The sequence below is a fragment of the Herpailurus yagouaroundi genome, unplaced genomic scaffold, assembly GCF_014898765.1.
Source record: "Herpailurus yagouaroundi ecotype Mexico unplaced genomic scaffold, PumYag 28, whole genome shotgun sequence".
NCBI lineage: Eukaryota > Metazoa > Chordata > Mammalia > Carnivora > Felidae > Herpailurus > Herpailurus yagouaroundi.
The window spans coordinates 15,625,983-15,698,071 of NW_024412376.1; the positions used below are offsets into that span (position 1 = coordinate 15,625,983).

The 72,089-nt window shown below is 36.8% G+C and overlaps 1 protein-coding gene and 1 pseudogene across 2 annotated transcripts in view; both read right to left on the bottom strand.

Annotated features, from left to right (window-relative positions):
* Positions 1-365, bottom strand: part of ADAM29 (ADAM metallopeptidase domain 29) — an 82,295-nt gene extending 81,930 nt beyond the window's left edge. Inside the window, exon 1 of one of the 2 annotated variants that reach the window (XM_040470094.1) lies at positions 281-365. The gene's annotated coding sequence lies outside the window, so the exon portion shown is untranslated. The remainder of the gene's footprint in view (positions 1-280) is intronic. The other variant, XM_040470086.1, reaches the window with a different exon arrangement.
* Positions 366-19,060: 18,695 nt separating this feature from the next.
* On the bottom strand, positions 19,061-56,119 carry LOC121028548 (cytoskeleton-associated protein 2-like; annotated as a pseudogene).
* Positions 56,120-72,089: the final 15,970 nt, after the last annotated feature.

Sequence of the window (72,089 nt, forward strand, 5' to 3'; positions counted from 1 at the left end):
CCTTTGGATTTTTTTACCCCAGACAATACAAGCATTATAAGGAAAAGTACAAGGTATCCAATGACTAATCTCTCTATTAGATTTTCATTGCATCGATTTTGGTGCTCTTTTGTTTCTGGTGTTAGAGGGAAGGATGCAAGTAGATGTTAGCAGGGTTCGGTCTGAATATTTGGTTCAGTCCAAATACGTTGGAAAACCAGCATAATTTATGCCCAGAAATATGATTACTCCTTAGACTTTCAACTTCCATTAAGAATACAATGTTTAAATTATCTATGACCTGATTATGAGAGTCCTCAGGAATGTTCAGGAGTAGGCCATCAGGAGAGCATCTGTTTTACAGTAAATCCCCTACACCACCCTATTTAGTTAGTGGATGTGATGTCACAAAGGAGGAAAGAATGTTTCTCAGTTAAAGGTCTGATGGTAACAGTTGGGCTGGGACATACAAAATGTTTGATGGTTATTACAGGTACCCAGCGTATGATAGTTGCTGGCTCCCAGGGAGAAGTTGAGTAAGAGTGTTAGGATAGATGCCAGGTGTCATAGGGCATATCAATCAAAAAACTTTCAAGATTTCCTTAACTATTTAGAGAAATTGGACCCTATGAGGTAAAAGTGGTCACTTGATTTCCCCTTGGAGAAACTTCATTAATTCCCGCCTCCCCCCCTTTATTTTTGTCCCTGTTATTTCTGAGCTAACAGAGTGCAATTATTTATCTAATACTCTTTCTGTTCAAAGTACATATAATTGATGAATTAAAGAGTCTGCAAGAAAGATTTTTAAGGACAGCCTTCTGCCTTTGCTAAGTAGGATTTAATAGTTTCACTGTCAATTCTAGCTTTACTCTTTTCCTACATGAAATTTCACATTTATTCTCCACTCTGTGCTGCTCAGCCGAACAGATCTCTCACATCTTTCCTAAATATATTCCACTTTTATTTTTACTCAAATCTTGTTAGTGTGGTGGTCAGGAGCTAGAGAGGTGGGGGTCATTCTCTGAAGTTCTGGTTAAGCTGCAATTCTAGTTAGGTACTATATAAACACAAGTCCCAGATGTGAGGCCTTCACAAAGGTCCATGCCCCTCCTCCAGAGCTCATGTTGGGCTGAGTATGTGTTTTGCCCTTGGGTAAGGGCCTTATTCTCTCACAACTGCATTGGGTTCCCACCTGTACCCTCAAGCAACAGGTTTTGCATATTAAGGCTTTGCTTCCATAAGGAAACAGAGAAGATGAGACTAGGTGACCATTAGTCGGTGCATGCTTTTTCACTCCCCAGACAGCACCATCAGGGAAGCTTTCTTAAGAAAAAACAAAAATATATATATCTCATCTCCAATCATCTCTGTATGTATCTGGTGGGGTGTGTGGAGGAAAAGCTTATAAAGGCGTGTGAACATATTTGTCCCATGTGGCTTACAGCTTTCATGCTCACCCGCACTCGGATGTTAACAATCAGTTAAAATCTTCTAGCTGATCCTTTTTACCAGCTTACGCTCCGTTCAATATTTTATGTCTCAAGTAAGCAAATTCCTGGATCTTGTTTCTCCCTGAGAGTGCTTCCAACATTCCTGATTTTATTTTAATTTTTTTCCCTTTGCAGCTTTCATTATCTGATGGGAACATTGTGAACTTGCAGTTTTTCAAGGTGTTTTTCTTATTGTAAAGTAAGAGGGAACACTATCCAATTCTCCACATTTCCAATATGACATCAGAACCCAGGAGCTGTTTTTGTATGCAGTTTTCCTACCATTTTGGTTGAAGTAAATCTAAAGTGTTTTTCAGTACTGTGTCTTTTTTTTTTTAAGTATACTTATTTATTTTGAGAGAGAGAGGGAAGGAGAGAGAGCATGAGTAATGGCAAAGGGGCAGACAGAGAATCCCAAGTAGGCTCCATGAGCCTGATGCAAGGCTCCATCACACGAACCATGAGATCATGACCTGAGCAGAAAACAAGAGCCAAAGGCTTAACAGACTGAGCCATCCAGGCACCCCTCCAACCCTGTGTCTTAAACAAAGCCATTTTCTCTGGAAATTCCTTGACCACCAGCTGTGTAAGAGAGTTGGGTGATGTAATAAATCATAGAGTTAATTAGAAAATAAAGCTAATGCTAAGCTCCTATTTCCATTTTTGCATAATTATTGTAATCCGTTTTTATGAACAAAATGCTTATAAGTCAAAACAATAACTCGTGTGTCTTTTATTATATGACTCACAACACTAATTTCAAAAGCAATTGCTTTGTTTAGATGGAACTAGCAATAATAATTTTATGCTTTAATTCTGTGGTTCATGTTTGGTTGTGGATAATTTGTCAACAGTGGTCCTATTATGAGAATATCTGGCCATATAATAAATCAACTTTTAAAATTAATAGCACTATAAAACTAAGAGTTTGACTAAGATCCTAACCTCAATAACATATATTCATATCAGAAAGGAAAATGCCATTCCAGGTTAAAATCATAGGCAAGGCACTGAAAGCTATTCCCACTGATCCTACCAGTGAATTTATATACATCTGTATCCATATATAAATATCTACAAACCTGTAAGTCAATCTCTGGTTTATTTGGTGGTGTTGGGTGAGGAGGTTATTCTCAGGTTAAACACATAGTAATCCAAATAGGTTTATATTTCCTTTTTCTTAAATAATTCAAAGTCTAAGAAGTAGTCCTCAAAGGAACTAAATTCTGCCATTTTACTTCTCAAACTTGACCAGCCCACAAGCTTATATAAAAAGTCAAAGGGAAACATAAATGTGTGTGTGTGTGTGTGTGTGTGTGTGTGTGTGTGTGTGTGAGATCATCTATCTCAAATTATCAAATCATGTCCAATGTTGGTTTGTGAAGCTAGGGGATATTTATGAGGCCAAATATCATTTTAGTTAATACTGTTATGATATTAAATGATATGGTTTATACAAAGTTCCTTCTTTGTTATAACATATGGCCCAGAATAACACTGAGTATAGTGAGAAGTATAGTTTATTTAAAATGTGTATCTTGGGGCACCTGGGTGGCTTAGTCAGTTAAGCGTCTGACTTCGGCTCAGGTCATGATCTCACAGTTTGTGGGTTCAAGCCCTGCATCAGGCTCTGTGCTGACAGCTCAGAGCCTGGAGCCTGCTTTGGATTCTGTGTCTCCCTCTCTCTCTGCCCCTCCCCCACTCATGCTCAGTCTCTCTCTGCCTCAGAAATAAACATAAAAAAAAATTTAAATGTGCATCTTGTGTTACCAACTTAGTTGAAACAATCCTTATTTATTTAAAAAGAATTATTTTTAACGTTTATTTTTGAGACAGGGAGAGACAGAGCATGAACAGGGGAGGGTCAGAGAGAGGGAGACACAGAATCTGAAACAGGCTCCAAGCTCTGAGCTGTCAGCACAGAGCCAACGCGGGGCTCAAACTCACAGACTGCGAGATCATGACCTGAGCCAAAGTCGGCCACTTAACTGACTGAGCCACCCAGGCACCCCAACAAATCCTCATTTAAATTCTAGATAAAATGTGCTTGTGTTAAATTATTTTTGTGTTAAAAATTCACAGTGTGTATCCTACAGGAAGACAAAACTTCAGAGGAATAGTTTTTTGGTCACAATTCAATTAATGCATCAGTGCTCAGTTATCATTATCCTAATAAATAAAAAAACACACACACACACAAAAAACAAAAGACAATTCTCTTCCTGTAACTGAAAGTCATCCTCAGTATTGAAAATATTCAAATCCTTCAAAAAATAAAAGCATAAATGTCCACAATGATCACAAGCAGAATGACGAGGCCTACAATGAGCGGTGCATCTCTTATTCAGTAGCAACTCCAACAATTCACTTCCATGACCCAATTTTACATTCTATCTATTTCCATCTCTTCCTCCCAATTGATTTGCACCTGCTAACTCTTAAGTTTATTATTTAGCAGGGTCATTTCTCACAGATCAACTCATATTTCACTTTATGGAGAAATAAGATTGTACAGTAACAATATTCAGAATTTTTTTTTTTTTTTTTTTTTACTTTCAAACCATATTTGAGCATTAGAGAGCCTCTCAACTGGGGAAGGAAAGAGATGGAGTTAAACTGAGAAGAGGTGTTGCACATAGCAGTAATAAAAGGATCTGGCCTGGCCTAAATCTCCCTGGCAGGAGAAATGCTTGGTTACTATCAGGGAACTGTAAAGTCCCGAGTACATTCATTGCTGAGGATCAATCAAAATACTGAGGCCAAGACACTGCTCTTATAGACTCTAATTGGCCAAAGATCATCCTGTTTTGTTTGTTGGGGCAGCCACATATGAATTCTTCTTCTGTTTTATCTTAAAGTATAGGTTTTCTAAGAACAACATTTTTGCGTATTGACCATGGATCCTTTAAAGTAATAACTTTCACTTCCTTCCTATATTGACAGCTCCACATGGACAGCTGCAATAATAAAGCTCACAGCTCCTGAGTAACAGAGAACAGAGCCTTCACCCCGTACATAAGTGGGAGTATGAAAAAGGGTAAGCTCCAACATGACTTGATGGCACTAACCTGACTCAGTATCTTGGCAATTATTTTACACACATATTTACATGTGCACATATGTACATATGTGATCATGTATTTTGAAATAGCAAAAATATTTTGGTCCCTGTAATAGAAGGTCTCAGCAGATATTTCATGAGCATAAGTAATTAACCAAAATTTTGCTACCATGAAAACTGTAATAGTCATCACAGGGAATATTTTTTCATCTGCAGTGATAAGAGACAAATTTGTAAAAGTTAAAGATTTTTATAATGAAGTTGAGTAATTGTAAATGTAAATGTGAAAGAGTAGCATTTATTGAAACTTTATATTTTTTACTTTCCTTACCTTTAATTTACTTATTGCAGTAGTTCAATAGTTTGCAAAGTATTGCAGAGTAATAACTTAACATCATCTAGAATGATTTTAATGTGTGAGCAAAGATAAAATGAGTTATAAAATGAGCTTACAAAATATGGAGAGAAATGTAAAACATTTAAGCTTTATTATTTTATGTCCATCACCATTAGTATTTATTTACAAAGTCTAAGTCAAATGAGTTCTATGTCACAGGTATGCTTTCTAATCTATAGGTCTTTTCAATGAAGAATCATTTCTTAAATACATTTGAATAAACTGAATTTTTATCATATGTCAAGAAAATACAGCCTTATTATTAACCTAAAACATTTATTTTAAATTAAGTTTTTGAAAGTCTTCTATAATTTCTCTAAATGAGCATCCTATTATTTCAATTACTTATTGAAATAATACTTTTTATTTCAATATTTGCTTATTAATATTGTGATAACATACCATCATATAAATATACATTATTCTCTAAAAAAAAAAAAATGCCTCTCAAATAACCAGAAATAGCTGTTAGTTCAGGAATGGTATGATTTCCTAAATAACACCATTTATTTTTTTGAAAAGCATATTCACAATATTTACTGAGTAAATACTAAAAAAGCCCAAATGGTTGTAGTTATGTGGGGCAGGACAGTGAATGAGAAAAGTAAATTACTTACAGAGAGAACAAACTTGTAGAAAATAAATGAATATAAAGACAATTTAAGTGGAAATAAATGCTAGACAAAATAATACCCTTAATTGAATATTTGATATAAAATGTCCCAGAACTGAGTACTTGTACTAGTTAAAATTGAGTGCCCAGTAAAGCCCACTATTACATTTGAGCCATTACCTGAATGCAATACTGTAATGCTGTAATGCAAAGATCTTCGTGAAGAACTTTTGGGACAAGAGGAAAAACATGTAATATGACACTGTGTTGGAAATAACATATTCTGAAAACAGAAAAAAAAGGTGATTTGACTAGAGTATAGTGAACAGGAGGACAGATACAAAGTAAGCCTCGAAATAAGCAGAAGCCAGATTTGGTAGGAACTGGTAGGCCATGGTAAGAGGCATTACTTTGATTGTAAGTAACATTGGAGGTTTTATCCTGTTTCTTTTAGGAAGGAATTTAGGAAGTGAAATTACTTCATTTATATTTTTAGAAGCTCTATCATTTTTATGATATATTTTCTCCTCACTCTGTCATTATTCATTATTCTGGAAAGACTAGATAACACTGTTGTTACGTGAGAGTGGATAGACCAGTTAAAAAGCTATTATAATGTTCTAGGTGATAATGTTACACTACGTACTATTTGTAACGATAGTGAGAAGCAATGGAATTTAGAGTCTACTGAAAGTGAAATTAACTGAGTTTGCTGATGGGTCTTAGGTTGGGGTCGAGAGAAAGAGAACCAGAAATATCTTTTAAGTTTGGGATATTAGACGGTGCCATTGTCTGAAAGGTGATCAAGAGAAGAAACAATCGGCAGGGATGGGGAAGGTAGTTAACAGCTGTGTTTCTGGACTTGCTAGCTTTTTTTTTTTTTTTTTTTTTTAAGACCCAACCTATATCTAAGAGGATATGTCAAGGAGTCTGACAAAATATGATTCCAGATCTCAGTTGGGAGATCAGGCCCCAAAACATAAGTTTGAAAGTCTTGGTCTTGAGGACTAGATGACATTGCACAAAGACTATGTGGTTAGCCGAGAAAGTGTCTCATTAGGAATCTTGGGGAATTGCAATACGAAGAAATCAAATAGAAGAGGGAAATCCAGCAAGAGATGGAGAAGAAGGGAAATCAGATAAGTCTTGTGTCACTAGAATTAAAAATGTTTCAACCACAGGAATCCACCCCCAAAACCAAGAGCACACTTTACACGCTGTATGTTAGCCAATTTGACAATAAGTTATATTAAAAAAAAAAAAAAGATGTTTCAAGGGGAGATCTGGGGACTATATCAAATTTTTCTGAGAAGCTGAGTAATATCAAGATAAGGCGGCATCCACTGTATTAGAATGACAGGAATTTAAGCCAATTACAAAGGGTTGTGAGCAGACTAGAAGTGAAAGAGGTAGAAAGGAAAAGCATTTTACTCTATATCTTTGATGAGTTTATCAATTTTCATTATACCCATTTTCAGACTTTTTTTTTTATTAAACCAGAAATAAATAACAAATGTTGGTCTATTCTTACATTAATATACTCCACAACTCCATTTCTCTATCCTTTTAATTTTTTTCAATATCAGTATATGTACTTTTGATTAACTATCAGAGTTCCACATACAATGCCAGATTGGGCTTTGGTGTTTTGTACCACATGTGATGGAATTCTTTTGATGCAGAAGCAATTGTCATGCCGTTTTTGGTTGAATGGCTCACTCTGGTCAGAATCTCTTGGACGTGATCTACAGTCACACGTCTTCTGTTGGGTCACATTGTATTGCTCGGCTCCTTCGATCAATATAGAGCACTTTAAAAATTATTTTTACCAAAATGCAGTGTTTTGCAGTTATTGAAACTCATCTGCCACTTTGTTGCCCACTCATACTCTTTTTCTGTGATCTTTCCCATTGAATTGACATTTTGCTGCAGAAGAAGCCTGAACACTCAGTGAAAACTTTTAGACAGCACTGTGTACTACCAATAAACACTTTGGAGACACTGGAGTCTCTTCTTTTGTCACTGTGTAGCAAGGAAGTAGTTGTCCTTGTAGCTAACCAGCAAAGTTCTGTTAAATCCTAAATTCCTTGACAAAGTTAGAGATACAGGAGAGTGAGTTATGGAAGTACTTTGAACATAAAAACCGCGTGATTCGTTCCAGTTTACATGGTGAAAAAAAAGTGAACTTATGGTTTGCACTATCAATGTGTTTTTTTAAACATCAATTATGACTTTATTTTATGATTCCCAAGAAACAATTTTTAACAATTCTCTTTTATCTCTAGGTGCTCTTTCGCTGCTGCCTGTTGGCTTTTTTTTTTTTTTTTATTGGTCCCTTGACTGAGGGGTCCTCCTTTTCCTTCATTATTTTTTTTTCCTTTTAGAGAGATAGCATGCAAGGAGCAGGGTACAGGGGCAGACGGAGAGAGAGAGAGAATATCTTGAGCTCTTAAGCAAACTCCATGCTCAATGCTGAGCCCAACGCCAGGCTCAATCCCATGATCCTGATCCTTGATTTTGAGCCAACATCAAGAGTCAGATGCTCAACCGACTGAGCCACCAAGGCACCCCTTCATTTCTTTATTACCTCTTGGTTACTTAGAGCCAAGGCCTAGCATGATACTCTTAATATGGTTGTGTGACATTTTTAGTTGCCTCTTAATTTTCCTAAAAAAATAGTCCCAAACATTTTATGACTTAAACAAATTACAAAATTAGATTAGTAAATAAAAAGCCATTTGTTTCCCCCAAAAGATAGTTACTTATCCACTGAATGGAAGCTAATCCATGTCTGATACACATTGAATTCATTCAGTGTTTATTGACCATGTACAATGTATCAAGAATTCTGTAACGTGGCAGACTTTAATCAAAACATCACAATGTGTTTTTATTGGTTAATGCCAATTTTGTGTGTTACAAAATGCTGTGTTAATCCATGTTGATTCTATTCAGCGCTGATATAAGCTTGCCAATTTACAACAGTTTTATTAATTAACATCTTTACTAAGAGCAGTTAGATGGGCTTTGAGGTTGTTCATAATTTCAACACACTATTAAGGAAAGTTTTTTTTTTTTTATTTTTTTCTAATTTTTTAGATATCTCAACACATTTAAAAGTAAATATTTACTTCTGGGATATAAAGTAATATCCAAAGAAACTCAGTCATTTAGCTTAAAGACTATATTCAGAACAATGTCCTAGCTAACTATTAAAGTCAATAGCCCTCATGGGGCGCCTGGGTGGCTCAGTCGGTTAAGCGGCCGACTTCCGCTCAGGTCACAATCTCGCGGTCTGTGAGTTCAAGCCCCGCGTCGGGCTCTGTGCTGACAGCTTGGAGCATGGAGCCTGTTTCAGATTCTGTGTCTCCCTCTCTCTCTGACCCTCCCCCATTCATGCTCTGTCTCTTTCTGTCTCAAAAATAAATAAACGTTAAAAAAATTTTTTTAAATAAAATAAAATAAAATCAACAGCCCTCAGTAGTTATGATATAGTTGATATATAAAGGAAGTTGCTCGCTCTGAATTCTGTTTGAAAAGAATTTATTGAAAACAGCAAACTCTCCTCAAAAGCTAAAATATACTAGCTATCTCAAACTGTCTCATGATGATGTTTGATGCTGCCCAATAACCTTCTGTAATATTTACAGAATATTGCAGAGAATAACGAAAGTTCTAACATTACTTGGTTGGAACATGACAAATACTTTGTGACAAAATTTTACCAAAAAAGCCTGGGGCATCTGGTGGCTCAGTAAATTGAGTGTCCTACTCTTGATTTCAACCCTCTAAGATAAATTTTTTAAAAAGAAAAAAAGTGTGGTTACCTAATCCAGTTTTAGCTCTAATTTTTATAATTCAGATGAAACCCAGTAAGATAAGGCTCTAAACTTTTAACTGCATCTAATTTAAGATAGAATCTGAAGACTGCTTTAGATTGTCTCCCTCTCTCTCTGTCTTTCCTCTGCTCACATTCTGTCTCTCTCTCTTTCAAAAATAAACATTAAAAAAATTAAAAAATAAAAATAATTTCCCAAATCTTTTTGGTAATCTGAAAACTTAAAGTTATAGTAAATTAAGTTAAATGATGAACATTCATTAAATATCTAGGTCATCTTTAAATAAAGAAAATATTGAAACAACTTTTGAATTCAAGTTTATCTAGTTTTGGTGTCTTATTACAAAGAAAATAGAGATATTTCATCTATCAGTAAGCATGTCTTGTGCCACATGGATAAATTTACCATGAGAAAAAATATACTTCTAGAAATTATGAAATGCATTAATAAACCTGCAAATCCATAGAATTCTAGTGTAACAGCAGTCCAAATTGCTTACTTCTTATTTTTCAATAGAAATTAAAGTTTCTAAGCATTAAGAATTCTAATCAATCCATGTAATTAAAACTACCAGGAATAGCAAGGCTAAAAGAAAGCTGTATATGAAAGTAGGTAAGGAAATTAAATTGTGTTTTTTGGATAAAGAAAAGTATTAAGGACATATTTTTGTTAAGGGAAAAAGACTAATTTGGCCTAATGAAGGATAACTATTTTGCTTTTTGTTTTTCTGCAGAGTGAGAAAGAGGAAAAATATAGGAAAAACCTGAATGATTATTTTAAGAAGTTGTAGATTTGTGGGAAAGGAATCTTGGAAAAGGAATTTCATGTATGGTCAAGCTGACTAGGATTGAAATGGGTTTATTTAAGTGTTTAAATAATGAATCAATATTGAAAGTACACTTATGTGAAATTAGAATTTGTTTTCTCTCTGTTAAAAGGACAATGTTTTCTTGGACTATTTTGATGTGATTGTGGTAAGAGGTATAAAAAGTTGTTCTTTACTTTTTGGGTAATCTGCCTGGAAAGCAAAGATTTTAGGTTTTGGCAAAATAATTTCCTATGCTTCCTGTTGTCTTTATCAGGTCTTTGATTACTCGGGAAAACTGAGTTTTCTCAGTATTAAAAGAACTAAGTTTTGTTCACACGCATGTAACTTTCCATTTGCCTTTAAAATCTTCTATTGTCACTTTGGTTACATAGATAAGTATTATTTCATAATGATCTGTGATTCAATTTAGTCAAATGTTCAAACCTTTTGATGTTTTGACAACTACCCAAAATCAATTTCTAAATGGGGTCTTTTTGACCTCAAACTAACTTTGAGATTTCCCAGATGATCCCTGGAAAATTACAAAGAATTTGTCTTTCCACCTTGTAAAAGAGAAGTGTTAAAATTAATTAGGTTTATTTAATATATTTAATTACATGAGAAACATTGCCAATAAGAAGTAGTCTTAAACCTCAAGTTATATGTATATGCACATACATTACTAATGTAGGTATTGCAGAAATTGTTTGAAGTTCATAGAGATTTATCAATACTCGTATGGTCTAATTGTTATAAATATGCTACAGAAATAATGGCATTTCCTTACCAAATAAACTATCATCAGATCTTTAATCATGGCCATTTGTCATTTGTAGATAGTTATTGTTTTTATTGTTTTTGCAAAAGTGCTTCATATTTAGAGAGATTTATGAGAAGGATTCTGACAAGTACTCTAGAATATAGATTTCTGATAACTGTAAGATCATGCCACTGAAATGGGCGAGAATCTCGAGAACAAATGGAAAACCAGAATTCAGGTGGAATAAGAATTAATAACATGGGACTTAATAAACTGGTAAGCATGATCATAGATTTTCTTACAACTTTTTCCTTGAGGGGCACTTGGATGGCTCAGTTGGTTAAGCATCTGACTCTTGATTTTGGCTCAGGTTATGATCTCACAGTCATTGAGATCAAGCCCTGTGTTGAGACTGTGCTAAGTGTGGAGACTGCTTAGGATTCCCTCTCTCCTTCTCTCTCTGCCCCTCTCCTGCTCTCTCTCTCTCTCTCTCACTCTCTCTCTAATAAGTAAATAAACGTTAAACAAAACAAAACAAAACAAAAAAACACAAAGACAACTTACCAAATTGCTGCAAGTCATAGTCGGTTTAAGAGAAAAGAGAAAAAGGTTTCCTTAAATTTGGAAAAAAACAATACATTAAGGAACGAGCAGTGTTTCAAGGAAAAAGTTGTGTTTTTTAATTTTTTTTTTTAATTTTTATTTATTTTTGAGACAGACAGACAGCATAAGTGGGGGAGGGTCAGAGAGCAAGGGAGACACAGAATCAGAAGCAGGCTCCAGGCTCTGAGGTATCCAAAGTATACTTTGGAAATAGAATTGAAACATTTACTTTTTCTCCCTATCTGATCCCTCCAGAATTTAGAAACTTATTGAGTTGTCTTATTTTCATGACAATATTATTATTTGCATAAGTTCAACAAGAATTTTCTCTACTTATAACAGGACACAATTGGAAACCAAGGCTTTAACTGGAATGTCATATTTGGGGATGTGCAAAAAATGAGATATAACCATACAGTTTTAAAAAGATACAGATGACTTTATGGACTTAATAAAACCTCTTGTAAAAAAAAAAACAGACTGGTACCTTGTTTATAGGGTTCCTGGCAGCCTTATCAGGTGAGTTACTTCTTGGTAGGCCCAGGAACCTCAGGGCATCTTGAGGACCTCAAGATGAAAGGAATTAACCCCAAATTGTAGACATTACAGGTGAAGTCTGATGGCAAGTCTTTGGCTTGGCTTCTTAGTCTGGAGAGGCTTTAAAGTCCAATCTAAAATTCCTTATGAGAAGCTCCAGCAAAGCAGATTTAAAAAGAACCTATATAGTCAATAAGTATTCTTGCTGCATTTATATAAATTATCAGACCAAGTTTAATGAGACTAGACTTTTTTTTGTAAAATTAGGTTTGTTTGTTTTTTTTGTTTTTTTTTTTGTTGTTTTTTTTGTAATTATATTTGCTAGAAATGAGGTCTGGATGCTGAATTCTTTCAGTTTCCTCAAATATCTGGCTATGAGTCTCTAAACCACACTTTTGATTTTCTCCCAGCTTTCTGATTTAGGATCTTTACGTACAAAGACTGTCTTGAACCTTCTTAGAAGGGGCCATCCCAGGCTCTTCACACTATCCAGATAGCAGCCAAATTACAGGGACTTGAACCTTGGATTCACATCTCCCGATTAACAAGGGTCCTCCAGACTCCTGGAACTTCACACCACCTAGAGACAAAAAATTAAAATTGACCCTAGGTTCTTTCCCAGAAGCAGATGGCATCTTGAGGTGAATGACTCTCCAAAGATCATGGATCAAGATCTTCATCTCCAATATTAAATCTTTACTCCTTTTGTCTTTTTACTACGTGTTTTTTCTCTCTGTTAATGCACAGGAAGACAATGCTCCTTAACTCTGGTAACTATCATTGAATCTACTTTAAAGGCTCTGACTGCACAACAAAAGTCCTAGCTTTTCTTGCTAAGGTAGCTTTAGATAATAGAATTGCCTTAGATTACTTACTGGCTGAAGGAGGAATCTGTGCTATAACAAATACCTCCCGTGGTGCCTGGAACAACACCTCCAGTAGTCTAACAAATGAAAGAAATTAACAAAGTCAGTTGGCCAAAACAGGTTGGTACCCCTTCCGGTACATTCTTTGATTTATTTGATATCAGCTGGTTTAGTTCATGGGAGCTCTGACTAAGGAGTATCCTAAAGTCTCCTAGTGTTATCCTCCTAATAGTCATTATTGTAGTCATTCTGGTGTGCTGTGTTAAGACTCAAGGGTCTTAAACGCATGTTTACAGACATCAGTAGTACCACAGATGGTCTCATTGTGCTTGGGAGAAACAGAAAAAAAGATAAAGAACAAGATGGACAGCAAGACCGTTTTCTCCCATGATGAAACAAGAATAACTCAAACTTGATGGTGACCAAGCATAGTGCTAATACCACTATGAATTTAATTATTAAATTAATTGAACAAGACCATTAGACTGAGGTATCTCAAATACTATGGTGGTCAGTACAGACAAACTGACATCTAAGACTGTAAATATCTCAAGGTTAAAAAATCAAAACGTAAGGACAACCAATCACAAACAGCTAACTGGTCTTTGAGCTATAGCCAATCAGATAATTCTTTGCATTTGCCCCTTCTCCCTATAGAGGTCATTCCCCTTGCTCTTCTTGGTGGAGCACTCCTGACCACTCCTGGTTTCATGCTCCCCAGCTAGAATTTATTTGCACTCAAGTTCTTAAAAACAAACAAACAAACAAACAAACAAACAAACAAACAAAAAACTCTTCAAATTTTTAGTATGCCCCAGTTTATCTTTTAATGCAGCTTTATGTATAATAGCCATAAACTGGAATCAACCCAGATGTCCTTCTTCAGCAAAATGGTTAAAAAAGAGCTCTGGTCCATACGTTTCAGAGAAGCCCATTCAGCAATAAAAAGTATAAATACAATCACTTGAATGACTCTTCAGGGAATTATGCTGAGTGAAAAAAAACCAATCTACAAAATATACATACTGTATGACACCATTTAAATAACATTTTTGAAATATTCAGTTGGGGAACAGTGGGAGAGGGTGGAAGAGAAGTGGGTGTGCTTATAGAAGGGCAACATGAAAGAATTTGTGAGGTTGGAGCTGTTAAGTGTCTTAACATGAGCCTACACATGTGATAAAATTGTAGTAAACTAAATGCCCCCCCTCCACACACACACACACATACGCACACACATGCACACACACAGATGGGTACAAGCAAAACTGCAGAAAATTGAAAAAAAATGGGTGGTTGTATCAGTGTTAATATCCTGGTTGTGCGATAATACCGCAGTTCAGCAAACTGTTACCATGGGAGGGGACAGTAAGAAAGATTAAAAAATAATAGAGAAATATTTGTTATTCAAAGTTTACAAGAGGGGTGCCTGTGTGGTTCAGTCAGTTAAGTGACCGACTGACTCTTGATTTTGGCTCAGGTCATGATCTCATGATTTATGATTTTGAACGCTGCTTCAAGCCTGCTTGGGATTCTCTCTCTCCATCTCTCTATGCCCCTCCCCACTCTCTTTCAAAATAAACAAATAAATATTTAAAACATAACATTTACAAAGCTAATTATTTGTTAATAAAATATAATCTCCATAATTTTTTTTGTAAATTATAGGATTCACATTTACTTTAAAAAGTTTTTTAATGTTTATTTCTTTTTGAGAGAGAAAGAGGGAGAGAGACAGAGCACGAGCAGGGGAGGGACAGAGAGAGAGGGAGACACAGAATCCAAAGCAGACTCCAGGCTCTGAGCTGTCAGCACAGAGCCCATTGCAGGGCTCAAACCCACCAATTGTGAGATCATGCCCTGAGCCAAAGTTGGACGCTTAATTGACTAGGACACCCAGATGCCCCTAGCATTCACATTTCTGAAGCTTATTAGAATTTAAATGAATATTTATTAATGTGTAAAGTTACCCTAAGGCTTTTAGCAAACATTGTTTCACTCTCAGCAAATTTTCGGCAAATGGACTTCCATGTGAATTTATATAGGAAATCACTCAAATATCAGAGGGCAAAATAGCTAGTAATAGAAAATTTTAATGCCCTTTACCTGTACTTTTATATTATCTATTTTTATTCACATATATACGTGAGAAATGTACCTTATGCAGTGATAAATAATTTTTAGTTACAAGATGACCAATAATGTTAACACCATTCAATGTCTTATTGAACTACTTACTATCTGTTAAATTTGTGGGTTTTATAGCCTAACATCTCATACCACAAAATATTTTATTCATAAGCCATGTGATCACTGTTTCACCGAGATTATTTAAAATAGCAGTATTTATAAAGATTTCTTTATTTTTAAACAAAAACTTTTGAAAGATAATAATTCCAATCAAATGATTTGACGTTAGCAAATTTCCTCACTTTGAAGAAATGTCCAAGGTAACATACTTCCAACTACAATATTTAATATTGAACAGTGTTGGTGTTCAATGACATTAATTCTGTGATGACTTTTTGTTTATTTCTCAATTTGTTTTTTTATAGACTTTCACAGGAACAAGGGAAGTGGTTGAATGTGGTTGTTTCAACTCTTCAATGAGGTTTTGTCTCAATAAATGCATTGATATCAAAGCCATGCAACTGAAGGAAAGCACTGAAAGATTACCAAGCAAAATATTTGATAATCTAACCAAAATAAAGAGCAATTTTGGATAGAAAAAATAATGTTTCAATTATGATATTCAATATTGCTTTGTAGAGTTATGTTATGTAATAATAGCAACTGCAGTGTTTTTTCCCAAATTAGTAAGAATGTGCTTGAATTAAAATTATAGAATATAAACAATATATCAGATAAAAACAGAAAATTGCATTTTATAAAAATAACACTAATCAAATAAGTGGATAAAATATAAAAATATTAAAAATGTTTTGTTTTTTGAAAACGACATAATTTCAGAATAAGACCCACAAAATTCACACCCGCAAATAGCAAACCAACCAATGAATGAGTTATAATTTTAAAAAGTAATTTCTCTTGAGTTCTTGAATTCTAAAGAATAGATGAAACTGTTAAGAAACAAAAATTAAAAACACATCAGATTCCTTTAGCCTTTCATCACTATGTGTTAGGCTTGAAGTGAGATGTATATTCTGTGTTCTAATAGGAAAAAAAAAGTCATCAGAAATCCACAGAATAAAACACACTATATTTAGCAAGGTTCCAAATACACAGTGAGTGTTCATTAAATGCTACATAATAATTACCACGACAATGATCATGCTATTGAATAATAACTCTGCCTGATACAAGCTTATAGGATACATTTAAATGCTAATTTAAAAGCATTTAAATTTGAAAGTAGAAACTTCCTGTTTTGGAATGAAATATTGCCTTAGCAGTTGCTCATTAGTGGAAATTTAATGAAGAGAATAGGTTTAGGCTATGATTAAATCTTTGTTTTGTACTAAGCAGAATTTACTGTTACTACCAAAACACTGTTACATAATAGAAACACTTTTTAGAAATTATCTTAACTTCCAAATCCCTGTAAGCTTGCAAAGCTCTCAATGTTTGTCTTCATGGTTTATCAAGAATGTAAGATAACTTTCAAATATAGACATACATAAAGATATTAACAACATTTGTATTCTTGGTTTAAAGATTAAGCAACTATGTAAGCATCCTCATTTTTTGGATTTGTTTTTCCCTGCTATTTTATACCACTTAGATCTAGTGATTAAAAATTGTTCTGCTAATGTGACTGAGGTCACTGTCTCTATCCATGTGTATATGAGGCACTTATGAGAAAGGGTAAAATAATAGTAAACCTGAGTAGCACCATGAAGTTTGATAACATTTTTTCCTTTCTTTATAGCATCTTGATGAAAATTTACTATTGTTATATAATAATTATGACAGTTCACAAATTTATTTGGCTAATTTCATGCTGAGTTATTTCAAATTCTATGACCTTTCCCAAAATGTCATATCATACCCTTTCTGGGAAGTTGATGTGGTGACTGTGCAGTATACTAAATGTAAAAGGAGCACATTTATGTATTTTCATTTAATACATCCTTGTATGTGTAAAATAGCAACAATTCAACTGAGTAAATTTGAAGATCAAGTTGGCTTTATTGAATGATTAATGACTCAGGCAGCATTCCATCCAAGATGTAGAAATGAGGTCCGAAGAGCTACAGAAAAGGAAAAGTTTAAAGTCTGGAAAAGGAAATCATAAATGCAAAAGAGAAAAAAAAATTCAGGTTTAGGCAACCTACCTAGGGGGACAGAAGGAGACTATGTGGCAGATTACCTCATTAGTGCTAACCAGAAAATTCCAGACTGACCAGTTAAGACTACTTCCTGGAGAAGATTGTAACTGTGATTAGGTTAGGTATTAGGTCATCATGGGCTTAGCACAGGTGACTCCACTTGGGGCATGTTATTTCTGTTTTTAAAATTTCCCCCTTTTGATCAAACTCACAGCTTAATTGAAAGATGTAATCAAAATTCGAGGCATTAACACCACTCTCAGTTACCATTTTGCAGTTCTCATAGTTCTGTTGTTCCTTTATGTGGTATCTATAGGTTATGCTGTTTTTACTTAACCCCCGTGATATTCACAGGTCATGGCTTCAAGTTCACAATCTTTAAGTTGGTCATTCTCTTTGCTTTTCTAATGTTGTAGTCCTAAGGAAATAATTTACGTGGTGGTTAGGGGCTGCAAACATGAATTCGAAGCTTTTGAGAGAATACAATGCCCCAGGGCATTATTATGATTATAATAAGCAGGATAATTCCCAGTGTTTAGTGAACACTTTGGAGCCATGGTCTCCAAAACCCAAACCAACCAAAATCAGATAAGTCAAAGAAAGACCCCTGTTGAAGGAATAGTATTAAATATATATAATTTAAATATATATTATAAATATTTATATATTTAAATATTATATTTATTATATATTAATTATTATTATAATATAATAATATAATAACATAATAAATATTAATATATATACTAATATTTATAATATATATATTTAAGAGAGAGAGAGCACAAGCATGGGCAAGGGCCAAAGAGAAGGGGGGCAGGCTGGGGGGGGGTGGGCGGGTAGAGAGAATCCCAAGCAGGTTCTGCACTGACTGAAATCAAGAGTCAGATGCTTAACCAACTGAAGGAATCAACTTTTTAAGCCAAATGGCTTGCTTAGTGATGTTTTGTAATTGAGTTTGACATTCCCTATGTTAATCCAGGGACAGCAGGTGGTGTTGACCACAGCACAGACTCCTCCTTACTCAGCTAAAACATAATCAAGAGTAACTTTGGCCAGAGTCTAAGGATCTTTGTTGGGCAGCTATCGTCTTAGCAATATAATCTGCAATCTCTTCAAGTATTAAGGAGAAGTTTCTGAACATATTCTCATTTACATTTACTTGTAAGGAGGAAGTATGACTCTGCCAAAGGAAACAAATCTTGAGTCGTCCCCCGTGGTAGGTCCTTTCTAACTCAATGATGTAAATCCAGGGGAGTTTGACCAATGGTATGTCTTAGTTCACTTGTGAAAAATTAGGGGCACAGTTAGATAACCTAAGAGCCACGGTCTGGCTGTGCACCAGCTATTCAAGCACTCATAGGTCCAAGGAAAAGGATAACCACTAAAAACAAAGACAAACCCTGCTGGGACATGAGCCATTCCTGTTAAGGAGGTACTGTTAATAGATCCATTCACAAGGATTGCTGAATTTACTCATTCTAGCCAGAGGTCAGTCAGGTTTTTAGCACATAAGGGAAGAAAATCTCTAGCCTGAAAGAAAGAGTCATTCCAAATACCTTGTGAAGATGGGTGTTGCTGGTGAGATATCTTAGTGAATAGGGGCAGATCTGATCTAAATAATCATGGGAACATGGGGGTGCAAATGTACTAAGATTTACATAAGTAATTGTGTCTAATTTAGGATGTACAGTTATAATCAGAGAAAGTAAAAACAGGGTACTGGATATTCTGGTTGTATAAGTTAAACTCAGTAAGAAACTTCTCAGAGGGGTCAATTGTAGTTTGAAGAGACATTGGAAATAGAAGAAATATTGATCACCGGGAGGACCAGAGGATCTCTTGAATCATGGATAGATCAGAATTTTCGATGACAAATCCAACTACTGGAAGGTAGTCCACTTGAGCAATTGCCTGGGAAATAAGGATGAGGGCATTATCTTCCCAGACCAACGCTAAAGGGAAGAAGAGAAGAAAGAGTTTCACATTTAGTTAAAATATGAATCCGATGTCTTGGGTGGAAGCAGTGTACCTTGATGTCAACTACTTCTCTTTTTCATCAGTTTGGTTCCAAGGTCTCTAGCTTTTGTAGACAGCTGGATGTCAGATGAAGACTCTTTAGCTGTAAGATGTGTGCCCAGGATTCAATGCCATCTAGTTTTACAGCAGTGTCACTTGTCAGGAGCACTTGGCAAGGTTCCTTCTACAGGGGCTCAAGGACTGTTTCCAGAACACCCAATTACTAGGCTCCATCTGTGACCAACAAGAGTCTTTGAATTGGGATCCAGGAAACCTTTTAAAAATAAATCTTTTTTCATGTTTATTTATTTTTGAGAGAGAGAGAGATAAAGTGGGGGAGAAACAGAGAGAGAGGGAGACACAGAATCTAAAGCATTCTCCAGGCTCTGAGTTGCCAACACAGCCCAACGTGGGCTTGAACTCACAGACCGCAAGATCATGACCTGAGCTGAAGTCAGGCACTTACCCAACTGAGCCACCCAGACGTCCCCAGGAAGCTCCTTTAAACTGTTAATGATAGGCTTTAGCAGAGGACGTTAAAGACTCACAGTAGCTGGTCATACAAGCATGAGACACCAAAGATAAGCAGAAAATTGTATACCAATAAACATTGTTCTACCAGCGACTATCTCATGTGGAAGGAGTTTATGTTTTCCAAAGGGGACACTGAAAATAGTCATAAAAACCAGAGGCAGTACCTTAGGCCAAAGGAGTCTAGTAATTCCAGCAAATTTAGAGATTTTTTTAAGTTTATTTATTTATTTTGAGAGAGAGTGAGAAAGAGAGAGAGACAGACAGAAAGAGAATCCCAAGCGGGGTCTGTGCTGTCAGCATGGAGCCCTACACAGGGCTTGAACTCATGAACTGTGAGATCATGATCTGAGCTGAAACCACGAGTCAGATGCTTAAACTACTGAGCCACCCAGCTGCCCCAGCAAGTTTGCAAACTTTAAGTTTGAGGATCCTATTAGTTCTTCTGACCTTGCCTGATGATTGAGGGTGATGGGGGCAGTGTTAATTCCAAGAAGTTTCTAAAGCTTTTGCTAAGGCTCATATGATTTTCCCAGTGAAGTGCATACCTTAATCATTGGAGATTATGAAAGGTATATGTCAAGTGAGACACACATTTTCTAACAGTTTCTTTGCCACTGTGAGGGCATCAGCCTTATGGCAAAGGAAAACATGCACAGTAAGAATATGTTATAACCTATCCTAAGTGGCAGTTAAATTAAGTCTAACTGCAAGTGCTCAACCACCCTTGAGGGAGGTCTGAGGTCTCCACGGACAAAAATAGATTTTTTAGGATTGTGGACCTGACTGGTAAGGTTGATAGTAGACTGTCTTAGCAATTTTATAGAAATGTCCCCACCATTGTCTGTTCCTAATTTGAGTCATCTTGAATGCACCACAGTGTGTAGAAGAATGCAAAAACCAAAAGATAGGTTTTGCCAGAGAGCTAGGAAGAACAAAGTGGCCATCTTGGGTTCTCCATAACCCCAACTGTTTATCTAATTTACAGTCATTCTTTGTCCATCTTAATTTATCTAATTCGAGAGCAGACTGTCACCATGTTGCAAGGATATCAGGATGGCAGAAGTCTGACAGTAAGAAGTCATTTTTGGCAGAAGAAGAGTGGACTTTATCCACATGTGCCACAACCTTTATGGATTCTATTGTTGCTGCCTTTGAAGAAAAGTCAGCTAGGGCATTCCCCTGATACTCAGATTTGGCCCTTTTAGTGTGAACCCCAGTTTTGATGACAGCAACTTCAGAAGGTAAGACATTGGCAGTAAGACAATCATTTATTTGTCCATTTTTACTGGGGTCCCAGAGGACATAATAAAACCCCTCTGTTTCCAAAAATCCCCAAATCATGGATGACCTCAAAGGCATACCAGGTATCAATATAGATAGAAACAGTTTATCCTTTTGATTACTGGTGTGCTCTGGTAAGGGCCTGAAGCTCTGCTTGCTAGGCTGATGTAGCTTGTGGAAAGTTCCTTTTTTAAGTAGTTCATATTGGGTAGTAATAGCATAACTAGCTTACAAATTATCTTTCCCATGTCTCAGTATGACTGACCAAAAATCAGGATCAAATTCAGATTAATTAAAGGAGTACCTTGTAAATCAAGACATGGAATCACAAAATTGGATGTTAGCACCTCACAATTATTGGGCCTGCTTATGTCAGGTAGAGGTAGTAACATAGCAGAATTAAGAATTTTGTAATAGTGAAAGGCAGATTAGGTGGTAAAAGGATCTCATAGGAGGTTAGTCAGCTTGCAGAGAAATGTTGAGTCAATTCAGAGTTATGAGTTTGAACAGTTTGTGGTTTCTAAATGCCATTTCCTAAGATTAAATCTGCTGAGGCTTCTGCTAACTTTGTGGCTACAGCCTTAAGACAACTGGGATAGGCAGGAGAAACTGAATCAAGTTATATGCTGTTATAGGCAACAAGCCTATATTTATTACCATGTTCGTGTGAGTCTTCCAAGGGCTTGGTTATCTCTTTCACACATAAATAAGGTGAAAGGTTTTGAATAGTAAGGTAGCCCTTGAGCCAGCAGTTCTTACAAAGACTGAAGGCATGTTCATGTTCCCAAGGAAAGAGTTCAGGGACTGAAATTTTAGTAAGTTCTTAGAGTGGAGAAGCCAATGAACAAAAAGATAGGAACCCATGGTCTGCAAAAACTAGCCAAGAATGGAAGAGCTGTCACTTAGTTGTGGGTCTAGGAAAACTTTAGATTAGCTTAATCCTTTTTGGATAGCTGGATTCACTCAGTGCTTAGATCATGACCTAAGTAATGAACAGTATCTGGAGATAATTATAATTTTTCCTTAAAGACCTTATGTCCCTCTTCAACTAACTATTGCAGCAAATGATTGCAATCTTTTATGAATGTCTCTTTGGTAACAGCACAGCAAGAGGTTGTCTACATATTGCAGAAGGGTCTATTTCCCAGGGAATTGGAGGGTGCTTAAATCTAGGTGGAGTACTTGGAAGAAATAGAGTCCTCTGTGAACCCTTGAGGTTTGACTATCCAGGTATATCATTAATTGTTCTGGGTAAAAACAGATATTGCCTGTGGAGGCCTAAGTGATGCTAAAAAGGCTGAACAAAGAACCACAACAATTAAGCATTGTGAGTCCAGTGGAACTTGAGACAAAGGGGTGTTTAGGTTTGGTACAATTGGGAAATGGAGAATCACTATGTTGTTAGTAACTCTCAAGTCCTGGAGAAGTTACTTTCCCTTCACTTTAGGTTTCTCAACTGGCAAGATGGGTCTATTACAGGAGCTGGTACAGGGAATGATTAGCCCCTAGGCAATTAGGTCTTGTGTTATTAGAGTGAGACCTTGTGTAGACTCAGGCTTTAATGGATATTGAGGCAATTTAGAAAGAGATTTAATCATATTTATCTAAAACTTTATGGACTCTGCAGTTTTTTATTCTCCCAATGTCAGTATTAGAAGCAGCCCACAGATTTTGGCCCTAACAATGACTCTAAATTCTTCACCTCCAATAATTCTAAATGTGGAAGATGGGACTGGGGAACAGATTGAACCATCAGACCTAAACAAATGAGGATTGCAGGCTGATTCTAAACAAACGGAGAACCGCAGAAAGCAGTTTGCAATGTGGAATCTGGGGACAGAACCAAGGGCTGGGCTATTAGATCAAATGGGGAATTGTGGTCCAAACTACCAGAAGTTCCCAATGTGGAGCCAGTGATTCCAAACAAATGGAGAACTGATTAGAAAGCCAAATGGATAAGGAGCTCGATGCAAATAGAGCAGAGCTCAGAACTAAGAAGAACTTAGTTACAGTCCTCAGAAATGGTGAGAGAGACAGGACTGAAAAGGGAGTTTGTGTGGGTACCATGCTTGTGTTTCTCATTGCCCCTTAATGTTGCCAGATGTTCACTTCACATCCCAACGCTGCCACCAAATCCATTAAATAACAAAAATTCAGCCAAGTAAGTTTGAAAATCTGATTGGTTTGAGTGCATGATTCACAAATTGGTTAGGATTCCATCTAGCAAATAGAAAAGATCTCCAAAGAGCTACAAAAAGGGAAAGGTTTTTAAAACCTGAAGAAGGAAGTCATGAACAAACAAAAGGATTATTTCAGACTTAGGTAACCCACCTACGGCAGACAGAAGGGGACTAGCGGCAGATTACCTCATTGGTGCTGACTAGAAGAGTCCACAGCAACCAGTGAAGATTACATTCCTGAGGGTAATGTAACTACATTTAGGTAGGGTAGTAAGCCTCAGTGGGCTTAGCACAAGTGATTGAATTTCTTTTTTTCTTTTCCTTTCCTTTTTTTTTAATATGGATGTTATTATGCACCCAGCACTATTTTACATGCATTGAAAGTGTTATCTCATTTGCCGTATAATAACCTTATGACGTAGATGCTACAATCTATATTTTATAGATGAGCAATCAGAGGTTAATTAACTTTCCAAGATCAGACACTAATCGGAGCTTAAACTAGAATTAGAAACCAGAGAGATTGGCTCTAGAGACCATACTCTCAGTTTGCTGAGCTGCCTCTTAGAGCATAATGTGGAAGCCACACACAGCCTGCAAACCCCACTCCCACCATTCATGACATGTTTACCTTATGTAGGTTTAAGTCATCTCCAAAATAATCATAATAATAATCATAATAATAATAATAAAACAAAACAAAACAAAACAAAAAATGAACTGAGACAGAGACAGGAATAATCATGAGGATTACTTTAAATTGCCTAATTATTCAAACTCTTTATCAAACACGTGTTCCAGTATATACTGTTAATTAAACACTTTCATCTCTTGTTAGTCTCCAATTTTTCCTTGTTTCCTTGTTTCCTTGTTTCTGTGAGAAACACAGTCACAGATGTTAACAAAGGCATTTATTTTCTTTGAGCTTTATAAACCTATCTATGCCTTCATAAAATATGTGTTTTCTACTGTGAATGTCTTCTCCTTCAATCACTTCCAGTTCAATTCTGCACTGGCTGTCATGGCATATATAAAATCTCATAGGAATTTTTTTTACCGATACAAAGCAAAACAAATATGTATATTGTAAACATTCTTGCTGATATCTGTATTTCTGTCTAGTTGTATTTTGGAGAAGAAAAAGCACCGATGCATTCTATCATTCTCAATAAAGTGAAAAAAATCAGCATAGAGCAAATGTGTAAGATAATGAATTAGAAGTTATAAGGGATACCCCAGGGGCACCAGAGTGGCTCAGTTGGTTAAGTATTAAACTCTTGATTTCAGCTCAGGTCAAGACCTAATGGTTCATAAAATCAAGACCCAAATCGGGCTCTGAATTGACAGCATGGAGCCTGCTTGAGATTCTCCCGCTCTCTCTTTCTCTCTCTCTCTCTCTCTCTCTCTCTCTCTGTGTGTGTGTGTGTGTCTGATTCTCCTTCACTTGTGCTCACTCAAATTAAATAAGTCAATTTTTTAAGAAAAGATTATTTTTGAAGCTATAAGGGATATTCCATATAATTAACATTTAATACTTCTGAGTTTCTAGGATACCTCAGGTATTTTACATGATTTCTGATTGATTGACCTTACCTGGAAACTCAAAATCCTTGTTTTATTTTGTTTTATTTTGCTATGTTTTGCATCAGCATTGCAATTTCCAAAGGTCATTTTATTTTATGTAGCATACTGACTGACTTTCACGGACAGATAAGTGAGGTTTTCTGTCATTTGATTTATTCCTATAAATATATGTAAAAAATAGCCACTGATATGGTCTAAAAGTAATGGATTATGTTTAAGGCCATCTGGTTCTCCCACTGACTAGTTGTGTTACCTTGGTAAGTCACTCTAAACAGTTATTATTCCTATAATCACCAGACAGGAGATTTAGGGGGTAAAGTCAATGAACAAAGTGTATGCATTCAATGTTCCTTTCAGACTAGTTATTGGCCATAGAATTTTTAAAAATAAAAGATAATCTAAAAGTAAAGGTTTATGGAAAAGCAAACAAAATAAAACAAAAAAGATACATAAGTAGACTGTAGAATGGAAAATTATATATATAAATTGATATAAGTAGAATATTGTATACCTACTTATAAAATTAGAACAAATAAAATAATACCAAGTTTTCTCTTTGTTTAAAACATTTTTATTGTTTATTTATTTTTGAGAAAGAGAGAGTGAGAGATATAGAATGCGAGCAGGGGAGGGGCAGACAGAGAAAGAGACACAGAATCTGAAACAGGATCCAGGCTCTGAGCTGTCAGCACAGATCCCAGCATCGGGCTCGAACTCATAAACCATGAGATCATGACCTGAGCTGAAGTCCGACGCTTAACCGACTGAGCCACCCAGGCAGCCCCCAAGTTTTCTTTAAACTATGTCTATAACAAATGAGAAAGCAAAATATTTTTTCTTGAAACAAGTAGACAATTTTATCTGACTCATAGCTGGGTATAGCAGAAACACACATACACACACACTCAATTGCACTCATAATGCAGGAAAATGTTGGTAATTAAAATATAAAATAGATCTTTAAACACTATTATTTCTGATATATATGAATAAAATAAAGTATATGAAAATAGAAATCAAGTATTTCATATGCTCATAAAGACCACTAAGAAATGTCACAATCAATGTGTCACAATTGATTATGATCATTATATCAAGTTGCTATAACAAAATACCTTAGATTGGGTAGTTCATAAACAGAAATGTATTTCTCACAATGGAGGCTAGAAGTCCAGGATTAAGGAGCCAACATATTCACATTCTGGTGAGGACCTTCTTGGTTCATAGTCAACACCTTCTCACTGTGTCATCATATGGAGTGGTCTAGGAATCCTGCTGGAGCCGTTTTAATAAGGCACTAGTTCCCTTCATGAGTGTTCTATCCTCATGACTTAAGCACCTCCCAAAGACCTTCCCTGTTAATTATCTTTGGGGTTAGGATTTCAAAAAATGAATTTGAGAAGGGGATACAAACATTTAGACTATAGCAATTGTATTAATTAAAAAGATTATTAAAAAATAATTAAAATCACACACACACACACACACACACACACACACACACACATTCTTAATAACTTACAGAGTGCCAGACTAATTTTGTTTAATTTTAGTGGAAACTTTTTATAACACTTTGCTTAGTTCATTAGCAGGAAAATTAACACTGGCTAAATGTGTAAAATGTGCATTAGTTTGCTAATTCTGCATAACAGAGTATGACAAACTTCATTTCTTAACACAATTTTATGTTTTTCCAATGGTTCTGTGTTACACAGATTATCTGAGTCCTTTGTTCAGGGTTTCATCAGACTGAAGTCAAGGTGTTTGTCAGGAATCAGTTCTCGTCCAGATTTAGGGGTCTTTGTCCAATGTAATCCAGGTGTTGCAGAATTTAGTTCCCTTTGGTTGTAGGACTGAGATCCCTTTTCCTTGCTTGCTGTAGGTCAGGCATTGCTCTTAATTCACAGAGTTGGCATGAACCTTCCAATACTTTCAGTCTCTTTGGAAGAGTCTCAGTCCCTTCTTAAGTGTTCCCTGAATATATCACACCCACCCAGATAATCTCCCTTTTGATTAATTCAAAGTCAACCAATAAGATTCCCTACCCAAGGGGAGAGAATAATACAAAGATGCATACACTGAAGGACAGAAATCTTGAGGCCCGATTTGGATTCTTCCCTACTACAATGTATATTGTTAATAATACGTTCTATATCACTAATGTCTGCATAGAAAAATATTTCTCTTGACAAAGCAGATATACCTCCTTTTTGGAAACTTCATTAATGGAGGTTGAAAGAAATCAGAAACGCCACTGAATTTCCAGTCAAATGGTAGAAGTTTTTACCAAACTTAAAGACTTAAAAAAATACAAGTTTTCTATCCTCCTTTATATCCTTATTGAATTCACTAATAGTAACCTGCAAGAAAATTCAGATAGCTCATGGCAGATGACACCGAAATTGCACGTAGTTAAGTGACAAACCCATTCTCATAGCTGCTGTGCCAGATTTGGCATATCTTCTAGAATAGAACCACACAGATTCTGCACTTGGTATGTTGATGTGGTATGCACAGTGAAGTACCCACAAAGATGTATGCCCTGAACCCCAGACCTTGGGAATAAGCAAGGTTTCAAGCAAAGGAGAATTAAGGTTGCAGATCGAATTAAGGTTGCTTAACAGCAGATCTTAAAATGGGGAGATTATCCTGGATTATTCAAGTGGGCCCAAAGAGTCCTTAAAACTAGACGAGTAAAGGAGCACCTGGGTGGCTCAGTCAGTTGGGCATCCGACTTTGGATCAGGTCATGATCTCATGGTTTGTGGGTTTGAGCCCCACATCAGGTTCTGTGCTGATAACTCAGAGCCTGGAGCCTGCTTCAGATTCTGTGTCTCCCTCTCTCTCTCTGCCCCTCCCTCATTTGCACTCTGTGTCTCTCTCTCTCTCAAAAATGAATAAATGTCAAAAAAAAAAAAAGTAGAAGAGTAAAGAGGAAGAGAAGTAGAGAGATGGTAGTGTGAGAAGACTTAGTTTAACATTACTGGCTCTAAAAATAGAGGGAGGAGGCCATGTGCCCCCCAAAAGTGGGCAGAATCTAGAGACTGGAAAAGGCAACCAAAGTAAAGGAAACTTCTCAAGTGCCTCCAGAAAGGAATGCCTTCACCTGCCATTAATCTTAAGCCCAGTGAGATCTGTGTTGGACTGATCATCTACAGAAAGGTGAGATGATAAATTTGGGTTATCTTAAGCCACTAAATTTATGGTAATTAGTTATAGCAGCAACAGAAAATTAATACAATAACTGTTAATTTAGTAAACACATTTCATTCCCAGTCAGGAGAGAAAATCAAAAGCATTCACTGAAATGAAGAGTAAATAGTACATGACCTTGCCCAAGAACTGTCTTCACTTTGCTCTACTGTGTCAATTTATAGTCTGAAGGGGTCTTGATTGTCTGGGCATTCTACAGAACATCTGTCTGATTCTTTGTTGAGGACTTAGTAAGCAGAAGTATCAAGTACTCCACATGCCTTGTTAAGTTAAGGCCTTGCTAAAACAAAGGGCCTGCCACATTCGTGAAATGTTAAAGATCCAATGACCTGTATGTGTCAGGGTATTGGAACTTTCTACCACTAAGAAAGAGTCACAGTACTTGTCTGATTCATTTATCAGGTGACTTACAAGGCTGCCAGTTTCAAGTGGGGCCCAGAGCAGAAAAAGGCTCAGGAGCAGGTGTAGGCTGCAGTACAAACAGCTCTACCACTTGGGTCATATAATCTAGCAGATCCAATAATGTTGTAGAGCAGGAGTCAGCAAACTGTTTCTGAAAATGGCCAGAGGGTAAATATTTTAGGCTTTGAGAGCCATAGGGTCTCTTTTGCAAGTACTAAACTCTGCTGATGTAGTGCAACTGTTCACCCCTGCTATTATAGTATAACCATTCAGCTGCATACTTGTAGTGCAAATGTAGCCATAGATGATACATAAGCATATGAGTATGGCTGTGTTCCAATAAAACTTTAATTACAAAAACAGGCCCTGACTCAGATTTGGCCCACATGCTATAATATTCTGAACCTCGTTACAGGAAAACACACACACACACACACACACACACACACACACACACACACACATTGTTTAGAGTCCTTGTAATGCTCCAATAATAGAGTCACAGCACAGAGCACTGTGAGGCCTTCTCATCTTCAGTAGGGAACTGTATACCACTTTCAGTACAACTTCTGGATTTGGGGCCATAATAGATAGAGACTGAGTACCTGATTATGAAGCATCAAATGGCCATGTGATTAAAAGCATCCAGCATGCATTCATTATTGTTAGATCTATTAAGTCATAAGTTCATGCCACATAGCAACAAACTACCATAAGTTGTGAAAGGTAGCATGATATGCCACCCCAAAGATGTCTTTTTGGCACAAGGATTATTTTTAAGGAAACACAGAGACAGGAGAAACTCTGAAAAGAAGAGTAGGAGTTGTCCTTTTGTAAGGGAAAATTACATTTATAAAAGAAATCTCTATGTTTAAAAATGTCTCCCTTTCTGTACCAGAAAGAGAAGGATGAGTGTAAATCATCTAAAACTCTATCCATGGAGAAAGCACTGACCTAACTGCTAACAAACCTTACTCTTCTTTATTGTGCTTTTCCCAATAACTTCCCATAACTGTTCCAAAACACACACACTTTTGTTTCTTTTGTTTAGTTGAAAATGGTATTTAAGGTGGTGGCTTGGGCCATCTCAGGGAGTTACTCAGTTTCCCTGGATATCTTTTATGTATACATGAGGTATGCATGTTAATAAATTTCTGTGGGTTTTTTTTTCCCTCTTGTTAACTAATCTTTTATTACAAGACGTCTCAGCCATGAACTCAGAAGGGTAGAAGGAAAATTATTTTTCTTCCCCCATACTAGATATGAACTTTGAGCTCTAGAGGACCAAAGAGGAAGTACAGGGGAAAAGAAGGTTAAAAAAAGAAGAATGGAATTGATTACTGTTGACTCCTTCCTTCCTTCCTTCCTTCCTTCCTTCCTTCCTTGTTTCACTTATACTTTTTTATACCCACTCTTCAGTATTTATTGGCTAATGTCAAATGACAAAAATAAGGCAATTGTGTGATGAATTTGATGTCTCTTATTCAAGAAAAAACAATCCATGGATTGGGGGAATACTGATCTTTCAAAGCAGGGGAGCACTCTTCCCAAAAATGTTTGGGCAAGAGTGAGTTTTGTAGTGTTGGAAGCTGCAATGCAGAAAAAGCATGATTGTGTAGGAGGTTGGGGATTTCCTTATAAGGCCAGCAGGTCAATCAGGGAATAAGGAAAGAGTATTTGGCTTAAGTTGTTTGTCTGAGCTTGCATATCTGACCTTATTTAGAACAAGGAAAGCATTACAGGTATTTGGAAGTTGGGGATTGGCTGGCTGTATATACTGCATATCTGGTCAAGTGGAGCATTCACAAGGGCATAAAACTTACCAAGGCTTCAATTTGAAGATATGGCATACTGGGCAGGAGTGGCCCCATCTTGAGCATAGACATTTTATTTCAACACTAGGTTCTGAGAATATATGGAATGTCGTATTGATGTAGGCTGGCTGGGTCCAAGGACCCAGAGGGGGTCCTGCAGGACCAGTCTAAAGGGTTCTCAGCTCTGTGCAGGGTAGAATTCAATTGCAAAACAAGAGAAAGTGAGAACAGAATTTATAGAGTAGTGTAAGTGATAGAGTATAAAAGCTGGAGTGTCTGGGGGACTCAGAAAGGAAATGAGAGAGAAGGGTATCTTTGCTTGAGGTCTAGGGTTTTTATTGAGGATTGTGGTCCAGTGTACATGTCTTCTCAGGCATCCAGAAACTGGTCAAAATTAGGGCAAGGGCTCAGGTGTCCCCCATAAGTCATTTATGCCCTGGAGCCATGGATCTTGGCATCAAGGGTCTGGAGTCGATGGTCTTGGAAAGCATACATGATGACCTCATCCAGTCACTCTTTAGATTGCGGTGGAAGACTCCAAAGGAATCACTAACTCCTTGACCTTTTATAAGGAGAACATACATTAGCAGTACTATAAGGGGTGTGTAAGGCAGGGGTGTAGGTCCTAACAAGAATAGAAGCAGGAAGAAGAGCAAAAGAGCAGTTCTTCATGGGGTCTCTTCAGTTTCCATATCTCACTATAGTGAGTGCGACAAACATTAAGTGACAAAACAGTCAAATATATTCTAAATCGTCAAAAGTGCTGTGAAAGAAAGTAAGAGTACAGAATTACAATGGTAGAACCACTTTATAATCAGGTTTCTCTGTGGAAGTACATTTAAGGAAATGTTTTGAAAAATTAGAGGAAATCAGCAATGGAAAGATTGAAATGAAGTGTGCTCACAGAAAAAAAAGGTAAACAAAAGAGTTCTTAAAGTTCAGAAGAGTTTGGTATGTTCAAGGAATTGAAGCAAGGCTGAAATGGTTAGTATGAGGGGATAGGTGAGGAATTTGAGTAAGAGAGGTGCATTCTCAACTGGGGCAATAGCACCCCCAAGGGGACAAAAATTGGTGGGTAGAGGGTGGGTGAATCCTACTCTTTATGTATAAAGCACAGATATATGTATAGTACACAAGCAGATACAGAGTATATCTAAGATGTCAAAATTTAACAGGAGGAGTGATTAGGAAAAAAGAATATCTAAAAAGGCCTTCTAGGAGTTGAAAATGAACATAAATTTGAGAATCACCAATTTAGGGTAACACTGTAAGAAATCTTCAGTTTTGGTGGCTTAACACCATAGAAATCTATTTCTCACCTATGTATCCATGTGGATCTTGTTTTCCTCCACTCAGACTGCTTCTAAATTTTGGCTCAAGCAGTCCCCAGGGTCTCAGAGACCTCTTCTCAAAATCCAGGATCTTGCTGTCAGATACACTGTTGTGGTCTTATGTCCTATAAACTAGAAGATGATAATATATGCCTGACCATTTTACAGTTAAAGACAGGAACAAGACATTCATATTAAAAACACCTAAAGATTCAGAGAAGAGAAGAATGGTAAAAACACACCAAAGATATAATCCTGTGAAGGAGCGTCATCAAATCCTGCTCTGGCCGTGGTAGAAGTTACTTGATTAGACCCTGATTCTGGTCCCTGAAACTAACAACTCAGAACATTATTCTTTATAAACCTGGGCTGCAGTCTGCATAGTTTTTCCTACTTCATTCCTGCTTAGACACAGGTAAGGGGGTATTAGTGTCATACACTCCATGATGGCTGTAAAGTTTTGGTTGGCAATCTGCTTCCTGCTTAGGCAAGTTTAAGGAATGACATTTTTACAAATGTCAAAAGTTTTTTATGCCAGGGATTTGGTTTCTTTGCCAATAAAATTATCTACAACCTGGGTAGGTTTTCCTTCTAGCCAGTTGTAGGTACCAGGAACCATACCAAAGTCTTGTCTTAGAAATACTATTGAAATTTGTCGTAACTCTTGATGTTTCTCCCCCACACCTTTTACTATCACTTAATTGTGGCTATTTTGAGGCAATCTAAAATAATAGAATTAAAAGGGAAAGTAAAACCTTTGCTTCAGGCTTGAGTCACTTGTATTAACAGAAAAATCTTACTACGCCTTTCTTGCCTTAAATCTCTTTTTAGTCCTTTATCTTATTATAAAGGAATAACAATAATAATAATAATGCCAACTATACTAATGCTTTTAATTTTTGGAGTCAATTTTCCCAAGAGCTACAGGTCTAGTGATATCTTGGTCCAGTTTCTATATTATGGCAAGCAGTGATTTTACTAAGTATTTGTCACAATATAACAGTTATCCAACAATTCTATCCTGAAATATTGTTTCTTAGTCTGTTGCTCAACCATTGATAAATTGCCACATATGTCTATGATTAATTGCAGTAGCACCCCTCATCTAGTACTATTTCTATGCTAAATTGAGTAATCATAAATATGTGTGAAATAATAAATCAACAAAGATGAGGGGCGCCTGGGTGTCTCAGTCCATTAAGCATCCAACTTCAGCTCAGGTCATGATCTCACAGTTTGTGATTTCAAGCCCCATGTCAGGATGTATGCAGCCTGGAGCCTGCTTCAGATTCTGTGTCTCCTTCTCTCTCTGCCCTTTGCTTGCTCACACTCTGTCTTTTTCTCTGTCTCCCAAAAATAAATAAACATTAAAAACAAGCAAACAAGCAAAAAAAAAAAAAAAAACAAAACAAAAACCAAGATGAATTCCTAGACAATACATAAACTAGACCTATGGGAACAGCATTTTTTAGGGGAAACTCAATGATACCCAGGCAAGTCCTTCATTGCTCATCAGAGTTAGGAATAATGCTCAGGGATCTAGCAGGGACAAGATACCAAACTTGAAGAGAAATTTGGGGGCTATGGGATTTTTAGGCCTTGCAATTACAGGTGTAGAACTTGGCAGATGAGTCAACAGAATCCCCCCACCCCCCACCCCCGCTTTCTGCTGCCTAAGGCGCTCATCTATAGCTGGTTTTACCAAACATTTTCAGAAGTCCTCATGTGTATGTTGTCTGGCCACTCACGTTTGTTGATCTGTCATTCTTGATCAAATTAATGCACACTTCCCATCACTATAACAAATAAACCCCAACATTTCAGTGAGTTAGCATATTAAAAAATATATTTCTCTCTTATCTAACAGAACAACCAATTTTTCCTATTATGCAGAGGGCTGTCTTCCATGAAGTAATTCAGAGAAATAGTTCCTTTCGGTGTATGGTTCTGGTCGATAGAGGTAATAAAGGAGGGGGCACAGAGCATGCATATAATTTTCTCCTTTGTGTTGGCCCCAAAGTGGCACATATCACTTTGTCAAGAACTGTGAAAGGTCATAATTTACCTTACTTGGAAATTGACAAGTTTCACTGCCTCAAAATCATGCAGAAGACATGAGACTCCTCACTCAGAAACAAAGGACAGTTTATTACTTACCCCAACAGCAGTAGCCAGAGTATCAACATATATTCTGTCCTCATTTCCATATGGTGACACCAAGAGGGCCAGATGTTACCTGCACACATAGTGGGTTATATTCCATAGGAGAGGAGCCCTACGTTTAGGGAATGTGAATCTTTATTAATGGGTAAGAAGCATGCTTGTTGTTTGCTCTGAGGGAGACATTATTCTTATTATACTAAGCAGTAAGTATACATAGGTCTGCCCCAGAGGGAGATATTATCTCTATGAACAGATTCCTGAAGATAGTTAGGACAACATTCAGTGTCTCTGCTTGTAAGACATGGAGACATAAAGGATCCATAGACAATTTTCTCCCCAAACTATCCATCCATCCTTTTGATACCATTTTGGTTTTTGATAGAGTTCCCTATTCGATTATGCTACTCCATTAGTTACTCTGAAAAATATGACAAAAGTCCTTCACTTTTCTTGTATGGCATTTAATTAAGGCTATAATCAATAGGACTCCAAGAAGCCAGATGTGGTCGACCTACAATATTAATCTCAAACATGCCCCTCGATGTCCTAACAGAACAAGTCTTATAAACCAGTAAGGTCTAACCTTACAAACCACATGGCTTTTTCAAGTCTCTTCATTAAAATTGCCCATGGCATTAATCCAGCAGGTTATGTTACCATACAGACTACTCTTGCTCTTAAGGATAAAATCTAAGGCAATCCTAGCCTGTGGGTTGATGCTGACTTGAAAGCTTCCAAGGCCCAGATGACACTGTTGTAGGATTTTTTACCTCAATATCTGGGGATTGTTGCTGGAAGCCGAGCTATCTCAGCCTGAGTGGCAAAGCCCGGGCTAGCGACAGATTGGTGACTGCAAGGTGGACCACCGACAGTGAAGCTTCTTGTACTCCCGCTTTTAGGTAATTTGGCCTTAAAACTACCTGGGGTATTGTCTGTTGGGGAATTGCCCTTGACAGGCTCTCTGGGAAAAGAACCATTAGGAAGAAAATAAGGTTCCGCAAGAAATCGTGCGGCCTTACGTTTAGCCCTTGCCATTCCCCATGGAGACTCCTCTACTTGCAGGAAGGATAGCCTCATGCGTTTGCCAGCAAAGGCGGCCAATGAAGGAGAGACATAAGGATCTGAAAGCCCCACTCCGGTAACTAAGGAGTGTATCTATGGACACAGGTCACTCTGATCCCTAGGCCCACTTGGCCCCCCGGAGGCATTCCAGATGATGATTGAACCTAGTCGGTTAAAGTACAGAATGGTTCATTGGTTCCTAGGTGCATTGTCTGTCTGAGAATGTATAAGGCGTGGGTTTCTTCTGAGAATGTATAAGGCCTCTTGGCCCCCTTCCTGGCACCTCGGACCCAGGTGAACACTTTTGTTCTTCAAAACCATGAATGGTTCAAGGAAGCAACTAAGAGGTCATGTCCCTGTAACTGTTCCACTTGGGGTGTTGAGAGATAAATGACCTTTCGTGAAAACAGCAAAGCAAATACTTTATAAATTATAGATAAACATAGATACATAATAAAAACAATAAAAGAAATTAATCAATAAGCAAAGGGCAGGAGGGAACGTTATGAGAAAACAATCATGTTATTCCTTATTGGGTGATTATACAAAGGAACAATTTTAGAATTGGGTAATGTTAGAAAAACATAGATGATGTATGTTACAAGGAAATCACTAGCATATATAATGCCACGTTTACTGCAATAAATCGGCCAGTTCAATACACTGCTGTTGTCTGTGTCCATTTTTATTTTAGTTTTTTATTTTAGCTTTTTATTTTAGTTTTTTATCTTTATTTTTGTTTTAGTTTTGTTTTATTTTCACTTTTTTGCTGACGCCGTTCATCCTTTGGGAACCCCTAGACCTGCTGGAGCTGGACTCCGGCAGGTTGTTTTCTCACCACTTAGAAAAAATGAAGAGGTGGACACAAAATGAGCAGCAGGCAAAAGTTTATTAGAGTATAAGATTAGAAAGTAAGAATTGTAGGAAAGCTGTCTTTACAGAGGGGACATTCGAAAGGAATGCCCACTGACAGTAGACAAGAGTCCTTGTTTCATAAGATTCTGGTTGCCCCCTTGTTCTTCCCCCTTGTTCCTTCTCAGGTTCTACCCTTATTGGCTGGATAACTCTAGGTGCTGGATTGTCCATTCCCAATTGGCTCGTTTCCATTGTATGAAGGGTAGTCTATGGCCATGCGTTCCTTGTGGGTTATAGGTTTTATGGTTTAGCTAGGTATTTTGATTGTCAAATTCCTGAGAGGAACCTGAGGGCAGTAGGTGGTGTCTGTTACATTCTTAAGAGGGACTTTATGCTTGAGGAGGTTTGCTGTAGTCAGACATTCCCAACATTGTTCCAAAATATGTGTCTTTCCCCACCCAGGGACCTCAGGTCCTAATCTTTCCTTCTGCCATTTTATCCTATCTTTTCTTATTATAGCACCATGCCAGAGAAGTAGGCACATATTTTGTATTACCTTTTCTAAATGGATGATTCCCTTTGTGGGAAATTGACCTAATTCATGAAGCAGTTACACTTCCAGGAAGTTCCCCCAAGTAAACAAGGTTAGCTACATTTGAGACAAATCTCAGTAGTTATTTTACAACTACCTGATCTAATGGCAATGTTCCCCAAAACACTTTGAATTTTTCTAATAATTACCATGAAAGTATAAGTAAACATATATCTGGGTTAAAGGCACATTAATAACTAATTTTCATACAAGATGTATAGTCATAGGGCACAAATTATAGCCCTAGAATGAGAGAGTTGTTGGCAACTGTTGGGACCCGTCTCCCAGGTGTGTCTACATCTTTCTGGGGGCCTGACTTGCAGGCCTTTCAACATGGCTTCCTAGCTTCCTAGTAAGCCTTAGGGTTTACTATTCATCTTGAATAATTTAGTCTAGTCATTGATTTTGGAAGGACTATCTGAGAGCAATCAGTTAAACCTGTCCATGTCAATAGCCATATGCAGCCATCTATCTTATGGAATGAGTGAATTATAGATGTGGCAATGGGGGTTGAAAAAACATTTGCAGGTGATCACAGTTGCTTTTCATGGAAGATAGAGGAGTTAGAGCCATGCTCTGATGTTCCAGTAGAGTTATCAATGAGATTGATGATCAAATTGTGTTTGAGCCATTTAGTGATAAATTGTACACCCTACAATCAATAAAATTAAAGTTGCTGGAAACTGTCTGTGAGAGAATATATTAGTTGGAGTTCTCCAAAGAGACAGACCCAAAACAGAAATGGGTATATAAGAAGAAATTTATTATGAGAAATTGACTTCTGTGATTATGGAGGCTGAGCTGTCCCTTGATGTACCAAATGCAAGCAGGGAAGACAAGGAAACCTGGGATGTAGCTCCAGCCCAAGCCCAAAAGCCTAAGAACCAGGGAAAGCAATGGTGTAAGTTCCAGTCCTATATGGTGCTGATGAGAATCAAGAGCACTGATGTTTAAAGGCAGGAGACAGTAGATGTTTCAGTTTAAGCAGAGTGAGTAAACTTGCCCTTTATCTACCTTTTGTTCTCCTGGCCCTCAGTGGATTGGATGATGCACACTTCCAGTGGTGAGGGCAATCTTCTTTACTCAGTCTACTGATTCAAATGATAATTTCTTCCCGAGACACCCTGACAAACACACCCAAAAGAATGTTTTACCAACTATCTGAGCATCCTTTTCCCATCCTTTTATGTATCAGGTTGACACATAAAATTAACGAGCACAAAGCATATAATGGGTTTTTTTTTCTTCCTCCCCATAAGGAGGACTCCTTGGGTAGTCAGAAAGACAAAAATATATACATATTGTCCTTCTGCTCCCTACATCTGGGGGTCTAAGGTGTTTCTTCCCAAAGTATGGAGGCTTTTCTCTCTCCACCATCCCTGTATTATGTGTCTATTCTGTGTATCAAATTATTACACACTTAGCAGCTAAAACAACTATCATTTATTATTTCACAATTTCTGTAGGTCAGGAGTCTGGTCATGGCTTAATATGAGTTATTGAAATCCTCAAGTCATTGGCAGAATTTATTTATTTAGGCTGCCGTACTAAACTTTAGTTTCTTACTGAGACTACCTCAGCAACTAGAGGCCATCCCCAGTTCTTGAAACCAATGTTCCTTGCCACATGGTAGCTTGCTTCCTCAGGTCCAGTAGTACACAAATATCATAATGTACTCACAGCAGTGGTACACTGTTACCTTGGGTATATAAGGCTGTAAAGTAATCATGGGAGTAACATCACCTTCACTGTCATAGGTCATGCCCATAATCAGTGGAAACAGATTACACAAGGGAATGTACACATGGAGGAAAGAATTACAGAGAGCCACCCTATGGTCTGTACCCCATAGTCTGTACTCTCGTCTTCCAGTAATTCATGTCCCTACTACATACAATATATATTCATTGCCTCCCAAGGTTCTCAAGGGTGTCATTCATTCATCAAGCCCAACATCCAAAATCTCATCATCTAAATAAGGTTCTGATGCAGATGGGGTTCCTGGTTGTAATGTGTTAAATGGAGTTCTAGGGTACATTTCTTCTTCATGTGTGCACCTGCAAAACTAAAGACAAGCCATCAACACCTAGAGCACCAATAGAAAATAGTGAGACTAACATAGAAATATTGATAACTATAAGCTAAAATAATTTTTCTTCTTCCCGTCTTAGTCCTTTGCTGAGACCCCATGTAATAGATTAACAAGAAGGGGGGAAAAAGTTTTATTATATGTATACCTCATGCATACATGAGAGGTACCCAGGAAAATTGACTAACTCCCTGAAATGTCCAACCAACCACCTTGAATATCATCTTCAACTAAAGACAAAAGAAAAATGTTGAGGGAAGGGGAGGCAATTCAAAGGAAAGTGATTAGAGAAAATGTTTGGTAAATAAAAGTTGCTGAGAGTTGTTATCTGGGTTCAGGTTCCCTTTTTTAAATGTAAATTGCCCACGTAAATATAGCTACTCTTTATAAAAGGGTAACTTCTACTCTGCTTTCAGAGTTTCTCCTGTGTCTGCAGTTTATCAAAATAATCAACTCAAACTAAAGCATATGTCAAAGAGCATTATTTGGGGGGTGGAATACACTTCAGCAGTCTTAGGCAGAAAGGAGGGCTATTGGGGGGGTGCAAAGGGGTTACTGGTACAGCGGATCTGAAATGCAGGTGGACAAATGTTTGGCATTTATTGATTAGTTTTCAGGATGTGAGCATAACCCTCCATGTCATTCAGGTCCACTCTTTGGATTCCTCCTTTTTTATGGAAGGTAGCACACTTCTGAGGCTGAATAATTTTATCAGTCTGCTTCCTGCCAGTAGAATTTTGGAGATCTGACAACTGTCTTTTATTTTACACTTTCAGTTCAATGAGGAGTGTTTTTGTTTTTTGGTTTTTTTTTTGTTTTTTTAGAAATAAACTTCTCAAAAACTTTGTAGGTTTCCCTTTGATTTCAATGCAGGTTAACTCCATTTGACAAAATTCACCTCTACAGATTTTTCCAAGTTAATCCTTTATCTGTCTTGGCTTCCTGCTGTGATAGATAAGGGTCAATGCCCTTAAGCCTCCTGAAGGCCCTGTGGTTTGATTAAGATGATCAATGAGGCACACCCTTAATCTCTTCAAAAGGACCTTTGTGTGAACCAGTGCTCTAACTTTGTGGGGTTTTTTTTTTTTTTTTTTTTTTCCTGAAGCTTTAGCAAAAGTTTATACAGCCTGCATCCTTGGCTTTTCTCCCTAAGCGAAGATTTCAGAAGTGATGTCTGAACTTTTGCATCTTTTGCCCTCTTAATATGGTGAGAATTTTCAAATTCATCAAGTTCTGATTCCTTTTTGTTTAACAATTTTATCCTCAATTTCTCTCTCTCTCTCCTGCATAAGCGGAGATGTCACTTTCATTTCTTTGCTTGGAAATCTGTTTAGCTAAACAAACAAGTTCCTCACTTACAGTTCTGTTTTCTTCTGACATCAGAACACAGTTCTGCTAAGCTTTCTGCCACCATATACATCAAGAGGTGGGAATCCTGGAAAGCTACCCTACGTCTGCTACAACCCCCAAGCTCTTTCCAGTTAGCTATAACCACATTTTATTTTCTGTCAATCATATCCTACTACACACAACACTTTTATCTAGAAAATTCATATTTAAGAAGTACAAGGAAATTTTTATAAAACTTAGTGAAACCCATTACATCACCAAAAAGGTCACACATGGGCCATTGTAGGGGAACTCAGCAAACAGTAGACTGCTACTAAAAGAGTACACCAATCAGGCCAGACCTGAGTTATTGATAGGGGAAAGAGAGAAGTATCATACCTAGAAATGGTCAAGGCATATTCCTAAACTTTCAAAATAAGTCTACCAACCTCCATCATTTTCATCCTGATCATTGCCCAAGAAACACCCCAGAGGACATAATGCCTTTCTGGAGATAGCTGCATTCATTGAGAAATTTGCCTTTCTAAGGTATGTGGATGAGGAAAAGGTACAGGATGTTGAGTTAGAAAATATTGAGTCAATTTTTGAAAAGGTTATTCCAGTGTTCAGTAACACCAGATTCTTTGGATAGCAGTTCACTAAAAACCTTATCTATGAGCCCATTGTTGATTCTAGTTGGTATTATCAGAAAACAGGCCCTTATCATGAATATTTATATGGGTGAACAAAGGAGTTTGAACAGCAACTACAGTTTGTTTCTATAGTTCACAATCCCAAAGAAGGATGTCTTTAATCTGCCAGTTTGCAATGTTTAAAATGTTATACCAAATAGACTATTTGCAACAGTTTAAGATTTAGAAAAAAATATGTTGTAAAAAATTTACTAAAGAGTGTATTGGCCAGAGATGTGAGAAGAGCCTTTATTTCTACCACTGAGTGGAATGACCACCAGTGTTTTTGTTTCTGCATAGTTAGGGCTGAGGTTGAATTGTCTAGTAACCCAGCGGATACCATTAGTGATCCAGGATTAGGCATTTAGGGAAATCTCTGCGAATTGTGGGTCCCATTGAGCTAGCAATTTCCTTTAGGCTGCAGAATGGGATATTATGTTTTCCCCAAAGGAACAGCTGCCACTTTTTAAATGTAAAACAGATTCCAATGAAAAAAGACTGGCTATATTGTAGAACATGCCATTTCTATTTAACAAGTAAGGCTTGTTACGTCCTTCCTACCTTTTTGATCAAGTTGTAGTTGAACCACCCTAAAATGAAAATATCAGATGGGAGATTCACAATGACTCCATAAATCAGGTATGTAGTTGAACATTTGCAAGTGGGGGAGGGACAGAGAGGGAGAAAGAATCCTAAGCAGGCTCTACACAGCACAGAGAACCAGAGTCCAATGCAGGGCTTGATCCCATGACTGTGAGATCATGACCTGAGCTGAAATCAAGAGCTGGACACTTAACCAACTGAGCCACTCACATGCCCCGGTATTCAGTTTTGATAAAAGGCCAGTAGCAAACTAATAGCTGCTTGTCAAAGGGTCTGTGCCTGATAGTCATGTCAGGGATGTGATGAATCCAAAACCACATGTAGGGATTCTAGGACTGTCATAACAAAGTACCACAAACTAGGTGGCTTAGAACAACAGAAACTTATTGCCTCACAGCTCTAGAGGCTAGAAGTCTGAAGTCAAGATGTAGGCAGCGCTCTAGTACCCCTGAAGTCTCTAAAGAAAGTTCCTTCCATGCCTCTCCCTTCCTTCTGGTGGTTGTCAGGAGGACTTGGCATTCCTCGGTTTTCTGCTAGGTCACTCCAGTCTCAGCCTCCACCATTATAGGGCCTTCTTCCCTGTGTGTCTTGGGTCTTCATGTGGTCTCCTCTCTATGCATCTGTGCCCAAATGTACTTCTTCGAAGGACACCAGCCATTGGACTAAGACCACCTTAATTCTCTATGATCTCTTCTTAACTTGATTATACCTATGAAGACCCTATTTCCAAACAAGGTAACATTCGCAAGTACTGGTAGTTAGAACTTCAACATATCTTTCCGGAGGATATGATTCAATCCACAACAGGTTCCAATTATCAAAATTGTTAGGTACTATAATTCAAAAAGTTTGGTTGGATTGCTGCTGGAAGCCGAGCTATCCCAGCCTGAGTGGCAGGGCCTGGGCTGTGGACGGATTGGTGACTGCAAGGCAGACCACCGACAGTGAAGCTTCTTGTACTCCCGCTTTTAGGTAATTTGGCCTTAAAACTACCTGGGATATTGTCTGTTGGGGAATTGCCTTTGACAGGCCCCCTGGGAAAAGAACCATTAGGGAAGAAAATAAGGTTCCGCAAGAAATTGTGCGGCCTTACGTTTAGCCCTTGCCATTCCCCATGGAGACTCCTCTACTTGCAGGAAGGATAGCCTCATGCATTTGCCAGCAAAGGCGGCCAATGAAGGAGAGACATAAGGATCCAAAAGCCCCACTCTGGTAACTAAGGAGTGTATCTATGGACACAGGTCACTCTGATCCCTAGGCCCACTTGGCCCCCCGGAGGCATTCCAGATGATGATTGAACCTAGTCGGTTAAAGTACAGAATGGTCCATTGGTTCCTAGGTGCATTGTCTGTCTGAGAATGTATAAGGCGTGGGTTTCTTCTGAGAATGTATAAGGCCTCTTGGCCCCCTTCCTGGCACCTCGGACCCAGGAGAACACTTTTGTTCTTCAAAACCATGAATGGTTCAAGGAAGCAACTAAGAGGTCATGTCCCTGTAACTGTTCCATTTGAGGTGTTGAGAGATAAATGACCTTTCGTGAAAACAGCAAAGCAAATACTTTATAAATTATAGATAAACATAGATACATAATAAAAACAATAAAAGAAATTAATCAATAAGCAAAGGGCAGGAGGGAACGTTATGAGAAAACAATCATGTTATTCCTTATTGGGTGATTATACAAAGGAACAATTTTAGAATTGGGTAATGTTAGAAAAACATAGATGACGTATGTTACAAGGAAATCACTAGCATATATAATGCCACGTTTACTGCAATAAATCGGCCAGTTCAATACACTGCTGTTGTCTGTGTCCATTTTTATTTTAGTTTTAGTTTTTTATTTTAGTTTGTTATTTTGTAGTTTTTTATTTTAGTTTTGTTTTATCTTCACCGACGCCATTGTTCCTTCGGGAACCCCTGGTTGCTGGAGCTGGTCTCCGGCAGATTGCAGTACCCCAAAAGTAGAAGCCTGACTCCTATATCCTGACTCCTGGGAGCAGCCTGCTGCCACTACTGGGATGAGAAGTGAAGCATATAATAAATATATCACTTCCTGCTATATGTTAGATGTAGGAGCAACCAAACTAGTACATTGAATTGGTCCAAAGGGCCTACATTAGCCCTTTGGTCACATTAGCATCTCTCACCTACTATAAACCTTAGCCAAACTGCATTAGCTGTATTTGGGCACCTCTCTCACCATGGAAGTGAGTAGGTTATCTCTTTGGGTGCCTGATCCAATACAGTGATAAAGTTTTGAAACCCTCCCTATTCCAAAGCTCAAAGTGTATGTGGCCTTTGGTCCTTCTTGGGATCAGAAAGATCTTGGCTTTACCACTAGTCACCTTTATCCTTAAAGCAGATGAAACTGGAATAGAAAAAAGTCCTGTGAGTGAAGAGGGAAAGAGTGGCTCCTCATTAGTGACCAAGACACATTTGTTGTCAATTTCTGTTGTCAGTCACTCATGGCTCAACCAAATAAATTTTAATGGCTTTCAGTACACGTAAAGCTCCAAATTGCAGAGTAAGGTAGTGATTGCCAACATTATTTCAGCTTAGAAACTCTTTGGCTCGGTAGCCACAATTACATTCCCTATCAGATGCGGCTGTGGAGATGTCCACTCCATCTTCCTGATAATATGTCTTCCTCTGCTTGCCCAGATAAGATTGAGAATGATCAAGGCACCATTTATACAGGCTGTTTCAAACATATTTCTCACTCCCCAGGCTCTAAACTTTCATTAACAAGCCGGGCAACTGCTACCATTATTCCCGCCAGCCTCCACCCCCGGCCCTCCCCTTCAACACTTGGGTGACAACACTCACTAGGTAGTCTTCTCATATCACTGATATTAGAACGCAGGGCCTTTGCCCTCCCTCTTCCAAAAATCCATGTCTCTGTCAGCATCCCATCTTCATAGCCAAAACCATCAAGAACTGTGAAGAGTTTGAGATTTTACCCTAGCTTGCCAGCTAACCTGTGAAGGGGACCAGAATATGCAACCCTAAAATATGCCACTTTCACATAAGGCTTATTTTGAGCTGAAGGCAATTGAAGAACAGACACAGGAAAAGCTCTAAAAACAGAGCATATTTTTTTTTGTAAAGGAAATTTACATTTATAAAGTAAATTTAAATTTGTAAATGAGTCTTCTCCTGTACCAGAAAGAGGAGAACAAGTCTTATCATGGGGACACTTAATTATCTGAGATGACTAGATTCCTATTAGCCCAGACTCTGCACAACAAACCTTACTGAACAACCCTTGTTTACCATATGTTCCTAGTCACCTTTCATAATTTACTCCCTTCCCAAGAGACTTCAACCCTCTTTTCCTTTTTCCTAGCTTCTTCCCCACACTTTGTCACCCTTTGGGATGGTGTATAAGTCACCAAATCAGGCTGCCTCCTTGAGTTATATTTCTTTGTGAACTCCAGTGTGCACATAAATTATTAAATCTGTTTTTTTCTCTTATTAATCTGTCTTTTATCATTTTGATCCAAGAGCCCCAGCCATTGAACATAGGCAGGTAGCTAAAGAGGTAAGTGTTTTGTTTTGCTTTGCTTTCTTTTTCTTTTCTTTTCTTTTCTTTTCTTTTTTCTTTTCTTTTTGTTTCTTTTCTTTTCTTTTCTTTTCTTTTCTTTTCTTTTCTTTTCCCTCTGCTACACCTACTTGCCACAACTTCATGAATGCTTTCAGGAAACACAAGACTCTGAAGTCAGAGACAAAAGACAATTTATTAGTAACACCAATAGGAGCAGCCAGAGTATCAGTGTGTTTATTTTTGCCAGTTCCCAAGCCTCAGACCCTAAAAGGCAATACAAATAAAACCAGACACCTGAACACACAGTAGGTTACTTTACATTAGAGAATCTCTGAGCTTATGGAACTGGAATTTTTGGTAATATGCAGTGATTATACCTATCTTCTGCTTCAGAGAAAATATTTTTTTATTTACATGTTTTTAATGTATATTTTTGAGAGAGAGAGAGAAAGAGAGAGCACGAGCAGGGGAGGGGCAGAGAGAGAGGGAGACACAGAATCCAAAGCAGGCTCCAGGCTCTGAGCTGTCAGCACAGAACCTGACACAGGGCTCAAACTCACTAACCGTGAGATCGTGACCTGAGCCGAAGTCAGATGCTTAACCAACTGAGCCACCCAGGCGCCCCTATTATTATTTCAGTACTAAAGAGTAAGTATGTGGAACCTATGGCCCTATGCTCCACAGGTGGACATAGGCTGTAAGCCTATGTAAGCTTCCAAGGCTGTAAGCAAGCCTGCCATTTTCTCCAGAAGGGGAAACTATTTCTGTTTTCCAGGGTTGTTTACCGTGCAACCATCCTTGAAAATATAGCCCTAAACAAAATGTAGTCAATGCCTCTACCCACAAGACTCACAGAGTTGCAAGAGAAACATGAGTGACTGTCTCCTAGTACATTTTTACTCACATTTTATTGACAAGAACTGGTTCCCAGGCCTCATGTTTGAGAGTAGACCTGGGAATAATAGTGTCTGGCTGAGGGGTGCCTGGGTGGCGCAGTCGGTTAAGCGTCCGACTTCAGCCAGGTCACGATCTCGCGGTCCGTGAGTTCGAGCCCCGCGTCGGGCTCTGGGCTGATGGCTCAGAGCCTGGAGCCTGTTTCTGATTCTGTGTCTCCCTCTCTCTCTGCCCCTCCCCCGTTCATGCTCTGTCTCTCTCTGTCACAAAAATAAATAAAAAACGTTGAAAAAAAAATTAAAAAAAAAAATAGTGTCTGGCTGAATAGTTTCCTCCTAGTTGTAACCTATGGATTAAAACCATGAATTCTCTTTAACAGGCAGCCTTTGCTCCTTAAATCTCAGTCAAATTATGGAGTGTAAAATTTTATATAAAAGAAAATAAAAATCAATAAAATACAGTAAGCAGATTTGGGCTTTTAAGTCATTTTTCCAATGTGAAGAAATTTTCTCAAGGAACTTGGCAGGTGAAATGGTACATTCAACTCCTAACCAATTAGCTTTCAGATTTTAAGTTTGAAAACTTGTTTGCAAAATCATGACAATCAATATTCCTACCTTTATATTCCCTTTTTTTTATTAATATTTCATGATATGTCATAAATAGATAATATTGAGATACTATTATTTATCTTAAAACCATATGATGATAAACATAAATAACTTACTACATATTGTTGCAATTCCAGTGTTTATTATTTAAAATAGATTAAAATTGATACATGAAGTCATGTGAACTACCAATCATACTCTAGAACATTAGCTTTTGCTATTTTTTTCTATTTTTGGTGATGGACTCAAATTAATCCTGAGAGCCACTTAAAACCAATTAAGTATGTCTGAATGGTTAGCAGGGCTAGCAAAACACCTACCTGAAATTAAAACTCATTAGCACCAGTTACAGACTGACCAATAAGTTATAGGCTGTCATCAACATTGAATATAATTGTAAAACAAAAAGGGAAATTAAACCTTATATGACCCTAAAATACACTCAGAGGTAAGGGAATATACCATGTCCAAAGCAACAAGAAATGAGGCCATCTTTCTCACCCCACCATTCAGAGGTGGGTAAGATTTAATTAACATTCCATACACAGAAGTCAGTGTGACGTAGGTAAGAATATTGCCTTTGGAGTCAGATAGGCATGGGGCTGAGTCAGATCTGCTCTCTACTGTCTGACCATAAACAAGTTACATAGCCTCTCTCTTAAAAAAAGCAAAATTTAACTGAGTAAATTTCAAAGATCTTATTTACTTTATTCAATGATACATACACGAATCATGCAGCATGCAGTCTAGCTGAGAAAGAAGCTCCAAGGATCTGTACAAAATGAAAACCTTTTATAGGCAGAAGGGAGCAGGAGCAAGGAAGTTAGACTAGGCAAAAAAAGTGGGCTGCTTATTGCAAGGTTACTTTTCCTTGGAGGATGGCAGGTGTCTACCAGGCAGATTATCTAACTAGCGCTGATCAGGCAACTCTTGATTGACTGATTTAAGATTCCATTACAACCAAAAGTGCAATTAAGTAGCAGTTTGTGATGTGGAACAGAGCCTAAGCAACTCCATTTTGGGATCTGTTGTCTTGCTTTTAACTTCTCTAAGTTGCAGTTGCCTCTTCTATATTATGGAAATAACATAGGTGACTCCCTTGTGGGTTCTTGACAGAATTACAAACAGTATGTGAAATTTTAACTCAGTGCCTGGAACATAGTACACACATAGTTAATGATTGCCCTTATTTTTATAGCTTATCCAGTATATGTTAAGATTATGATGCTTCCCACCATGATGTAAATGTCCTAATTTTATAATAGCTAATTTTATACGTTAGACATATTTCATATGTATTTGAAATAAGCCTTAAAAAGTATAGATTTCTTAGTTTTTAAAAACATCTTGGAGAAAAAATTTAGTCAGTCATACAGGGCAGTGTGGATTAGACTCCCAGAATTCAAAGGCAACTCTAATCTAGGCATCCCACATGAAGATTCATGCAAGCAAACGAACAAAAAACACTGGGAGAACATGAGAACATAGTATTCATACTATGTAAGTTAGCTTAGACTGCTGTAACAAAATACCGTAGACTAGGTAACCTAAACAACAGACACTTATTTCTCACAATTCTAAAGGCTGGGAGGTCCAAGATCAAGGTTCTGTCATATTCAGTTCCTGTTGAGCGCCCTTTTCCTGGCTTGTAAGATGGCCACCTTCTTGCCGTACCTTTACATGTCCGAAACAGAGCTCTGGTCTCTCTCTTCTTATAAGGGCACTAATCCTGCATGGGAGCCCGTACTCTTGTCTTCATCTAAACCTAACTGCCTCCTAAAAACCCCACCTCCAAAACCACCACACTGTGGGTTAGGACTTCAGCATATGAATTTTGGTTGAGGCATAGGGGATATAAACATCCAGTCCAAACATACACTCTTGTAACTTATGGTTTCTATTTTACTAATTGTCATGGATATTTTTTCTTACTGATAAATGTTCTCTGAAAACATGAAAAAAAATTCTGGAAAAAAGACTTGGTCAGGGAGTAGGGTAAATACCTGGAAGTATATAGTCAAGTTTGTTGTAGAGGGAGGCATGGGTTGGAGCTCCATTGTAAGTGGTTTGAGGCAATTTTTTCTTAATTTTTTTAATTTTTATTTATTTTTGAGACAGAGAGAGACAGAGCATGAACAGGGGAGGTTCAGAGAGAGAGGGAGACACAGAATCCGAAACAGGCTCCAGGCTCTGAGCGGTCAGCACAGAGCCCTATGCGAGGCTCGAACTCACGGACTGCGAGGTCATGACCTGAGCCGAAGTCGGTCGCTCAACTGACTGAGCCACCCAGGTGCCCTGGTTTGAGGCAATTTAAATGATTTGAAGTTTATGATCAAGTTGCTTTCACAAGAAACAGCACTGGGAGCTAAGATCAAGGGGTTCAGGTAAAAAGTTTATCAAATAGGCAGAAAACCTACTGAGTAGCTTAGGTACAGCACATTTTTAGGCTAAATTTATCTCAAACACAGGTTATGGGAAGGGTAGACTTTTACCAGCAATGGTCCATTAAGGGATAAGAGACCCTGGCTAGCTGCCATGAAGTGTCCTGACTAGTTTGGGGTTTGGATATGTTGAAATCTCCACTTGAGGCAAATCGTCTCCAGTAGATGGTACTCTTAACTGTGAAAATGTGGTTTTCCCAACATCCAACTCCAGGAGCAAGGCACAAAGATTATGTTTTCCAGTTTGTGTTTCATATTTCTCTTCAGATCCATCACTTTCTTTTGATTGAAAAAAAACAAAACAAAAAAACCGTAATACTTCTTTCAGTTTGTTAAGGAAGCAGCTGTTACTGTAAATGACAATACATCACAATCCTCAGACTACAACAGCTCTGAAATATTATATGATCATTTATTTACATTTATACTGTGACTATACCTATTGTCCTAAAAGATGTACTAATACACATAAATAGTCATTTACTTATTTCTTTTCATATTTATATTGCTTTGTCCTCACATTCATAATATTATGCTACTATATTTTCTCTAGAATTTGATATCATTCATATATTAATATCATACTAAAGGCTTTGAGGAAAAAAGTTTAAAGATTTATATTCATATAAATATATAAATATATATATTTATATAATGTGAGTATACCTGAGAGGAAAGAAAATAAATATTTAAGTATTTATTGCATATATGATTTATGAGATCTTTTTGAATAAGAAATATTACTTTATAGGTCCTGGTTTATAGATTTGTAAATTTCTTATTTTCTGGATCTAGAAAAACCTATTGTTGAAGACAGTTTTACAAGAGTAAGAAACACATAATATCATAAATTCAATAATAACGGCAATATGTACCTGTATTGTTACCCAGAGCAACACTGGGAGAGAGAAAATGGCTGAAAAATAAAGGGCCTCGTCTTTGGCTTGGACCCTCAAATCTCATCTTTAATTTGAGAAATGCCCTATAACTCCTTCTAAATTGAATTCCTCTTGGATAGGTGTCAAGGTTTAACAATAACTTTTATTTTTAATGTTCATTTATAAAGATAAAATATAATCTGATTTGAAATTGGTTTAAGGGTTTGCCAGCCTCTAAGTGTTCTAAGAAGATACACAATTTTAACACAACCTAGATGCAGGGTAGAGAACTTGGATGAAACATATGGTTCAATATGATGGGATCCTAAGCCTTAAAGGTAATGCATGAACTTCAAAGAATGTTGAAGTCATTATCTATAGCGAGAAATGGTAGATCATACTAACTACATTAAAGTCATTTGAGATGGAATATATTCTGTATGCTACAAACTATAGTCATACACATGAAAACTCCTTGTATCATTACTCACCACAGGTATTTAAGCAAAGTAAGGAAAAACCCAAAAGGCAAGAGTAATGGCCAATATGAACCTACTCTGCATTTATTTTTGAGTCTGTGACCAAGCTGAAACTCCTTTCTCACAAGTATGGAAAACTGGTATATAGAACATGAGTAACCACCAACAGTCCATTGTTTAGAACAAAAGACAACAAGAGCAATGCCAAGGCTGAGTTTGTATTATTATACTGCTTTATGCTGCAGAAAAGTTAAGACAGTCAAGTGTTTGTATATTCTTTTCACTGGGGGAAAATTATGTAGCATGATTGGGATATGAACATTTGGAAAGGTGGGTGACTAAGATTTTCCACAAGTTTTTCCTACATTGACTACTGGAGAACTTGGCTTTGAACTCAAAGTGCAGAGTAAACAATTAACTACTCTAAATATTTATATTCTTTTTTTCCAAATTTATATGAGGAGAGAGAGAGAAAAGAAAACAAGTACTTGCTTCAGATTACTGTGTTTTCTTGTATACAGACAGTCCTTAGATCTAGGTGGTGATTTTTTTTTTTTTTTTTTTTGTCTCCTAATTTCTTTCCTAAAGGAGCAAATAAGATTAGTTACTTGCAAAAGGAAACCTTTGTTTCTTAGGCTTCTTTAGTCTAACAATAAGAGAAGATACAAAGTCCACAAAGTAAAATTTCTCTGGCACTGCTTGTTCCTATTTATTCTTCAGGAAATCCGTTCTCCCTCAATTTCTTCTTAGATAATTTTCAGAGGTTCCTGGAAGTGTCAATGCTCCAAGAAGTTAGTTGTCTCCATGACTACTACATGGTTTTTTAGCATTTTCCCTTTCTTCTTTTGCTCCCTGAATATCCCAGTTATTGCTACCCCTAAAATGTCAACTATGCTATCAGTACCCACTAGAGACACAACTCCATCTGCTATTGCCAGATTCAAACATCCGCCCTGGGGGCTGACCTTGGTGCTCAGGTCTACACCAATTATTACTGACTGCTGATGTTGAGGACCCCACTGACTAGGCCAGGGATGCTGCCAAGTTTGCCATCCTGTCTCCATCAATCAGTACAAATGTCGTCTCTGACTTGTGTTCTCAAATTTTTAAGATCTCACATTATAGAAAAACAACTATTTCCCTTTTCTTTGTCTCTCCGGCTGTCTGTCTCTCTCTCATCATCTCTCACTCTCTGTATTTTTCACTGTCTTTTGTTTTTGAACAAAATTTAATCCTTTTGTTCTAGACAATACTTAAATATTAGGAAAGCTAAAATTTTAAAACTCAAAATACGTTGGCTAAGTTTTCTATACGTTACCTTTACAGAATGGTTCTGATTTTATTTTTCCAAGAGCCATTGCCCCGGAGGAAGGAAAAGCAGCCTAGAATAGTCTCTGGGGTTTGTACTGTCTTCTCAGGCCAGGGGTCAAGTAGCAGAGCAAAGAATAGAAGTGAAGAAGCAAGTGTCCCTTCCCCTCCCCTCTTGCTTGCTCCCCGGCCTTTTTTTGAAACATTTCTGAATAACACATGAAAAATTAGATTTGAATATAAAAAGCTAGATGACTACCCCAATTCAGAACTGTGTTTCATTAGAGGAACCCGGGCACAGACAGGACATGAATTGCCCCTTATCTACAAAGACACTGTGACAGAAGTCAAAGTTGCACATAAAAGTCATTTGCAATCATTTGCAGTCTCTGAGCAAAGGCATAGCTAAGCATCAACTCTGTAAATTGAGGGGATTTGACCAGATGGTCTGTCACATGGCATCTAGTTGAGAAGGCTAGCTTTTTAAGAAATGTATGTATTTATGTAATTGTTTTTAATGTTTGTTTATTTTTCAGAGAGAGAGAGAGAGAGAGTGTGTGAGCTGGGAAGGAGCAAAGAGAGAGAGGGAGACACAGAATCTGAAACAGGCTCCAGGCTCACAGAGCCTGATGCAGGGCTTGGGACTGGTGAGATCATGACCTAGGCGGAAGTCCGACATTTAACTGACTGAGCCCCCCAGGTGTCCCAGGGAGGCTAGCTTTTAAGCTCAACTCCTTCAGGCTGGGAGGACTCACCTTTTCTGCTAAGGCAGATGCCGGAAGGAAGGTCTATCATACTGTGGCACAAACCTTCTGCTATAAAAAAGAACTATGTTGAGAGTAAAGTAGATCAATAGAGTGAAAAGTTTTACCATACTTGTGGGGTAAATTAATATTCAACAGTTTAGCATTTATGTATGCTATAAAACTGTGGCAAATTATAATCTTAAACAAATAAACCAAACACAGTCCTATGGGGATATTAAATTTGACTAAGCCCAGTGAATTACTAAATCCTGAGAGCCTATAATCTGCTTGTCCATTAGACAGTTTCTTCCCGGTCACCTGGACAAAGATATTTCTTGTTTCCTGGAGGCTCTGAAACACCTTTTTAAAACAGGCATTAAGACATTAAGACTCAAGGATTTTTCAACCATAATGTTACGAAGCCTCATTTTTACAGAATATAAACCACTGTTTCTTCCACTTCTAATAGCTTACTACTAAATTGTCTTCCTGCAGCATTTCCGGATTGCGGGACACAGGGTGCTTAATCGTGCTCTCTCCTTGCTGAACGCCTTACAACAGTGAGGAGCTTCAAGCCTTGCACTTCTGGCATTCCACTTATTTTAGGGATCCAGGTGATCTGTAATTTGATACCAAGATGAGGATCTTCTTCTGTCTTGGTTATTTGGGGTGTTGCTGTAAACTCTTCTCTCTCTTTTAGAGAAAGACAAGAGTTTTCAGATTCCATCTTACGCCTGGCTCTTCTATTGATGTTCTATCTGTTTCAGCAAACAGAGAGTCAGAGGTAAGTCCTGTGATTCTGTTTGGGTCTTACAAATTATGAAGAACAACTTCTTGGCAACTCTTATATCTGTGTTGCCCCGTTTCGAATGGCCTTTTCTTACAGCTCAATAACATCAAAGGTGCTTTTACTTGGCGACAACTTTGCTTTGCAGATTCAGAATTTAGGAAAATTTTCAGCCTTAGGAAAACTAGGCAATATGATAAATAAATATTTCATTAGAACGTACACCCCTTCAATGAGCTGCAGACACTGTTGGAGTGTAGTTAAATTTTTTTTGGACAGTGCAAGTGGTGCATTCTTTTCTTCATGTTTTTCCATACTCTTCCAGAATGAAATATTCATTTCCTCTATTTTTCTTTTTGTTTCAATTTCCATAGGAGGCCATTTATAGATATTCCCCTTAGATTTCTGCCATTCATCCAGGTGTTTCCTTTGATCCTCTGCTGTGATCTTCTTCTTAATATTTGGATTAATCTGGGTCCCATTTGGGACTCTTCTTCCATTTATGGTTTTGTTACCAGCTTGAGTTTTGGGAGCTGTCTTATTTAGAAAATGGTTCTGGGGAAGAATCTTTTTCAACTTGGAGTCCAAAGTCTGTGCTTTTTGTTGATAGCCACTGCTGCATTTATTCCCACTGGTTCCATTTGCTGTTATGTTAGGGGTGCTTGGAATGACTGAATTGAAACTGCCAACTGTCAAATTAGAACTTTGGCTTATGGCTTTTGACTTTGGCAGTGCACGTGATGTCTGAGGTTTAAAACAAGGTTGAGTGGATTTCTGATTTTGCTTGATGTTTAGATGTCTGCAGGTATAGCCTCCCAGAAACACACTGGGGCATGTCCAGGGTTTGGTTTGTTTTACTTTCTTCACAGTAATAGTGTGTGACTATAACTTAGCTTCATTTGGTTTTTCATATTTATCTCTATTAATCTTTATATCCTTTATGTCTTCGACCACTGGTTTCTTTGATGCTCGAGTCCTACTAAGGGTCTGAACATAGTGAGAGGAAACTGTCTTTGGGAGTTTTTCCCCTGGTCTTGCAAGATTTGTTCCTCTAGAGACTTGCTGTGACTGTACGGGTGGGATCCTAATTTGTGTTTCTCCAACAAATTGTTTACTAGCTCTGTCTTTCAAAACAGCACTATTCCCTGAACTTTTGCCCAAGGCTTGTTTAGGAGCCAAACTGCTCTTGGTTTGACTATGAGCTAGTCTTTGGCTTAGCTACTTATTGTCCATAATTTAGAATTTGGTTTCCTCTCAGAGTATGGCAAGGTTTGGGGCAAGTTCTTTTTGTTAATCTCTTTTAGAAAGCTATCCAAGGTTTCATTTTCAACATGGTTATTGCCCACAGGTCTGCACGTTTAGCGTTTCCTCCATCTGCTACCTGCTGCTTTGCAGTTTTCTTTTCTTGTATATTAAGTGATCCCATGGTTTTTCTAGAGAGTTCTCCAGTAGGGGATGATCCAGCTTCATGCTGTTGTTGACTATTGCTAGAAGGCTAACAGTTTGAGGTAGAAGAAACACAGCCTGAAGTCAGCCTTTTGCCCAGAAGTTTTGGTGGCTCCAACTTTGGCTTCTGCGATCTGGTGATATTATCAGGTTTAGGCTGGAGTTTAATGCTGATGGGTTTTGTAGCTTTGATAGGCAAAGCAAGATGTTTGCTAACATCCTTTTGGATATAATAGATTTAGAAGGTGGAGGATTCAGACAGTTACCCTTTGCGTTTAGATAAGTAAGGCTTGGTGGTTGGCGCTTCAGTTTTCCCTTGGCTGCCAGGTACCCTGGAGCTTTCTCTGCCTGTGGACAGCCCTGGTAGCAATATGACATCTCGGTGACAGTTTTTCTTCCTGTATTTTTCACTGTTTTTTATTTGTGTCTTAAGACATAGAGAAGTCAAAGGGGTATTTACCTCTTGGACCTTGTCTTAGGAAAGGAAAGATAGAACATAAGTAAGTATGTCCATAAATAATCATTACCTATGAAGTAAAAGAAAAATGGGTGATGTGACAGAAAATAACAGGTATGTGGCTGCTTTAAATATGTCAGGGAAACCTTTTGGGGATTATTTAACCTGAAAAGAAAAGCTAACCATGCAGAGCATTTAATATTCCATTTAGAGGCCAGAGCAAATTTATTTTCTTTAGGCAAGAGAGAGCTAAGTATATTAGGGAACTGAAACGAAGCTAATTTATCATTTAATTTATATGACTTGACTCTACTTTTATTTACTTTTTTCTTCGTATCCACTTATACGTGTACATAGACCCTACTGTTTTCTTAAATGTCTTAAATATGCCTGTATTAAAATGAATACAGTTTAGGCTCAAGTGAGATCCTCTCTGTAGATGAAAATATGCAGTAGTTTAAAAGGCCAAGAAACCCCCAAAGCTGTGAAAAACCCCAAAAATCTAAGGTCATGTTAGGCCTTTCAAATGAAACTATAAGAAGCTCGACGTTTCTGGTCCAGCAGGGAAGAAGCTTAGAAGTTGCCACTTCATTTCAACAAGAAGCAATAAGCTGGACAAGCTGAAAAATTAATAGCTTTTCTTAGATCTGTAAGGCAGAAGGGATGTCACAGGGCAAACCAATGCCCCCCAACTTGGAGAAACCAATAGGCAAATATGAAGAATCACAGCTTACTAGAGCAGAAACCCATGAGCAGAAATCATCACAGGGAAGGGAATCCTGAACTATAAATGATGAACTGCCGAAGGCTCTGTGTTAGTAAGTCTGAGAGATAAGAACTTCAGGGGACCTAGAATCAGAAAAGGGGCCCCATGCTTTTCTGAGTTTTCTCTCCTGGAGCTCTACCAGGTTATCACAGTGAATATTAGAAAAATCCTTTTCTGCTTAGAGTAGGGGAGGGGAAAAGAACCATTTTTTTTTTTTTTTTTAAAGGTGTAGTGTGGCCTGGAGCAGGCAGGGGAATTTATTTTTTTTTTCAACGTTTATTTATTTTTGGGACAGAGAGAGACAGAGCATGAATGGGGGAGGGGCAGAGAGAGAGGGAGACACAGAATCGGAAACAGGCTCCAGGCTCTGAGCCATCAGCCCAGAGCCTGACGCGGGCTCGAACTCATGGACCTGGCTGAAGTCGGACACTTAACTGACTGCGCCACCCAGGCGCCCCCAAAAAAGAACCATTTTGAAATACACCACAGCATTCTGTTCTTAATAGTGTCTGCCGTAGGAGAAATTATTTAAGCATAGCCTAAACTGCTGTGGTTTTATCAGAGTCTAAATGACCCAAGGGAAGAGAAATATCCAACTCTAGCCCATTCTAGCTATCCTACACAGCCTAAGGAGTGAAAAAAATGGGGAGGCACTTGTGAAGATCACAGTCCAGAGGCACAGACTCATTAAAAGACTGAGACCTAATCATAGAACAATGGAATGCTTGCCTGAGCAAGGATACCTCACCACCTTTACTGAAGGTCTATTTATCATTGTTCCATTATTGCCACTCAATTCAATAGTATTGGATTGGAGACTTCAACACACCTTTATCAGAACAAGATAGATTTGAGGCACCTGGATGGTTCAGTAAGTTGAGTGTCTGGCTCTTGATTTCGGCTCAGGTCATGATCCCAGGGTCATGGGATCCAACCCCACATGGGCTCCATACGAGTATGGAGCCTGCTGAAGAGTTTCTCTGTATCTCTATCTCTCTCTCTCCCTCTGCTTGCTTCCTAGCTCGTGCTCTCTCTCTCTCTCTCTCTCAAAACAAAACAAAACAAAACAAAACAAAACAAAACAAATGGGTAGATTCAGCAGGAAGAAAATCAGTAAGGACATAACTGAACTCAACACCATCATAAATCAACTGGATATATAATGTACATCTATAGATTACTTCATCCAACATCAGCAGAATATGCATTCTTCTCAAATTCACATGAAGCAATCCCCAAGATAGAACAAATTCTGGCCCATAAAACACATCTTAACAAATTTAAAATGATAGAAATTATGCAATGTCTGTTCCCATATCCCAAAGGAGTTAAACTAGAAACCAATAACAAAAAGATAGCTAGAAAATCCCAAAATCCATGGCGATTAAACAGTATACTTTTAAATAGCACACGGGCCAGAAAAGAAACCTCAAGAGAAATTTAAATATTTTGAACTAAATAAAATAAAAACGCAATTTATCAAAATTTGTGGGTTGCAGCAAAAGTAGTACTTACAAGGAAAATGACAATGTTGGATGAATATATTAGAAAAGAAGCAATATCTAAAATTAGTTATCTAAGCTTTCACTTTAGGAAGGAAGAATAAATTAAATCCCGAGTAGGCAAAACAAAAGTAATAATAAAAATTAGAGCAGAAATCAATGAAATTGAAATAGCAGGTGAAGGAGTAAATAAACTATGTGCAGTACATCTAGACAATGGAATATTATTGAGTGCTAAAAAGAAATGAGCTACTAAGCCATGAAGGAAACTTAAATGTATTTTACCAAGTGAAAAAGGCCAATCTGAAAAGGCTACAAACTGCATGATTCTAACTATTTGATATTCTAGAAAAGGCAAAACTATGGACACAGTAAAAAGATCAGCAGTTGTCATAGATTAGTCAGGGAGGGATAGAGATGAATAGGTAGAGCACAGAATATTTTTAGGGCAGCAAAACTATTCTGTAAGATACTGTAATAGTGGATACGTGCACTTATGCATTTGTCTAGACCATAGAATGTAGAACACCCAGGGTGAATCTTAATGTAAACGACGGACTTTGGGTGATAATAATGTCCAAATGTAGTCTCATCAGTTGTAACAAATGTACCAAACTGAAGATGTTGATAATGGGGAAGGCCATGCATGTGTAGGGCCAGGGGGCATACGAGAAGTCTTTCTTTCTTCTGCTCAATTTTGCTACGAACCTAAAGTCGTTCTAAAAAATAGTCTATAGAATTGAAAAATATATATAACTGTCAGCATTTATGGTTGCTAGACATCAAATTAATTTAAGTAATCAAGATCAATGTATGACAACAAATCTGAAAAACATTATGTTAATGAAAGAGTCACTCAAGCCCACATATTGTATGATTCTATTTATATGAAATGTTCAGAATAGAGCATTCAATAGAGACAGAAAGTAATTTAGCAGTTCCCAGGGGCTGGATACAGGGGGAAATGGGACATGACTGTTAATGGATTTTTTTTCATAATTAAAATATTCTAAAATCAGACGCTGATTATGGCTGCATAGTTATATGAACATACTTAAAAACCACTGAAATGGGCATTTTTAAAGGATGAATTTTTATGGTACAAATGGAAATTGTATCTCAAAAGAAGCTGTTATTTTACAAGTTAACAAAATATACATGTCTTCAAACATTAAAATGTTGCTTTATAAGTGGATAAAATCAAACAGTAACAGAGTTACAAATTTCTCAGATACTAACACGGGAATTTCCAAAAGGAACTCTAAAAAAGTCAGACTTTTTTGAAGGAATTAAAGGGCAGAAGAAAATGTGTAAAACAAATTATAATGTTTATTTTATAGATGAGTAAATAAAGCTAAGTAAGAACAAGGACTTTGGCCAAGGTAACAAGGAGAAGAAGCATCGGTGCTGGTACCTGAATTCTGGCCAATTACATCGAATGCTAAACATGTTTTTCTGCTCTTGAAGTTTCCTTAAAATTCTGATGTCTTAGCAAATAAATATCTTTCTCACATTAAATCATATTTCTAGGACACAAATAAAAAATCTATAAGGTGTTAAAAAATTCATACTTTTAAAATATTTACACTTCTAACATTTCTCCTTCAGGGAAGAAGAAAGGGAAAATGCATATTAAATACTCCAGATAGTTAAAATTTCAAAAACATTCAGAACATGACTAATAAAAATGCTTTGCAAACCAACTGAATTCTAACCATTATGACCACAGATTTGAAACTGCTACTATGAAACATTTGTGTGCATATGTGGTGTTAAAGCCCTGTCTCATTTGTTTGGGCACCTAATTCAGAAACATCTCTTTCAATAGTATCGATTTACTATGGAAAATAGATTATTGTTTGAAAATAAGCCATTCATCAGTCTGTCACTATCAAATGAAGGCAAGTCAATCTCTCTGGATAAAAATTCCATGTCACCAAAAAAGATGCTACATCAATTTTTATTAAAAATATACATTTTGGGATGCCTTGGTGGTCCAGTTGGTTAAGCACGTGACTCGGTTTTGGCTCAGGTCATGATCTCCTGGTTCGTGATGCAAGCCCCCTGTGGGACTATGTGTTGGCGATGCGGAGCCTGCTTGGGATTCTCTCTTTGTCCGTCCCTGACTCTCTCTCTCAAAATAAATAAGCATTTAAAAAAATATACATTCCGTTTATTCATTCATTCTAAATATTCATTTAGCCTATCAATGTCAGGTACTTCAGTAAGTTCTAAGGTTGTGATATAGACCAACGTAAGATATCTTTAAAGGAGTTCCCAGTTTAGTTGAAGAAACGAACATGTAAATAGAAATTTGAAATACTTATGATAATTTTAAGGTAGATATAAGCATACAGGATTGATAAATCTATTGAATGGGTAGATGAGCTGCAGAGTCAAAATAAAATTTCTCAACTAGAAAGTTAAGAGCGTCTTTTTTAAAATAAAATATGTGTGACAATTATGAAAGCTGCAGCTGTTCCAGTTTTCAAGTAAAAAGCAACCCCCAGTGCCTGAAAAGGTGCTCGACATAACTAATCATCAGGGAAATGCAAATCAGAACCACAATGAGCTATCACCTCATACCTGGTGGTTGAATGGCTATTATCGAAAAGACAAGAAATAACAACTGTTGGCCAAGATGTGGAGGGGAGGGAACACTTGTGCACTGTTGGTAGAATTGTAAACTGGTGCAGCCACTAGGGAAACAGTACTGAGGTTCCTCAAAAAAAAAAAAAAAAAAAAAAAATAGAACTACCATATGACTCAGCAATTCCACTTCTGGGTATTTATCCAAAGGACATGAAAACACCATGTCAAAGAAATATCTGCACACCCCCCTCCCCAAGTTCGTAACAGGATTATTTATCATAGCTAACTTATGGAAACAACCTAAGTGTCCAGTGATGAATGAACATGTAGAGAAAAAAAATATATGAAATATTTATAAATATAAATATATATAATAGAAATAGAAATATAGGAATATGATTCAGCCCTAAAAATAGACGGAAATTCTGCCATTTCTAACAACATGAATGGAACTTGAGAGCAAAATGCTAAGTAAAATAAGCCACCCAGAGAAAGACAAGTACTGTATGATCTCTTTAGGAAACTGAAAACAAACAAAACAAAACTCATGGTTACAGAGAAAAGATTGGTGATTACTAAGGGTGGGGACAGGGGATGGGCAAAATGTGTAAAGGTGGTCAAAAGGTATAAACTTCCAGTTATAAAATAATACATCCTGTGGATATATTGTACAGTATGGTGATTAACTTAAAAGAAAAAAAAAAAAGATCAGTACCTCTCAGCTACAACCTAACTTCTGTGCTTACAGAAAAAGAAATCAGTGTGGTTTCAGACAATTAAGAGCACAAAATTATGCATAAACTTAATGAATTGCATTATCCCGCAAACAGATGATACACCATATGCACAACAGAACATTTAAGAGTTTGGGATTCATTTGAGGGTTTGTAATGCAAAACATCATAATTTTTCTGATATTATAGTACTTTTCAACTAATTTAGTAGCTAATACCTTTGAGGAAGTTAAGTGCATAGGAAAATTCTATTATAAGACAGAAAAAAGGATGAATTACTAACTGGGCAACAACTATACTAATCTGGAGAAAGTATTTTGTAATGAAAATATGATTAAATCCTTTGGCTGCAAGCAAATTTATGAACTCATAAAAAAATCACTACAAAATAAAATATGTAATATACATAATTTTATTAAGACAACTTTATATAATATCTTTATTGTTATTATTATATATTTTTTTAATTTTAGAGAAAGCACATGAGCAGCGGAGAGGGGCAGAGGGAGAGAGAGAGAAGAATCTTAAGCAGGCTCCACTCTCACTGTGGAGCCCAATGTGGGGCTCAATCCCATAACTCTGGGACCATGACCTGAGCCAAAATCAAGAGTCAGATGCTTGACTGACTGAGCCACCCAGGCACCACAACATAGAAATATGCTTATTTAAGCAAACAAAACAAATAAAATTTATTGTATTTTTAGCCATAGAACTGATCTCATAAATATTGTCTATGTGATATAAGAAGTCTTAAATTTTAAACACTAATAAATATGAAAGAACAAAATTCTGACAAAACTGTACGTATAGTAAAAATTCCTTTGATTGGCTCGCATCAGTACTTTTTACATAATTTGAAGAAAATGAGATAGTTGTGCTGATAGCTGATGGGAAAACCTGGTCTAAAAATGTTTAATTCAGTGTTTTCCAAGACCATCTCCCAAAGAGTGTGTGCTAAGATTTCCAAGCCCTAGTAATTATGGAAAAGGATGCCAATTTTTTCTCTACATCATATATTTTTTCATATAAATGCACAAATGTGATTATAATATTAGACATATTAGAGAAGCATTAAGTAAGTGCATTTTCTTCCATTTGTGTGTCTCCATTTCCCTCTATCCACTTCAACCTAAATATATTTATTTTATTGAAGGGTTCCAGACAGATTTCCCCAAAATATACTGCTTTGGCAAAATGCTTATTTTCAATTTAAAGCAACTGAGACCTAGTAAATTCAGGAAAGCTCTTCACCTCCCCACAACTGCCCAAAAGGATTTATATAAAGGCCTTGCTCCAGGAAGAGAGCTTGTACCATAGATACATATCTATTGTGATATGAATGGTGTATGGCAGGCAGGGAGGAACCTAGCAAGGCCAGTTTGACCCAAGTCCTCTCTGTCTCATGGTTTCTAAGTGCATTATTTTCCTTTGAATACCCAGACCCCTACCTCTTTCTCCTTAGCTCAAAATGACATATATACCTCATTTTACCTGTCGTTGTAATTTCCATGTCTGTGTGGATTCCCATATACTATGAAATTTTATTTTCTCCTGTTAATCTGTCTCATGTCAATTTGAGTCTCAGTTCAGCTAGAAGGACCTTGAAGGGGACAGGAATTCTTGTCCCCCAACATTGTATAAATAGACCATACTAAATATTCTCATTTCTATGAGCTTTCTAAGTGGTTTATGTCTACTTTTGAGTTTTGTTTGAGTCATTTCATTATTTCAGATGCTTTAATGTGTCCACAAAAACCTGCAAAGCATTGTAGAATAATCATGTTTTAATTTCCAAATATTATTAAACTGCTGGAAAGCTTTAACTTATAGCATATTTCCTGCAGCATGTTTGACAATATTTACTGCATCCAAATGTTCTACATGCACACTTTTTTATTTTTTGAAATTTAGAAATTTTATCAAATCTTCCCAAAGTCCATTAGTAATAATGTTTTGTTTCTTAAATTTGTTGATATTTGATTATTACTCTTATTATTGTTTATATATATTTTTTTTTTCTTTTTCTTTTTCTTTTTTTTTTTTTTTTTGAGAGAGAGAGAGGGTGCAAGTGAGTAAGAGACAAGTGGGCAAGGATCATAAGCCCAAAGCAGGGCTCATGTTTTGCCTGAAACGGGGCTCATGTTTGCCCAAAGCAGGGCTCATACTCACCTGATACGGGGCTTGTGCTCACCCAAAGGGAGGCTTGAACTCATGAAGCATGAGATCGTGACCTGAGCTGAAGTCAGATACTTAATGACGGAGCCACCCAGGCACCTGATACTGGATTACGTTGGCATATTTTCTTATATCAAAAGGCTCTTGCCTTCTTCCTATGAACTTCACTTAGTTGCAGAGTAATTTTTTTCCCTTAGATAAATTGCTGAATTCTTTTTTTTTCTAATTGTTCATTTAGATTTTTGTATTAGAATATGTCTGAAAGCTCATAATTTTTTTTTATTTTAAATGTATTAATTACACATTAATAATTAACAATGTATGCCTAGCTTTATTCTTTTTCTTTTTAAACCTGTCTGAAGTTCAGTGAGTCTCATCAATCTGATAATTTAGTTCTTTATTCAATTCATTAAGAGATTTCTTTATATATTTGTTACTTACCATCTCTTAAGCTCTGTCATTCATTTTTTTTTCTTATGGAAGTCCAATTTTTTGTTATTTTTATTGTATCTACTCTATAATGGCATGTTTATCCGTAAACGGGTTCACAATTTAAGCATACTATCCTTCAGTTTACCTGCTGAAGTATTTAGTTGGGAAATCTTAATATTTTAGTTCCAGAAAGCATTTGTGATTGGGATTCACTTGAGTTTTCTTGAGGCTTTTTGTTATTCGTTCAAAGTAACTTTCCGTCTCTTGGAGCAACTCTGTTTTGCTGGCATGAAACGTGTTTGTGCTGACTGGATCTTCTCTCTGGCTGCTAGCATCCCTTAGATGATTTGTTATTCTCTCTATTAGCCTTTAGATCTGGTGGTAGGAGTAAACAAGTGGGGGGCACTTTGGCTGGTTTTTACAGCCCTGAGCTAGTGGTTCAGGGGCAGAAGGGCTGCAGGTCCCCTGCTGAGTAGCAGGATGAAGCCTTTGCCATTCCCAGGTCTCCAGGCATATTCTCAACTTTAAGAGCAGAGGACATAGTCCAGCTTTTCCCTAGTTTCTAATATCACATGCATTGGACAAACTTTCAGCAATGTCACATTTTCCTCTAGGGATCTCCGTGTGCCAGGGATTGCAGAGATATGGTGATTCTGTTCTAGCCCGAGGAAGAGTCCTCATCAGTTTTCCCTATCAAGATCTCCTTCAAGCCTAAAGGTTCTCCTGTTCCCATCTGTAGATTGATTTCAACAGCTAATTGACTTGGAAAAGACAGCCAGGAGTCTGGAGAAAAGGTATAGAGAGCCCCATGTATTCCTTTGGTAGGGCTGCCACTTAACAACTACCACAGATGGGGGCGAGGAAGGACCTTAACAGAAATTTATTGTCTTACAGATATGGAGGCTAGGAGTCCAAAATCAAGGTGTTACCAATTGGTTCCTTTTGAGAGCTGTAAGAAAAGGATCTGTTCCAGACCCCTTTCCTTAGCTTATAGATGTCCATCATCTCTCCGTGCCTCTCTCCTCTTCTTTCTAGGATATCTATCTCTGTGTCCAAATTTCCCTTTTTTATAACTTTTTAAAATATTTATTTTTGAGAGAGAGAGAGAGAGAGAGAATGCGAGCAGAGGAGGGGCAGAGAGAGAGGGAGACAGAATCTGAGGCAGGCTCCAGGCTCTGAACTGTCAGCACAGACTGCAATGCGGGGCTTGAACTCACCAACCTTGAGATCATGACCTGAATCAAAGTCTGATGCTTAACTGACTGAGCCACCCAGGCACCCCCAAATTTCCCCTTTTTAAAATGATACTAGTCACACTGCATTAGGATCCCTCCTAATGATTTATTTTAACTTGATCATGTCTATAAAGATTCTATCTCCAAATAAGGTCACATTCTGAGGTACTAAAGGTTAAGAATCCAAACATACCTCTTTTCAGGGGTTATGATTCAACTCACAACAGCCATATTTAGGTCAACTGTCTATGATACTTTATGTGTATATAAAATGATACTTTGCCTAATATATCAGTGAAGGCCTGGATTGGTCCTGACCCCACATACCATAAATGTGGGCAAACTGTAACACAAAATTCTGGAGGTGGATAGAATAATAAAAGAACTCTAGTTCAGAGGACCTGAAGGGATCATGAGAACCCCAAACACATTATCATAAGCAATCCTAGAATTTCACATGTATGTTTTACACATTACCAGCTGAACATAAATGAGAATTTTATAAAACACTCAAAGGTGTTTGCTACTACAAAAGTTTTTAATTTTATCTATAAACCACCCTTTTGGTTATTTATTTGCATTTTCAGCAGAGTGAAAGGTAAAACATAAAATATTGCCTTTCCAAAACATTAAAACAAAGAAAAAAGAAAAAAACCTTACAGGTTTAAAGGAGGTCATTGTTTGAGTTTAATCACTATATTTAAGTGTCAAGTGGGAGTTCTCTAGTAAAACAACTCTGAGTCTGCATTTCAATTAAGTTTAGAGAAAGGTGGGAGGGGGCAGTTGCAGAGGAAAAAAAGCTTTAGTCTGAAGATTCAAAAGTAAAAGAATTAATGAGCCATGTTAAGTGACAATTTTTTGTTAAAGAGGATAGTTAATAACTACTTAACTAAATGGACTTTTAGAAACATTCTAAAATATGCCCCTCGAAAATATTTTTATAAAGTTTCCTAATTTAAAAGGGGAGAGTAGGCAATTTTCTATTGCAATCAAATACACAACAATGGGCTCACAACCATTAGATTAATTGGTTTTATATCATGTGTATTCTCATTATCACTATATAAGTTCTATATTGATCCCACGTTCTTGGAACAATTGGTATTATTGATTAAATTTAATTTTGTCAATCTGTTGGCTCTAAAATTTTGCCCCATAATTTAATTTGAATTCCTTACCTACAAATAAAGTTGAACATCTTAAATTACATAAATGACCTATTTCTTCTTTTTTTTTAATTCCTGTTCATGAAATCTTTCCATGTTTGTTTTGTATTGTCAGTCTTTATTCTTCTTGATTTTGTTAAAGAAATATTCTACATATCCATACTTTGTCTACTATATTTTTATGTTATTTTTCAGGAAATACCTGTCTACAAATACTTTGACAACCATATTATAATAATATATTATATTATTATTAAATTTGTCAATTATTTGGCTTTCGTGATCATCTAGTTTATCTTTGTTTTCCACTTTATTTTTCCTCCTGCATTTATTCTTTCTTTCTACACTTATGAACATTCAGTTGTTCATTCCAACATCCAAAAGATGTATCATATATTGTTAATTTTCAGCTTTGATTTATGAACATTTAACACCACACATTTCTAATTAATCACCAGTTTAGCTGCTTTTAATATGCATTTTATTTCCATTAAGCTTATTTTGTGATTTGATATATATTTATATATTTGTTTGTACCCACAAGTTTCTTAATGCATAGTTATTCATTTTAACTTGATTAAATATCAGTCATAAATGCATTCTCTGAAATGATGGCACTTCTTTAAATTAGTTGAAACTTATAGAATACATTATTATGTTCACTTTTTACAGATGTTCAACACATGCCTAAAAAAATGCTTAATTTGGAGGAGGTAACATTGTATATTCATTACATAAAATTTGTTTACTATACACACACACACTAAATATGTATATACTAAATGATGTATTTATAATATATATAATAAACACTATATATATATAGTGTTTCATAATTTATATCCTGATTTTTTGTAAGCTTGATCTAACAGCCATTGAATAGTATGTTAAAATGCCTTTTCTGGATGCCTGGGTGGCTCAGTTGGTTAAGCATCTGACTTCTGCTCAGGTCATGATCTCACAGTTTGAGTTCAAGCCCCACATTGGGCTCTCTGCTGTTAGTGCAGAGCCTGCTTCAGATCCTCTGTCTCCCTCTCTCTCTGTCCCTCCCCTGCTCACGCTCTCTCTCTCTCTCAAAAATAAAATAAACATTTAAAAAAGTTACTTTTTAAAAATGCCATTTTTTTTGCATTACATGTTTTAAAGTTATATTTTTAAGTGCATACATATTTAGAAGTTTCATGTCTTTCAGGTGAAAATTTTTCATTATATAAAGACCCTTTTTGTGTGTAAATATGCAATTTTCTTCAAGTTTGTTTAATACTAGTGTGGCTACACCAGCTTTTATCTATCTATCATCTATCTATCTATCTATCTATCATCTATCTATCCATTTATTTATTGGTTAACAGTGCCCTGATATACTTTCTTCTCCTCTTACTTTTATCCTTCCTGATATCCTTTAGTTTACTTCTGGTTCTTACAAACTGTATATAGCTGTTACTCCTTATTTTCATTTTTAAAAATAACCTTTTCTCTGTAGTGGATTTTGAGAACTTTTCTTTGACTTCAGTATTATGTAGTTGTATTGACACTGATTTTCTCATTGACCAAACTCTACTCAGCCTCCCCTAGGCTTTTCTGACTTTTGGACTTTTGAGTTCATCTTTGCATTGTCTGATTTTAGCAAGAATTCTGCTCAATTATTTTAATAAGAACCCCACATCCTCAATTTCTGATAGCCATTGGTATCTAATCATGTTCCTTATTCCCCACCGTACCCCAGGTCACCTGGACTGCCTGCAGCAAGAATCTTGTTAGGTCACTTTAGCCAGAACCACCACCCCTCCCCCGCCCCTGTTTCCTCTAGTAAATTTTATCAAATGACCTGCACCCTGCTCTTTGGCTATTAATTTCTACTTGCCCAAGCGATATTTGGAGTTGAGTTTGATTTCTCTCCCCCACTGCAACATTTCATCTCTGTGGTCAAATACCCATACCCCTTCAATAAAGCCTTTCTTACCATGCTTTCACAATTGTCATTGAAAGTTGTTTTTTGTTTTGTTTTGTTTTTCTTCTTTAATAGTACTAACTAAGATGAGTCTAGTTGTAGTTTTCTGTCTACTTGCCCCACTGGGACATTTTGTGCTTCTATAAGGTTAGAACAATGCCTTTAATCATTTTGATAAAAATTTCAGTTATTTATTTCATCATATTTTACTTATCCCCATTTAATTTATACCTTTTTGGGAAGAGGGGGAGAAACACAAATCTGATGTCTGCTGAAAATTATGAATCTCTTCTCCATGTCTTTAAAACTACCTTGAATATTTTTTACTCTGTTGGCCCATATTGTATATTTTTTCAGATCTACCTTCCAATCCACTAATTCCCTTTTGGGATATTTAATCTGCTGCTTCAACTATCCAAAGTTTTTTTTTTTTTTAATCTTTCATAATTTTTACTTCTAGATACTTCCTTGGTTATTTTTCAGACCTATCTGGCCAATTTATAGTTCCAGTCATATTTTTATTCTTTTCACATAGTAAATGCACTGATTTTATATTCTCTAGTCATTATTCCAACATTTAGCCTCTGCTCTTCTAATTTTTTTAACTGCTTTGCTGACTATAATTCATGGTGGCCTATCTATTTGTGTGATTTTTTTTGGGGGGGGGTGGGTATTGGGTGTATGTTCCTTGAAACTTTATCTATGGGAATTCTTTCAAACTTGGTCTTAAGATATATTCCTCCAGAGAGTATCTATAGTTGTTTCTGCAAGATTTCTAGGACACGACAATCACAGCACAACTTAAATACATATTTGAAACTTGGCATTCATGTGGCCTTAGGAGGTATCAATTCTGGCTCAAAAACTTTGTGTAAGTTTGTTTTGGCAAATAACTTTTCACTGAGATTTGTCTGCCTCCATTAAGAGCTAAAGCTGAGACAGACAAGTTTCCTTCTCAGAATCCTTTGGAATATGGACAGTTTTTCCTATGGTTATAGTTTTTCCTGTGGTGGATAGTTGCTTCCTCTGGTTATTAATTCTTAGGATTTCTGGTTTAAAAGACATAAGGGCGTCTGAGTGGCTCAGTAGGTTAAGTGTGGAACTTCAGCTCAGGTCATGATTTCATGGTTTGTGGGTTCGAGCCCCGCATTAGGCTCTGCACTGGCTGCTCTGAGCTTGGAACCTCTTCAGATTCTGTGCCTGCCTCTCTCTCACTGCCCCTCTGCTTGTGCTCTCTCTCTCTCTCTCAAAAATAAATAAATATACATTAAAAAAAAAGACATAATTCTTTAGGCCTTTGTTTGAGCTATAGTCCTTGCCTCCAAGTCACTATCAGGTAAAAACTGAAGCTCTAACCAAGAGGATCAGCTGGTTACTGCTGGAATCCTTACAGCTTTAGACTTCACTTGCTTTTTCAGTTTCCTGCTCTTTCATTGGTTTGGACAGATTTCTGTGCAATCTCAGCTAAACATTTAGGTTTTTTAAGCAAATATTTTCCTAGTCTTTAGGTATGTATGAGATGATTGTTTTTTTAAAGGATATTTACTCTTTCAAAAATACCAGATATAAACTGTTAAGGAAATCTTAAAGACAGTGGAAAGAATATTGGGAGCAATAATTTCCCCATAAAATTCATATAAATTTTTGTCATTTTTATAAATTAGAAATTAATAGTCAAAATCATAAAGTATTTATTAGCTGTATGAATTTATGGATTTTACTTGCTTCTATATAGGCAAATTATTAATTATTGCACATTTTTACATATTTTGGTTATTATATAGTCACTTTGTTATTTAGTTAATATGTCAAATAGATAAGTTCTTAATGTTTCTTCTTACTGTGTTTGTGGCTAAACTGTGGAGATTAATGTATGCATCATTAGTTTATCCTACAAAGTAATAGAATTGCAATATTTAGACTTCAAACACAAGTGGTTAGCTATTGCCTAGGAATCAAATTTCAGTAGTAGTTCACGTCCTACAGCTGACCTTTTTGTTAATGAAGTAAAAAATATTATTTTAGAAATAAATAAATATAAGTATGTAAAGGGATTGCTGAACTTTTCATGGTTTTTTTTTTTTTTTTTTTTTTTTTTCTAGCCTGGAAATTTAACAACATATGTCAGTATTCATCATTTTCAAATTAAGTCAGAGTTTTGGAGAAAATCTTTTATTGAATTTCTTATGAAGTGGTATTATTACCCATTTTGAGAAATAAAATGTACTCCAATCTGTAGTTGAGTGCCATAAGCAATTTAGTGTGTGATGAAATATATATGACACTAAAAGAATCATACTCATAAGTCCCCTCAGATCAAAAATGAAAAGGATACAAGTTAAAGTTGTGATGTTTTGCATTTTATTTGTTTGAAAGCTTTTTTTTTTTTTTTTATATTTCAACACGTAAGAGATGGAAAATCTACCCCATGAGAAAATCGCCTCAGGAGTAGAAGTATGAAATGGGGTTTTATTGAATTAATAAGTTGAGGAAGGTATCTCTGCCATTACAACCATGTTAACATATCATTAACCATCCAGAAAACTCAGCAACAATTTTTAACTTTGTGCATTATTTGACCAATATTTATGGCCATCTGTGATATGCTTCAAACTTCTTTTTCACTACTTTCCTTCAGTCACCCCCACCCCCCGTTTTTATACCAATAATATAAATTGATATATTGGAAAAGCTATTTAAAATTTTTGAACCTCAGTTGCTTCATCATTAAAACATAGATAAGATTATGTATACCTTAGAGTCCTGAGAGCAGAAATTAAGATAATATGCAAAGTATTCAATACAGTAGTTAACTACACAAATGTTATCATTCAAAATTATTCACCCCACTGTTTTCTCTTGAATGCTTTTGAAGATATTTTACCCTCCTCTTACAAAGTTTTTTTATTATAAATTTTAAAAATTAACTGTGAATTGGTTTCAAAGCTTTGCTAAATATCCCTTACCTTATGAAGATTTTCCAATTGTCTCATACTTTCCATTAAAAAAAATTTTTTTTTAACATTAATTTATTTTTGAGACAGAGAGAGAGCATGAACAGGGGAGGTTCAGAGAAAGAGGGAGACACAGAATCTGAAACAGGCTCCAGGCTCTGAGCTGTCAGCACAGAGCCGACGCGGGGCTCGAACCCACGGACCGCGAGATCATGACCTGAGCCGAAGTTGGAAGCTTAACTGACTGAGCCACCCAGGCGCCCCACATACTTTCCATTTTAAAGTAATTCATTTGAATTCCCATAGCATTTCTCTTTGCATCCTTCAGTACTTACATTCTATGAGATACAACGAATATTCATGTATATCTTACATATTATATAGATTGCAGCTCCTCTGGGACAAGATTTGTTTTTCATTCACATGTGTATTCAGGAAGCACCTAAGATGATGCATGTTATAAATTCTATATTTGTTGATAAATGCGTTGTTTGAAGAAATAATTTGGAGGGTACTGTTACAAGTTGTGCCTACTTGATACCAAAAATTCAGAGAAAAAAATGAAATATTCAATAAATTAACTGCTTCTAATATCCTACTATTTAAGGTCACCTAAGGAAATATGACAAATTACCACTACTATCTGGAGAAAAAGATGACAAGCCTGAGTGAGTATTAAAATAGTAAAAATTACAATATAGTGGATAATATTCATCTTACTTATAAGGCACTCTCAGAGTGAACTGAGGGCACACGTATAAACTTGAAGGTTACTTTCAGATGGCAAAGGAATATATTTGACCTGGAAAGAAAACCATAATATAAATATCTTAAATAATTGTGAAGAAAGAATGGGCTAAAAGAGATTAGTAAGAATGGACTCTAGAAAAGGGAGAACCAAAGAGCAGAGGATGTGGATTCATTCATTCATTCACTCAGCAGATACTTCCTAATGTGCCAGACACTGTGCCAACATAAGGATGCATATTGCCCCTGCCTTTCAAGAGTATTCAAACAAAGGCAAACATCAAATTATAATTGAATCTATGAAGGATATGAATCCTGATTTAAAGGTAAAAAGGATATTTTTGAAAGGAAAGAAAGAAAAGAAAAGAAATGGAAAGAAAGAAAAGAAAGGAAAAGAAGGAAAAGAAAGAAAAGAAAGAAAGAAAAAAGAAAGAAAAGGAGGAAAGAAAAGGAGGAAAGAAAAAAAGAAGGAAAGAAAAAAGAATTTTTTTCTTTTTACTCTGAATTAAAGGCTAGAAAAAGACTAGACACAAGAAGCCGAAATGGAAGAGTGTTTGAAGTAGAGAAATCATGAGATAAGGAGCAGCTTATGTTACTGGTGCATACTGGTGAAAAGGGAGACTAGTAAAAACTGAAGTTGAGGAGTTTGCCGATTGAAAATCATTCAGAGCCTTGTCATCTGTAAAGAGAACTGTGGATTTTTTCAAGCCCAGCTTTTGGTCTTATGATTGTCATTCTAAATTCCTGTGGATTTTAGTCTATTGCAATGGAAACGCATTAACGGGTTTTAGGAATACAAGTGGCATCATCTGATTTACTAAAACTAACAAAAGAAACAAATAAAAACTCCTTAATATTCACAAGGGAGAATTACAGGGGAATCAGAGAGCAAACAGGAGGAACAATTAGGAGGCTGTTGCTGAGATTCATGTGAGAAACTTTGTATCTTGAACAAGGAAATGGAGATAAATTATTAGATATTTCTACCACTATTCCAAAGGAGGTATTGATCTGCTAACATGTCATGATTATTATGATAGATCCCTGTACAAAAGATAAATTCACTAGGCTCACTTACTTGATGATAATATCTACCTATGCAATAAGATTAATTCTCCTCTATTTGATTTGTTCTGAACAAGTGACTTTCTTTTAAAAAATTTTTTTCTTAATGTTTATTTATTTTTGAGAGAGACAGAGACAGAACATGAGTGGGGGAGGGGCAGGGAGAGAAGGAAACAGAATCTGAAGCAGGCT